Below are 72,089 nucleotides of genomic sequence, written 5' to 3'. Positions count from 1 at the left end.
TCTTTATGCATGCAGTGAGAAGAATATATATGGAATCTTCTGCTTGGATATATCACTGATTTTGAAGCTCCTTTCAACAAAGAGATCTTGGTTCATCCATTCTCACCTATGCTGCATGGATCTTGGTCATGTTTTTAATAAATTTGCCACAGAGTTGTCATAAGTTGCATTTCTCTGATCAATAGTGATTTAGAACACTTTTTCATGTGACTAGAAATGGTTTTAATTTCCTCATCTGAAAATTGTCTGTTCATATCCACCATGCTAGAATCCTTTTTTGAATTCTCTTGATATCACATAGATACCATTGGAATACTAAGACTATCTTTGATAGCCTTTTCAATGACCATCATTCCTCACCTCACCTCAATATGTGATTGGTGTCTCTAAGATAGGAAAGAGGGAGGAAAAGGAAAAAAGAAGAAAGGAAAGAAGCTTTTATTCAGCTCCTCCTAAGTTCTAAAGTACTGTGCTAAGTGTTTTTCAGATATGAGCTTCTCAAAAGAGAAGTAATTACTCTTATTATCCCCATTTTATAGTTGAGGAAACCGGCAAACAGTGATCAAAACAGCTTGCCAAAACCCAGCTAATGTCTGAAATGGGATTCCATGGATACGTTTGGAAGAGAATTGAACCAGGATTCCAACCTTGTCACTGCCTCTAACTACTTTGGGCATCTCTGGACCTCAATTTCTTCATCTGTAAAATGAAGGAATTGGATTGTTTAACTTTTAAAGGCCTTCCAATTGTATTATATGATTGTGAAGAAAGGAGCAGGTGCCATCGATTACCTTTGCTTAGTTGGTTTGTTGGTTGTTGTCCTTCATTATCAAAAAGGACCAAAATGGTCCTTTATTAAAATTGAGTTCCAGTGTGGCCGACTGTGGCTGATCAGACCAATATGATCTTGAAATGCTCTGCCACAGGTAGGACACAAATAGTCCCTGTGAACATTTGAGGGGCTTCTCTAACTTTGCATATCTCATGTTTCTTCTGAGCTAATTCAATTCTTCCTTGCTCATAGAGCATAGCACTTTCTCTGATGCCATGCTGGGTGGTCCTGTGCTAGTGTCTCCCATGTCATATAATCAATTCTAAGGTTTTTAAAAGAGACTTGAGAGTATTCTTTTATATCACTTTTTCTGACCACCTTATGAGCACTTTCCCTGTGAGTTCTCCATAAAATAGATTTTTTGGGGGCAAGTGTTTATTTGTCATTCAAACAATGTGACCAGATCAATGGAGCTATGCTCTCTGCCATAGAGTTTGAATTTTTGGCAGTTTAGTACAAGAAAGAATCTCAATGTTTGGTATATTATCCTGACAGGTGATTGTCATTATCTCCCTAAGACAATTTAAATAGAAGTGATTCAGTTTCCTGACACAACGCCGGTACACTGTCAAGATTTCACAGGTATACAAAAATGAGATCAGCACAAAGGCTCTGTAGACCTTCAGTTTGGTAATCAGTCTAATATCTCTCTTCTCTTACACTTTCCTTCAGAGCCTCCCAAAGAATGAGCTAGCTCTGGCAGTGGGTGATTACCCTACTCCAATGTAAAAGTAATTACATTTATTCTATAATAGAGCCTCTTAAACTTTTCCCACTCACAATCTCTCTGTCAGAGAAATTTTTACATGACCATAGAGTATATGTATAGATAAAATAGTATTCAAATCAAACACTTACTGATAATAAATCATAATTTTGTGACCACTCCCCACATTCAGTTAAGCAATGTTGCAATCCACAGTTTAAGAAGCTTTGTTTTATAAGAATATTCAAAGCAATTTATCAATCATTCTTAACTAGGTGTGAATGAAGACCAGACAAACATATACTGGAATCAGAGACATTGCAATTAAATGCAACAAGAAAGTTTGTTCCAGTTAGATAAGGGGCTTTTTCATGCCCTCTGGAGTGGGGACAAAAGCACAACCCTTTAGGAATTTGAAAAGGATTTTTAAGGTCTGGCAGAGTAAAGAAAGAAGTGAGGATTTAGAGCTTATGTCAAGAATCAAGGCTAACTAACAAGAGAATGTAGAAAAAGCAGAGTGGAGTCATAGCATCTTAAAGCCATGGGCTGATGTCCCCAGCTGGAACCACCTCCTCAAGAAATGGGGGAAGTTCCAAAAAAAGATCTATTCTTTTATACAACCACAAAGAGATCAGAAGTTAGAGATAAATATCAATGGAAATTAAGACCGAGGGGCCAAATCTTTAGCCAAATGTTGGAAGTTTTTCTAATTGGGGGGCTTGAAATTTTTGTAATTATACTTAATTTTCACTTAATATTTTCACTTTTTATTTTTTCACTTAATTTCCACTTTTTTAAAACTTAATTTTCACTTAATATAAACTCTCTCAAGCAGCCAGAGTTAGGTCAATAAGTATTGTGCTAGGCACTGTGCTAAACACTGGAAATATAAAAGAAAGACAAAAAACAATCCGTGTTCTCAATTTATAGTCTAACTAGGAAGACAATATGCAAACAACTATATCCCAACAAATCAGATACATGATAAATTAAGGACAATCCACAGAGAGAAGGCATTAATATTAAGGGGGATCAAGAAAAATTTCTTGAAACTTGAAGGAAACCGGGAAGTGAGGAGAGAGTGAGCCTCCTAGGTATGAGAGATTGCCAGGGGAAACCACAATGGACCTGATGGGTCATTGTATTGCCGTATACTTAAAAGAGGTAAATATTATAGCATATTTTCCAGAATTTGGACTCGGTCCATTCCACATCTAAAATCTCCCAAACCAAACTAAGCCACTTACCCTCCCCAAATGTTTTTCCCTGCTGTTTCCAAGGCCAACTTCATATTAACACAATCAGTCCAACTCCTTTTTCAAGGGCATCTAGAGAAAAAAACAAGTTGTTTGTCTTAGAGTCTAAAAGTCTACTGTATAAGTTGTTATTTGGGGGAAGGGTGAGACAAGAGATTTGATTCTTCCTCCTGAGTATCCTACAGCTATGGGCTCCAGATTTTGGTCAGAACTTGGATTGTGAGCTGGGTTCTCAGTCTTTCCCCCACAGGAGTAATAAAATTCCTCATGTATAGAGAATGTGTTACTTTTCTTTTTGTATCCCCAATGCTTGTTTTAATCTGGTATCTTTGTTATTGTTCATTTCAGCCATTTCTGGCTTTTTGTGACTCTGTTTAGGGTTTTCATTTGTTATTATTCATTTCAGTAATTTCTGACTCTGTGACTCTATTTGGGGTTTTCTTGGCAAAAATACTGGAGTGGTTTGCCATTTTTTCCTCCAATTCATTTTCCAGATGAGGAAAATGAGGCAAACTGGGTTAAGTGACTTGTCCAGAAACACACAGTATCTAAGGCTGTATTTGAACTAGTTTTTCTGTCTCCACTGAACTATTTAATGACCCATCTGGTCCATAGCAAGTACTTAATAAATTATTGAATGAATTAATTTATAATCTATTCTTTGTGTGTGTGTATACATATGTATATATATATGCATATATATTTCTGTATTCCTATTGTATCTCTTGGTAGAATATAAGCTCTGTGAGTGAAATGACTGTTTCATATTTGTTTCTGTATCTCCAGGACCTAGGACAATCAACACTTGTTGACTGATGTGATTGATTAATAGATTTATTCTAGCTTGAAAGCTTAGTTCCAGGAAGTTCTACTTTCATATTTTATAGGACTGGAGGGATGCCAATGGCTACAAACTCAACAGCCCTGAACCTCTGCTACCTTGCAAGCCTTTCTTCCATGCTCTATGTTCTTTCCTCCCCTCTTCTTTACACTCCCCCCCCCACCCCCCCAAGGAGTTTCAGTTGAGGAAATGTTTCTTTTGACAAGCTACATAACTGTCCTATTTGGAGAAGGCTCCATTCTGAAGGGGAATCTGCTTCTGAGCAGCAACAGGCTACTCCAATAGACAGTCAACTTGCATGGAATTAAATTCTAATAGGAGAGAAAGCTGTCTGTGAAAATGGAGGGTTTGGAGAGGAAAGGAATGTTTATTTAGTATTCAAGAATAGTCCTTTCCATGAAGGCTTCCTATTCTGACATGCTCCCTGGCCTGAGTTCTTTCCTCAGGGATTATAAATCATGTTTTTAAAAATCACCCATCTTTACTTCCTTGGGATCAGCATAGTAATCATAAGATTCCTTGGTGCCCCTGCCCTCCAACTTTCGCCCAAAGAGATGTAGTTCTGTCACATGGTAGAAATACTTAGTGCGCCACTCTTGAAGACAGAGGAGGATGGGGAGCAGCAGAAGCTATTTCAGATGCCCCTCAAGTGGGTACTTCTCATAGGAGATATTTTATATAAGAAGAAGATGATCACAAGACTCCCTGATCCCTTATGCGATCATAGGGTAAAAGGGTAGTAGTTGAACAGGATCTTGGAGAACTCGAGTCCAGATCCTTTAATATACAAACAAAAAAGCCCTAAGAAATGAAGAAAAGTCATTTATCCCATCAGTAGTGGCTCCTCTTACCCTGGAGCCAAGGCTCTTTCTCTATTTACATATTATTAGATATGTATTATATATATTCCCTATTTAAATTTGCATAAATTTATTATTTATTCTTCATGTCCTATTATGGCCTCTAAACAGTAGTCCACAGACTTTAATCTCATCCAATTGATTGGGCACCTTCTCAAATTCATCAGAGACTCCCCAATCCACGTACTCTCCAGTTAAATATATACTATCCAAGAGCAACTAGGTGGGTACAGTACTTACAGCACTAGACTTAGAATCAGAAAGACTCATTTTCCTGGGTTCAAATCCAGGCTCAGATTCAACTTGATAAAACTGAATTCAATTCAATTCAACAAGTTCTTTAGCCTATGAAAGGCTCTGTGCTCATTGACAGGATCAAAACACCAAAAGAAAAGCAGTCCCTGATCTTAGTTAGAGGGGTTATAATTGCTTGGCAAGCGTTAGGGTGTAAGATTTACAAAGAGAACGAAATCCAAAATAATTTGAGGTAGGAGAGAATGCCAACAATAATAGTTACCCTTTATATAGTGCCTTTAAGTTTGTGAAGGGCTTTACAAATATTTTATCTTCCCTATTCCCTATTCCCTATTTTACAGATGAAGAAACTAAAATGGAGATTATAATGGGGGAAACTGTCCAAGGTCACACAGCTGACAAGTGTCTGAGTGAGGATTTGAATCCAGAATTTCCCTGCATCTACATCTAGAGCTCTATCTACTGTGCCATCTAGTTATAACAACTCACTAGGATCCTGGGAAAGGTTTCTTAAAGGAAACTGCTTTTGAGTTGAGCTCTAAAGAAAGGAGGAGCAGCATGGCAGAGTGGACAGAGTACCACCTCTGGATCCAACAAGAGCTGGATTCAAGTCTCGCCTCTTACCTCTGGTGGCTATTTAGCTCTAGTCAAGTCATTTAATCTTTTCAAGTTTGGGCAAATTTCTAAGGCTGTAAATCATAGAAAAAGAGTTAGCCTGCATTGGTTGATGGAATTTTCTGAGCTAGGATTTTTCTGCCCTACTGAAATAACAGGTCCACTCATTAACTCAGATCTTATTTTTTGAAGAAAGCTAAGAATTTCAAAAGACAAATGTATAAAAGGAGCACATTCCAGGCCCGAGGGACCCTGCAAAGGCTCTGAGTAAGAGATGGAGTTCTGAGTTCACAGAAGGTAAGTAGGTCAAGAGCTCTTGAAGGGGAGTAATGTTAACTAAGCCTGAAAGGTAGCGGAGAACCAGACCATGAAGGGCTTTAAATGCCAAACGAAGGAGCTTGTCACTTTGGAAGATTTTGAAATGATGGGAGGATGAAAGTTGAGATGAAAGCTCTGAGAAGACTGTCCTGTGCTCATAATCCTTGAGATTGCAGCTCTCAGAAAGATTGCATCACTTGAAAGTTCAACTTGTCCCCCTCCCTCTCCAACTCCCTCCAGGGCACTGCACCCCTCTTGTTGGAGGCAAGGACAGACTAGGAACAGCCAGTTCCTGCTGTTTTTCTTGGTATAAAAGCAAACAAAAGCAAGCCTTCTTCCAGGGCATCCTTCCCAAGTAATTAACTGAAATGCCTGGGGATCAGATGGTCCCAAATGGCAATCATTCTGGACTCTAGTACTGCTCAATCCAAGGTTGTCTCTGCACAAAGGAGATGGTGTGTGTGTGTGTGTGTGTGTGTGTGTGTAAGGTGGGGTATGTGGAAGAAAAGCCATCAGCTAGCTCCAAGGTGGATCCTAAAGCTCTTCAGAAGAATGGTATTAGATGGATCCAGGCTAGTTCAATGCGTTATTCAATTCAATTCAACAAACATTAGTATTAGGCAGCCAGGTAGTGCAGTGCATAGAGTTTTGAGCCCAGTCCTGGATTTAAATCTGGCCTCGGACACTTCTTAGCTGTATGAATTTAGGCAAATCACTTAACCTCTGTCTGCCTCAATTTCCCCCACTGTAAAATAATAACAGTACCTATCATTGTGGGGAACAAATAAGATAGCTGTATTTTGCAAACCTAGTGGTTATTGTTATAATAATAATAATAACTATCATTGTTATTATGTAAAAACCATGTAGAAACAGGATATAGACATTGTAAGTGGGAGGTAATATCAGAGAGGACATACAAAACTAAAAGCTCCTTCTGGTCCTCAAGGAGCTTACAGGGTCCCGGTGAACATGAGAGGGTGGGAAAACATTTTCTATCTTTATGTTTTTGACAGCTGTCATAGGGGAAACACTTACAGGCTGTCCTGTAACTATAGTCCCATTTACGTAGGAGATAGCCCACAGGTCAAACCCTGGCTCTATTCTACCCACAGGCCTCCTGTCAATCAAGGTTCATCACTAACTGTAATATGTACCAGTTAACACCAGAGGGCACTCAGGGTAACTGCCAAATTCTCAGACTTTGATTTTCTCTTTTCTGACTTTTAAAATATCTGTTGTTTTATAGTTATTTCCATTTCCCACTATGCCCCTCTCAGACAGCCATTATTCATAACAAAGTATTCTTTTTTTAAAGAGTTCAGCAACAGTAACCAATGTCTGTCTGACTCAGTAGGCAGTGTTCTATAGATACATAGTCCCAGTGTTTAACAAAGATATCTCGGACTTTCATAGCATCCTACAATTCTAGATTTGGATACTGAAAGGATCTTACAGCTCATTTAATTCAACCGCCTAATTAGGAGAAAGTAGGAAACCTAATTTCTAATTAGGAAACTAAGATCATTCTCTGCTTGCCTCTGAACTCTTAGTTCATCCCCCTTTGTAGTCTAAAGATTTAGTCTGTGGGATTGTCCAATCAGATTTCTTAGGGCCTCAGCCCCCACCCCACCAGGGAACATTTCTTTCCTACTGTTCCCTCCATGTGACTCTTCGATTCACACACTGGAAAGAGTGCGGTTGGGGAGTCTAATCCTGCCTCTGACACTACCTGTGTGATGTCCAGTTTCTTCACCTGTACAATGGAGGAGTTAGAACAGCTGGGATCTGACATCCTATTTCCACCTCTGTCATCAATGATCCTTTGTCTTCTTCCCCCAGCTCTAAGACACATTGTAATAATCTAATTAACATCAAAGGTATGATGAAGAGCATCCATTCCTTGGTCTCTTAGGTCCTGCCCAGCTCAGAACTATGACCTTAACACAAACCTAATCTGGACCTCTCATTAGATTTCTGGAAAGTGGGAATCCTCTGGGAGCTAGCACTGATCAGAATTTCTCTCTCGTTCTTGCCAGGAGAGGAGTTAACCAAAATTTCAATTCTCTGCTCTCCTTTATGGGAACTGAGGAAAAAAGAGTTTTCTATTTAGTATATTTTTGAAGTTCTAGTTTTGAATAATGAAATGGTAGAAATTTAGTGCCCCAAGGAAGCCTCTTCTAGAGATACAGTGAAAGATTTATGGTGCTATGGATTAGGAATCAGAGGACCTGTGTGTGGCCATTTGGTTTCCTCATCTGTCAGATGTGAGGGCTGTATTAAGTGGCCTCAAAGTCCCTTCAAGCTTTAGATCTGTGATGCTATTGGTTTCTTCCCTTCTAAATCTATAAACCAAGTGAAGAACTTGGCTGATGCTGGACACTTGAAGTGTTCCCTTCTGGGAGTTTCTTTAGGCACTAGCCACAGAGAGTTTCAAGTCCTTTGCTTTGTATCGGTCTCCTCCCAACATCTCTGTCTTTTTATGTGAAGCCCGAGTTAGCACCCTGGATATCTTAGAATCAGCCGGAGTCAGGATAGGCAAAAGTTCTTGGTCTTTATTCTTGGTCTTTAGGGGTAGGAGTGAATTGGATGGATGCAGAATCTCTCCTCTTCCTCTCTTGCCCAGAAGTGACTCTAGCTAGTTTTACTCCATCCCCTAATCCTTCCCACAATTCTCTGTATATATCAAAAGATTGGACTAGCACAGAATAGTGGGGAGGGCCATTTTCCAAGCATATGCTAATATTGCCCAATTGGTAATTACCACAAAGTGCTCAGTTGTCCTGACCTCAGTGTATCAACTCAAGAGTTTCAGCCCTTTACACTTTTACATCAGAAAAAAGTCTCTTGGGTTTCCTCAGTGGGAAAGGCAACTTGCCACCAGAATTCATTCAAAAATAAACTTTTCTAAGGTTACCTTGTGTCCACTTCATATGTGCCTTGGGTATACAGACAGATTATTTCTTTCAAAGGAGGTAAACTTATGGAGGATAGAGACTATTTCAATGTGATCTCATACGCTTATTAGTTGTCTGATTTTGAGCATGTCACTTAATCTCTGCCTCAGTTTCCTTATCTGATAATAATAATAGCCCCTACCTTCTAGGATGGTTGTGAGGATCAAATGAGATAATATTTGTAAAGCACTTAGCCCAGTATCTGGCATAGAGTAGGTGCTTACTAAATGTCTGTTTCTTTCCTTCCTTCATCCTTCATGTGTGGTCTTCCTAAGGAGTAGTGGCTATTTGGGCAGAACTTGGGCAGAACCAGTGGATCTTGAACTTTGTGATCTGCGGATATCTTAAGAAATTTTCCTAATGCTGAAATTATTCTTTAAAGCAATCATAGATTCATAGACTATCAGAGTCAAAAGGAATCTATTTTTACAGATAAGGAAACTGAGGCTGAGGTAAATCATATGACTTGGCCAAGACTGTAATTGCAGGAGGTGGGAGAATTGGGCCTTGATTCCAAGTCTTCTGAGCCTTGGATTTCTAAGATCCTTCTCAGTTTTAAATCTATGACTCCTGTAAAATTCCAGAGCCTCAACAATTCATCAGTTGGACAGAGGCTGAAAAATATTCCCTTCAGCATTAAACCTTCCCAGCAGACTGCCTGGTGAGCACCTCCCTCCCATATGAACGGACAAAACAAAGGTTTGCAGAATTGTTTCAGTGAATAGAAAGTTAGGGGGAAATCAAATACAATGAATTCTGACCCAGGAATGGTCTGGACAATATCCTGCCTTTTTGTCACTTTGTCAGAGATGGCTTATAATGGAATGAATCCTGGATTTTGGTATCAATCAGGAAGATCTGGATATCAGTCCCACCTCAGCCACTTTTTTAATGGACAAATCCATTAAACTCTCTGAATCTCAGTTCCTTCATCTGTAAACTGAGGATAATAATAGCACCTGTCTCACAGTGTTATTCTGAGAATGAAATGAAATAAGATAGAAAAAGTACTTTATAAACTTTAAATCCTGCCTAATTTAGGAGCTAATATTATCTCTCAGGTTGGTAGCTCCCCAGGTTAGGAATTCTATTTCTTCCCCCATTCAATGAGAAGTTTTTTCTCTCAGTGAAGCAGAGGGGAAGGGGGGAGGGAAGAAAGAAGCATTAAATAAGCACTATGTGCTAGGTGCTGTTTCCTTAGTGCTTTACAAATATTATCATTTAATTTCATGACAATCCTGATAGGTGGGTGCTATCACCACCATCATCATCATTTTCATTTTGAAATTGAGGAAACTGAGGCTGTCTCCAGGTCCATTGTCTCTGAAGGGAGTATTTTTCTGCCTTTGCCCAACTGGTGAACTGTTGCCGATCTGGAATCCTACAGGAAGCATAGATTTAGAAGAGAGAAGGATCTTAGAGATCCAGGCTCCAAAAGAATATTGGCCTGGGAATCAGAAAACTTGGGATCAAGGTCCAATTTTCCCTTTTCCTACAGTTATAGTCTTGGCCAGGTCATATGCTTTCCCTCAGGCTCAGTTTCCTTATCTGTAAAATAGATTCTTTTTGACTCTGATGACCTATAAGTATGATTGCTATCTAGCTACCTGACCATAAAATAAAGGTGTTCTGGCCAGGATAATTTCTGCCTGGGAAGTACCCCCTTTTACTTCCTCTATTCTCTTCCTCTCTTTATCGTATACTTGGAGACAGCAAGAGGAAGTGACAAGGGACATAGCAAGGAATAAAGTTCTAGGTTAGAGAAAGGGATAAATGCCACGGTAGCAGGTTGTGGGTCTGCTCTTTGCCAAACGTGACTGCTGAGTTGTAGTAAGAGCAAGTTTTTAATCTTATCCATTAGGTAAGTTAGGTGAATTTTGTTTTTTCACCTTAAAAGGTGTTGAGACTTTAATACTTGGCTGACTCAGGAGACTGGGAATGGGAGGGGGGGAGAACTCTGGGATACTGATGTCATTTTCTCATCACTTTAGCACAACCATAAGGAGCTCCAAACGTGCTCTGATGTTTGACTGAGACACCATGAAAGGTAACTGAGCAATCTTAGCTCGGCTGGACCATCTTGAAGCATCTATCCTCAATGCTTATCCCTATTGAATATTCTCCCACTATGGCCAAGGAAATCTTTTCTCTTGTTAACTATGAAATTACTTACTAGTGTCTCATTTTGTTCCAATATCAAGCCTAAACTACCAGGAGACTGGCTTGAGTCAGTCTCAGTCCGGATTATGAGTCCACTCATTTTATGATCGGTCCAGTCAAGACCAAAAGTTCTGAGAGATCTTAGCCAGTAACTGGACAATGGAGATCAAGGAAATCACAGACCTTTCTGAATTCTGGTATTAATTTGATCCAGTTACACACCCCAGGCTGAGCTGAGTTATGGAGTCTATATCAATGAATGACTCAATCAACAAGCATTTATTTAGGGTCCTAATGGACCAAGCCCTATACTAGGACCTGGAGATATAGGTACAAAAATGAGACGGTTCCTAAGCACATTCTACTAGGGCAATACAATATGTTCTTTATTGCTCAGTCATGTCTAATGCTTTGTGACCCCCTTTGGGATTTTCTTGGCAAAGACACTGAAGTGATTCCTTCTCCTGCTCATTTTACAGATGAGGACCCTGAGGCAAACAGGGTAAAGTGACACTAGTAAGTGTCTGAGACTAGAATTGAACTCAGGAAAAGGAGTCTTTCTGGCTTCATGTCCAGCACTCTATGTACCAGTTAGCTGTTAAAGGTAAGTAAATATGGCGTATGTTCAACATAAATGCTCAGAATTCATTTGATGACTGATCCTGCTGAATTTATGAGTCAAAGCTTCCATGGAAGCTCCTTTGTCAACCTCGGGGAGATCTCAAGCTATACATTTCCTAGAACTCCTGGGTTAGAAACAATCCTATGTCTGAAGGAGACTTTTAGGAGAACAGCATGCTTACAAATACGTGGCATTTGCATGATTATATTTTGTTTTCTTAGTATTGTATATTACCATGTTACTTTTCGATTCTATACTGAATAATGTCCCCCTTAAAAAAAGCTTATTTGCAATGTGTGTGTGTGTGTATGTATAAAAAAATAGGAAACACAGTTATTTTATAATATCTTGATGGACTAATCCTTGAATCACCTGGTGACACAGAGAAATAAAATATAAAGATGCAAAATCATGCTAATATGGATGGTCTCATTCACTGTCGTGACAATTACTATTTCTCCTTCATAAGCAGATTAACCTCCTCTGTTAAGACTAGTTCTTCCCTTCTTAGTTTATGTTCCATCTTCTCTGTATATATCTTGTGTGTGCTTTGTTATTTATGTGTTGTCTGCCCTGTTGAAAGGGAGCTAGGTGGTACAGTGCATAGAGTAAACTCAGATAGGTAGATCCGAGTTCAAATCCCTCAAACACTTACTAGCTGTGTGACCCTGGGCAAGTCACTTAGTCCTGTTTGCCTCAGTTTCCTCACTTGTAAAACAAGCTGGAGAAGCAAATGGCAAGTCATTCCAGTATTTCTGTCAGGAAAACTCAAATGAGGTTACAAAGTGTCAGACATGATTGAAAACAACTAAACACTAACAAAACCCTTGTTGGCATGTGATCTTGAGGAAAGGGCTGTGTTTTGATTTTCTTTGTCTCCTAAGCACTCAGCACTGTGCCAGGCACTTAATAAAGCTTATCGACTGACTGATGCTGCCTCAGTCTGTGGACGGGGGACAGTGCTGTCTTGCTGTTCCTTCTTAGCCTTCTCTTCCACAGTCCTCTTGATATCTCCAATTAAATCACAAAAGCTTCCACTAAATTCCAGTGAATGCTACACTAAACTGTGCTAAAACAACATTAATGCAACAACAGGATGCTACAACAGCCTATGAATAGGGAGGTGAAGGATGAACCAGATGGATTGTCTTAGGAGGACAAGGGCAAGAGAGAAAGTTGTGCAATATGATACAGATTATAAGCTCCATGAGCAAAGGGTAGATGTATTGCATTATCCCCAGTGTCCCATCCTGGGCTCTGCACACTGTGTACATGGAACAAATATTTGGTAAATTTTCCTAAGCTTTGTGCTTTTCTAAAGACCAGGACAGAGGACCTACATGTTCTGTCCCATGTTTCCTGTCATCAGATGCTGTTAAGACTTAGCATCATCTTCTCAACTAAATGAAAGGAAATTAAGTTGATGCTGCTGAGATTCTCTCAAACTACTCACTCTCCATAAGAGCAAGGCATTCCCCCCTCCTGTAAATTGAAATGTTTCAGGTCATTCTGACATACCAAATAGGGACCTGAGAAATAAGTTCACACTGAGACAAGGTAGAACAGCAATAGTTGCCTAGAGTCTCAGGAAGCAAAGGATGTCAGAAATAGAAGGAACCTAGGATGTCAGAGTTGGGAGGGCCCTTTGAACCCAGGATGTCAGAGCTGGGAGGGCCTTTAGAACAGGGGATGTCCGAGCTGGGAGGACCCTTAAAACACAGAGTGTCTGAGCTGGGAGGGCCCTTAGGACACAGAATGTCAGAGCTGGGGGAGCCTGAGAATACAGAATGTCAGTGCTGAGAGGGGCTGCCTTTTGAGCTGATTGCTAGAACATCATTTCCTCAAATCAATCAGCCTGTCAGCAAGCATTTATCAAACCATTTGTTACCATGTGCCTGGCTCTGCACTAAGCACCAGAGAGGGAAGATGGTGTCACCCATAAGGAATAGCAATCAGGCCAGCACAGCTGGAACAGGTGCAAATAAAGGAGTCAAGTGAAAGAACAGTGGAAACAGAGGCAGAACCTGATTCTGAATGTGCCCCAGGAATGTGCCCTAGTGATCCATACCACTTCAGTGTTGATATCACTTTTACCTCCAGTAGGGGTTCTTTTTTTCTCTATAAAACATTCAAATGAAATCATGTGTTTTCCCCAAATATTTATTCCATGTGAGTTTTTCCAGAATTAAATCAGGCTGCTTCTCCTTCTCCTTCTCCTTCTCCTTCTTTTTTTTTTTTTTTTCACTGTTTTGTTCTAGAGTTTCTCTAATTCTGACTTTAAGTGGGGCAAACCTTAAACCCAAACTGGTATTTATGGAATTGAATTGAATGGAATTTTCTGCGTCCTCAATTTGCATTTGCCTCAGGGAACTTCCCGGTAATCTGTGGAGGCTTCTGACTCAAATTAAGTGATTGGCTCTTCTCTGCCTATCAGCTCCAGTTGGGCTGAGAATACTATGGCCAAGTGGTCCCAAAGTGTCTATGATCTCTAGTAGGAGGCACTGTTTCTTCCCATTAGCCTCAGCTGGATTTCTTACCTTCTATTCCCTACTCACAACTACCTAGACTTTCACCTGGGCCACTGGCATTAATCAAGCAGCCAAGAGCATCAGCTGCTGGCTTTCTTTATATAAAAGGTAAATACGTGATAGAAACGAAAGATTGGAATACCAGGGACAGACCATTCATAGCTATCCTAGTCGGAGTTAGTTATTGCTAGCTGCAACAGAAATCAGCTTTTTCTGCTTCAGACCAAAGCTTCCTAAGCTGTGGTCATGACTACATATGGGGTCTCAGAATTAAATGTGGGGGTCACAATATTATGATTTATCATCGGTACAATTACTGATTTGTTATCAGCAAATGTTTGATTTGTATACCTGTTTTAGATGTCTATATGCCTGGTGTCACATAAAAATTTCTTGGGTGAAAAGTAGATGTGAGTGGAAAAAGTTAAAGAAGCCCTGCTTTTAAACGACTTATTTCTGTCACAGTGATATTGGTAGGGTGATGGGAAAGGAAGAAGGAAGGAAACACATTTATTAAGCACCTACTGTGTGTGTCAGATATTGTGCTAAGTGCTTTATAAATAACTAAATTATTCTTTATACTAACCCTGTGGAGGGATGAGGGTATATTATTATCCCCATTTAAAGTTAAGGAAACTGAGTCAGAAGGGGACTTGCCCAGAGTAACAAAACTAGTTTCTGAGGCAGAATGTGAATTCAGGTCTTTCTGACTTGAGGATCAGTGCTCTATTCGTTACACCACCATGCTGCCTAGATAAGACTCTGGAGAGGGCAGGGCAGCTCATGGAAGTTAATTCTGTCCTTGCTGCAGGGTGCAGGTAATGAGAAGCCCCCATAATCATCACCCTCATCATCTCAGCATAATTTTCTCCCCAGTTTCTGCTTAGACACAGCAAAACCCATTGCCAGCAGCAACAATACTTCATCACAATCCCTCAGCAGGGAAGAGAAATTGGGAAGCAAAATGCCAGGCCCAATTGGCATCTGCCCATACAGACTGTAGTCCTAAAAAGAAGGTCAAATTCAGAAACCTCACTTGATCAAATATCTCCCGATCACTTTCTCCCATAAATTTCCACAAAAACAATACCAGGACACAAACAGTGGGTGAACCCTGATGGTAACTCCATGGCAATGGAGGATACACAACCTTCATGGTACCTAGACTCTGGGACACAGGTCTATTTGAGCCTTTCCTCCCCTTTTTTTCCTTTGAGACCAGATCTATGGTTTCATCACACTTATTCCCTGGGAACAAACTCTTTCTATGAATCTATCTTTTTTTGTATTTAATAATCTTTTGGAATTGCCTAGAGGAATTGAGAAGTAACATGTACTGCCCAGGGTCATGGAGCCAGCATGTGTACAAGATGGAGAATAAGTCCAGACTTTTCTCACTCCAAGATCAGCTCTCTTACCACTACAGCACACCACTTCTCTTTTTAATAGGCTTTTGCCTATTGTTCTGTTGCTAGGAGTTTATTAACAGAAATAAAACATGGTCTTTAATTATGTATGCACATTGAAAATAATTACATTACAATTGAAGGCAAAAATAAATGCTTCTACCAAAACTGCCCAGTGAGCTTTTCAGAACTGGCTGATCATCAGTTGCAGTTTTCCGATATATCACTAGCCAGTGGTACAAGTGATGGCAGACAGACCCACAATGGGATTCTACATCTGCCGTTTCAGCACCAACCTTAAAGAGTTCCAGAAGCTCACATCCATGCTGGTAGGAGGATGATGCATTTCTCAATTACAACCAATGTTAAAGATGACCTAGTAAATCATATAGAAACTGGCATGGGATGAAGTGACATGAATAATAAATGACATCTATATAGACCTTTAAGGGATCTCAAAATGTTTATGTTCATTTTCCCTTTCCCCTCAAACAGTCCTTATAATTGGTAAACTCCTTGAAGTTACATTAGCTTTCTCAAGTGTCATTTCACACGGTTGACACATACTGAGCTTTAGATCCACTCAAAGCCCCAACTCTTCTTCCAATGAACTGTTGTCTGGTCTCACCTCCCACACTAAGTCCTAATTCTGCCCCTGGTCAAAAAAATTCCATAATTATAATTAGATAATTGAGGAGAGAAGGATGTAAATGGAAGAGAGAAAAAATACAGAGAACCAATGAATAAAGAAAAATATAAGATGGAGCACTATAGAAAATTGGTCAAGAATCCCTTCAGCTCGGGGTGGCTGTTCTAATACCTGTCCCTCATAACAGAATAACTTTACTGAAATAATTTTCTTCCCCAATATACCTAGGAAAAATAAGTTCAGTTTTCAATCTTCCTGATGGACAGCCATAGTTTTTGATGGTTATAAGATGGTTTTTGGAAAAAGTTCCAGTCTTGAACCACAAGAGGATATGTGATTTTGTGGAATCTGAAGGTGTTAAAATATTTGTCTTCAGGACATTTTGTGAGACAAGTAGGAAAATAATCAAGAATGATGGCATGAAAATGGACAGTACAGAAAAATGGCTGTTTGGTATTTAAAGCTCTTCATCACTTGGCTCTCTCCTACTTTTCCAGTGTTATTATATCTTATTCCTCTTCAACAACTCTTTGTTGTTCCTCCCCCAAGACATTCCATCTCTGACCTTTTAGTCTTTAAAATGGCTGTCCCCCATAGTTGGAATAGCCCTCCCTCCTGCCTTCTGGCTTTCTTCCTGGCTTCCCAACTGGAATCTTACCTCCTATAAGAAATGCTTCCCAATCCCCCTTAATGCTCATGCCATTCCTTTGGTGATCATCACCATTTTATAGATTTTGTACATTTTTGTTTGCATATGGTTACTCCCACTAGAAAGTGAGTTCCTTCAGAACAGGGTCTCGTTTCTGCCTTTTATTTATACCTCTGATACCTAAACCAGTACCTGGCATACAATAGCACTTAATAAGTCCTGTTGTCACTAATAAGTGCTAAAATGTCATTATGTTTTAGAAGGGGGGGTCATCCTTCTGGGAGAAATGACACAATATAAATTGCCCTGTATTTCCTTGATTCTACAAATCGATTTTATAGATGAGGAGAGTTTCACTGATTTCATCTAATCTCCTTTCATATATTCTTTCCCCATCCCCAAGCTATTAGATGGCACTGCCGCTTCTTAGCTACTTTTCCCAGCTGTGATCAGTGGCTCATTTGTTCTCCCTTTAAAATGCTAGATTTCAGAATCCGACCCATTAGCTCAAGTCATTAACTGGCTCTTGTGGCTTATTTTTTTAAAAAATATGTTTACTTCTTGCCTCCAATGAGAAATATAACCACAATAATTTCTTTGGGGGATCAGGCTTGTGATTTCATCACTGTTGTGAACCCCTGGGAAATAACTTTCTCTTCTAGTGCAGATTACCACCTGGGCCAAGACTAATAGACTTGCCTAGGGCATTGAGAGGCTATGTCCCTTGTCAGTACCTACTAGACGTAAGGCTAGCACCTCGATCTTCTAGATTCTGAAGCAGGCTCTCTGCTACTCAACATTGGAACCACAATAATAATATCAAACATTTATAAAAGTGGCTTAGAGTTTGCAAAGCACTTGACACACATTATCCCATCAGACCCTCACAACAACCCTGTGAGGTAGGAGCTGTGATCATCCCCATTTTACAGATGAGGAAATTGAAATTTAGGGAGATCCACTGACATTTAGTATGTGTCTGAGGCAGGAGTCAAACCCATCACTTCATGACTACAAACCACAGTTCTTTAATCAGTCTGGTTCTGGACTTGAACCCCAAACTGTCACTTGGGAGGTGGAAAATATTTTGGTCTCACCTCATCATGGCTAATACCCCAGTAAGGTCAGTGAGAAATGAATGAACTCAAATCATTATTCTAGTCAAAGACTATGAGTTTTCTTATTTCCTGGTTGGGTCTCCTCATCCTCAGGCAGAAAGCCTGCTCTGACCTTTGCTCTCTCTCCTTGCAGACCCAGGTCAGGGCATGGCTTTTCTTAGAGACTGGGCAACAATGCAATGGTTCCCATACTGTTTCCTGAGTCCCTCATTTTCTTTTGACTTCTAAGTCCTGAGAATAAAATTCTTCAACCACTGCCAACAGGGTCTGAGACCTCAAGGTCTAGAGGAGTGAGAAAGGTCTTGTTGACCTTGTGCTGATGGCAGACAAAACTTTCCAGTTGCCCCCATTTTCCCTTCTTTTCTCTAAGACGGTTCCTGGCTTAAGTCCTTAGACATTAAGTGTGAGGAGTTTCCAGGTCAGTCATCTTCTTCTTCGTCTTCATCTTCTGTATCTTTGTTGGGAGCACACCTCTGGAAGCACTGGACCACGGTGGCCAGGAAGAAGCTGGAGATGATGGCGGCGATGGACACGGCCACGCCTGAGAAGATGATGATGAAGAGGTCTGTTAGGGAGAGGCTGAACTTGCACTCACTGAAACTGGCTTCGGACAACTCGTGCAGGAATATTCTTCTGTTTTCCATGGGCAGGGAGCACTGAATTTCACTGAGGCCTAAGGGAAAAAAACCAGGCAGAGAAGAGAGCTTAGAACCCATTGGTTATTTGACCATAGGATTTAGAGCTCAAAAGGACTTGAAAGGTTATTTGGTAGAAACAGTGCTGAGTTCCAATCCAGATATTCTATTTCAACTTATAAGAACTTGGACAAATTGTTCATATTCTCTTACCTCAGTTTTCCCATTTATAAAATGGGAATACATAGTTTTATAATACCAAACTCATAGAGTTTTTTATGAACTAAATTAGATAATATATGTAAAGCGCTTTGCAAACTTTAAAAAATATATATAGACAAGATTTGGTCATTGCAAAGCCATGGGTATTGCAAACTGCCTCTGTAAATGTAAATTGAAATGGTCTTTGAGAATTACCTGGAACACTGAGTCATACACAAGAGAAACAAGACGGAAATCCAATTTTTTGTCTTGGAGGTCAGCTCTCAATTCACTATATTCCATTCTTACAATCTTAAACTGCTATCTACAAATGCCAATTTTTGTGGAGTTGAGGCAGCTAGGTATCACCTAATGCATGGAGAACTGGGCCTGGAGTCGGGAAGACTCGCCTTCCTGAGTTCAAATGTGGCCATAGACACTTATTAGCTGTATGACTCTGGACAAGTCACTTAACTCTGTGTGCCTCAATTTCCTCATTTGTCAAGTGAGCTAGAGAAGGAAATGACAAACCATTGGAGTATCCCCATTTTGTAGATGAAGAAACTGAGGCTGAAAAAACAGGTGTAATAGTAATAGCACTAGATATTGCTAGAGTACTCTGAGGTGTGTAAAACGTCACATACATCATCTCATTTGACCCTCATAATATTCTTTCTTTTTTTTTTGTGAGGCAATTGGGGTTAAGTGACTTGCCCAAGGTCACACAGCTAGGACGTGTTATGTGTCTGAGACCAGATTTGAACTTAGGTCTTCCTTGACTTCAGGGCTGATGCTCTATCCATTGTACCACCTAGCTGCCCCCATCATAACATTCTTATGAGGCAGAGGAAGCTACAATCATTTATATTTTATTGATAGGTATTAAGACTCAGATCAAGTGATTTGCTTCATGTATCTGAGGTGAGATTTGAACCCAAATAGATTGCTTTCTCCAATCCAACATAAGGCACCGAATCAAAAGGAACCATGAGCCAGCTGATGAAGGTGGCTCCTTCCTCTCCTATGAAATCACACAAAGGTCATTTTAGGATTCCATGTAGCCAATCCAGACACTTGGAATCAACCATCCCAGCCCCACTGAGATAAGAAGGAAGAGGAAGAATCAAAAGGGATAGAAAAGCCTAGCTCTACATAAAATCAAGTCAACAACTCACTAAACGTTTATTAAATGCCTACCATATGCCAGCATAGGCTAAGATTAACAAATAAATGAAAGAATGAGAAACACAGAGAATGATTCCCCCCCCCTTTCCTACAGAGTGGGCATGCAATTCTCCATACAGTTCACAGGCTCTCAGAGATGGAAGAAATCCTAAAAATGGATCTGTCAAACCTATGATTTAACAAGAACATCTTCTCCTCAAATCTACGAACAAGTGACCATTCCTCCTAGCAGAGCCCTCATTTCCCCAAGCAGCCCAATCCACCGAGGAATGGTGCAAATGATTAGGAAGTATTTTCTGGCATCCAGACTAAGTCAATCTTTCTGCAACTTCCACCCACTGCTGCTCCCTCGCCCGTCTTTTGGGGCCAACTGGAACAAAGCTAATCCCTCTTCCACAGAACAGCCCTTCCAATGCTTGGAGACAGCAATCACATCCTCCTGAGTCATCTCCTTAATCAAAGCTTAATCAAAGCTTTACTGTAACTGCTTCTTATCGTCAATTGGGGAGACAGACTTTTTTCTTTTCTTAAAGGACCAAAGTTTTTTCAGACTACTTGAAATGTTTTGAACAAATGATGTACGTGCATTTGTGTGTGGTGTGTCCACAAGTTGAGTACAATAATTTATCAATCAAGGATCATTATTTTAAAACACTTACTATGTGCCTATATAGTACATACTATACCATAGACCTCTGAGGCTATAATCAAACCTCATCTTCAGGAGTTCAAATCTGGCCTCAGACACACACTTGCTGTGTGACCCTAGGCAAGTCAATGAATCCTGTTTGCTTTAGGTTTCCTTTTCTGTAAAGTGAACTGGAGAAGGAAATGGCAAACCAGTCCAGGATCTTTGCCAAGAAAACCTAAATATGATCACAGATTCAAACATATCCCAATAGCAATTTTCAGGGCAGCTAAGTGGTAAGTGGAGAGAGTATTGATTCTGGAGTCAGGAAGACTCACCTTTCAGATATTTACTGGTCGTGTGACCCTGTGCAGGTCATGTAACCCTGTTTGCCTCAGTTTCCTCATCTGTAAAATGAGATGGAAAAGGAGATGGCAAACCACTGCAGTATCTTTGCCAAGGAAATCCCACATTGGTCATGAAGAGTCAGGCATGAGTCATAACAATTTTCAGGGCAGTTAAGTGGTGCAGTAGATAGAGTACTGGACCTGGAGACAAGAAGACTTATCTTTCTGAGTTCAAATGGGACCTCAAATATTTATTAGTTGTGTGACCCTGATCAAGTTACTAAGCCCTGTTGCCTCAGTTTCCTCATCTGTAAAATGAGATGAAGAAGGACATGGTAAACCACTCCAGTGTCTTTGCCCAAAAAATCCCCAAATGAGTTCATGGAGAGTTGGACACAATGGAAAAGAATGAACAATAAAAACATATATACACTAAATTTTACACCCTGGAGATACTAAGAAAGGCCAAACATCCTCTGCCTGAACCAGGAAAACATTGTATACAATAACAACAAGATTATGTGATGATCAACTGTGGTAGAATTGGCTCTTCTCAACAATGTGGTGATTCAAGGCATTTTCAATAGGCTTGGAATGGAAAATATCATCCGCATCCAGAGAGAGAGAGAGAGAGAGAGAGAGAACTATGGAGACTGAATGTGGATTGAAACATAGTGTTTTCACCTATTTTTTCTTTCTCATGGTTTTCCTCCTTTTGGTCTGGTTTTTCTTGCACGTGACAAATATGAAAATAGGTTTAGAACTACATATATTTAACATGTCAGACGCCCTGGAGATACCAAGAAAGGCAAAAACATCTCCTGTCTGAACCAAGAGAACATTGTACACAGTAACAACAAGATTACATGATGATCAACTGTGATGAACTTGGCTCCTCTCAACAATGCTGTTATTTAAGCCATTTCCAATGAATTTGGGATGGACAATAACATCCGTACCCAGAGAGAGAACTATGGAGACTGAATGTGGATTGAAATATAGTCTTTTCACTTTTTTTGTTTCTTATGTTTTTTCCTTTTTGGTCTGATTTTTCTTGCACATGACAAATATGAAAATATGTTTAAAAGACCTGCACATGGTTAACCTATATCAGATTGCTTGCTGTTTTGGAGAAGGGGAGGGAAGGAGAGAAAAAAATCTGAAACACAGGCTTACAACTATCTTTACATGTATTTGGAAAATAAAATACTATTAAAAAGATAATTAAAAAAAAAAACAGCCTCTGCCTTCAAGGAGCTGACATTCTAGAGAGGAGATAATATGGAAAGCACTATGGACATATGAGATAGCTACAGATTAGATAAGAAGTGATCACAGAGAGAAAAGTACTAGCATTTGGGAGAATCTAGGAACAATCTCCTTCAGAAGGTGAGATTTCACTGAGTCTTGAAGGAAGCCAGGAGATCCAAGTGAAGAAGAGAGGATACTAGGCATGCGGGAGAGCCTGTGAAAAGGTACAGAGATAAAATGATAGAATGTTGTAGCATTTTAGAAGTGAGCTCTTAGAACACTTAATGTCAGAGCCAGCAGGATCCTTAGAGGATATTTAATTCAATCCCTTTTGTTATATTATTGAGGAAATCATGACCTGGAGAGAAGAGTCTTGTCTAAGGTCACAGCAGCAACCAATGGTAGAGCTCAGATTCAAATCCAGGTCTCCAGAGTCCAAAGCCACTAGTCTGGTTGTTCTAACATACTATGCAGTTACTTATAAATGTTTTCTGTCAGTCTTGTCAACATTAATCTAGTCACTTTTAATTATTTTTGCCAATTTGATTGACAAGTAATTTCCTCATAGAAAGCAGCATGAGGTAATAGAAAGAGCTTTGGATTGAATCCAGTATTTGAATCTTGCCTCGAATACCTTCCAATTATTACTATTTCATTTTATGTAGAGAAAGAACCCACTTTCATGAAACTATTTCTTTTTCCCTATAAAGCTTTTTATTTTCAAAACACATGCATAGTCTTCAGCATTCACCCTTGCAAAACCCTGTGTTCCAAAATTTTTTTCTCCCTGCCTTCTCCTAGCAAGTAATCCCTTAGATGGCAAGTAATTCAATATAGGTTAAACATGTGCAATTCTTTTGTACATATTTTCACAATTATCATGCTGCTCAAGTAAAATCAGATCAAAAAAGAGAAAATGAGAAAGGAAACAAAATACAAGTAAACAACAACAAAAAAGTGAAAATCCTATGTTGTGATTCACACTCAATTTCCAAGTCCTCTCTCTGGGTACAGATGGCTCCCTCCATCACAAGATCATTGGAACTGGCCTGAATCACCTTGCTGTTGAAAAGAGCCACATCAAGGAACTATTTCTAATTTATGTGTCATTTCTTGTAAAATGTGATTTTCTATCCTTGGATCATCTTTCAATTGTTAGGGAAAATCATCCCAAAATATCATCTCTAAACAGTAATAATAATAACTTGTTATCTCTAAACAATAATAATAATAATAGCATCTCTAAAATTATAATTGAAGATTATATAATTATAAATACCATCCCATTTGATTCTTACAATGGCCTAATGGGGTTGGTACTATCATTATCCCTATTTTGCAGATGAGGAAACTAAGGCAGAGAGATTTTAGTGTTCTCTCCTGTTGATTATCTTCCATTTATCCTGAATGCAACTTGTATGTATGTAGTTGTTTGCATGTTGTCTCTCCCATCAGGCGAAGAACTCAGGAGCAGGGGCTACCTTCTTGCCCAGCACCTGGTACATAGTAGGTATTTAATAAATGTTTGCTGATTATTAATTGACTTGCCCAGGGTCACACAGCTACCATCTGGAGTTGGATTTGCTCCTTCTACCTCCATCACGCTTTCCCACTGTACCACTTAGCTGCCTATTTATATTAATTTTAAAATAAAGCCAGCTAATTAAAAGCCTGTGAGCCTTTGCTGGCCCGCTGCCTTCACAAGCTGACTTTTGTTTATGGTATCAGTCTCAGTGCCAGAGACTGAGGTGTGCCTCAGGACAAATTGGCTCTTTCCAAAACAGGTCTCACATTTCATCCGTTTCTACAAACAGGCTCACCAGAAACCTCATGGAGGTAGGGATCTTTAGGACAAAGACACGGAGAGACAGACATAGGATTTAGTCTGGATAGAGGACAGCCCTGGATTCAGCAGCAGAGCTAGATTCACATCTTGACTTTGCCCATTGATCGTCAGTCATATCATAGGATTGTAGATTTAGAAATGGAAAAGGGTTGGAAAGGTTGCTTTAGCCTAGATTTCAGATGTGGCAGTTTCTAGATAAGGAAAGTGAAGTTCCAAGTTAAGTGACTTGTCCAAGATTGCATGGATAGTAAGTGGCAAAAATCAGCTCTGAACTCAGATCCTTCAAACTCAAACCCAGAGCTCATTCCTTTTTGTCCTACTGCTCCTCTGACTTCTCATTGCCTCAGTTTCTTCATCTGTAAACTTAGCTGCTCACTAATGGTGTAGTGGAATAAATATTGGCTTCTGAAAAGACTTTGGTTTGAATGCCACATCTAACATCCCCTTGCTGGGTGACCATGGGACAAGTGACTTTGTCTCACTGGGTTTCAATTTGTCATCTGTAAAATGGGACTATATGATCTCTAGGGATTTGATTATTGCATAGAATTATAAGTTTAGGGTGAGGTTCATACAATGTCAAATGTGATTTTACAGAGAAAGAAACTGAAAGTGAAGGGAAAATGATTTGGCCCTCCAGTACCAAGATCTGAATCCAGGCCCTCTACCTCCAAGTCAAGTTCTCACTCCACCGCTTCACTTCCTCCCAAGCAGAGCACAAAGCTTTCATCTTTGAAAGATGCAGGGATTAAGCTCAGGACAAAATTCCAAGGAACGAATGAAATCCATTCAGAACTTGGGGCTTTGGAGGTCACTGGCTGCTTCTCCTTAGACGCCTGGCTATAGTGTAAAGCTCCTGGATACTTCACTCCTGGGGACAAGCACAGATCTCTCCTGCTCTCTGGCACAGTGCTTGGCACCCAGCCCTGGCAGAGACACGAGAGGAGCCTCCTGAATTAAACCTCTGTCACTCAGCTCATCGCTTCAAAGGTGACTTGAAAAACAGGCAGAGAAGTGGGAGACCCGGCTGGAATGTAGGGAGGAGAGGCTGGACTGCTGGAAGGTTAGCTGAGGTCGCTCTGTCAGCAACGTTGCCTCTGCAGAAGGTCCAAACGGGTCACATTCAATTGGCCCTCATCTACCTGGCCCAGTGGTATTGTAACAACAATCACTGACACATATTGCTTTGAGCTCTGTAAAGAACCATTGATTCTTTTAGAAGCCAGAGAGTGCTGGACCTGTCAGCTAAAGACCTAAAGTCAAATCTGACCTCTGACACTTACTCCCAGGGTGACCCAGGAAAAAGCAATCTCTTAATCTTGCCTCCATCCCTCCCACCTCCTCCTCTCATTGGTGAGTTTCTGCCCAGCACCATCCTGACTTTTCTGAGAGAGAGAGAGAGAGAGAGAGAGAGAGAGAGAGAGAGAGACAGACAGACAAAAAAGAGAGAGAGACAGGCAAAAAAGAGAGAGAGATAGAAAGAGAGAGACAGAAATTGAGAGATAGATAAAGGGGAGGGGGAGAAAGAGAGAAAAAGGAGAAGAGAGAGAAAGAAAGTAAGAAGGAGAGAGAATGAGTGAAAGAGGAGTGAGAAAGAAAGAGAGAAAGAGTGAGAGAGGAGAGACAGAGAAAGAGAGAGATCTCTTGTCACCCCTGAGCCCATCCCGATTCTCCTTTGTGTGCTGTCTTCTCCCATTATAATGCAAGCTCTTTGAAAGGAGGGACTATCTCTCTTTTTGCTTCTATTTGTATTCCCATATATTAGCACAGTGCTTGGCACATAGTAAGTGCTTAATAAGTTTTCTTTCTTTCTTTTTCTTTCTTTACTCTCTCCTTCTTTCTCCTCCTTCCCTCTCTCCCTCCCCCCTTTCTCCTTTCTTTCCTTCCTTCCTTCTTTCCTCCCTCTCTCTCTCTTCTCTCTCTGCTTTTGTCTCTGTCTCTCTTTCTATATCTATATATCTTTTGATGTCTGTCTCTCTCTTGGTCTGCCTCTGTCTGTCAGTCTGTCTCCGTTTCTCTCCTCTCTGTTTCTGTCTCTCTCTCTCTCTCTCTCCTCTCCTCTCCTCTCCTCTCTGTCTCTCTCTTTTTCTGTCTCTCTGTCTCTCTCTGTGTCTCTCCTTTCTCTCTCTCTCTGAATATCTGTCACTGTCTCTCTGTCTGTCTCTCTCTTCTTTCATTTTTCTCTCTATCTCTGTCTCTCTCTTTTTCTCTCTCCTCTCTGTCTCTATCTCTCTTTTTCTGTCTCTCTCTGTCTCTCCTCTCTCTCTCTCTCTGAATATCTGTCACTGTCTCTCTGTCTGTCTCTCCCTCCTTTCATCTTTCTCTCTGTCTCTGTCTCTCTTTCTCTCTGTCTCTGTCTCTCCCCCACCCCCCTACCCTTGTCTCTTCCTCTGTCTCACCCTCTCTCGGTTACTGCTTCATTTGTACAACGGGGATAATGAGAGCACCAACCTCACAGAGATGTTGTAAGGATTAAATGAGATAATATGGTTTGCAAATATTAAAGTGAAAAGTGGAGATGTTTGTTATCATTATTAGCAATAGTCGTTAGAAAAAGACTTTACCCGGATCTCATTTGATGTTCACAATAACCTTGCAAGATGAGTCCTGAAGGTAAGATATCCCCATTTCTCATGTAATCCAAATGAGCCCAGAATGGGTCAGTGATTCCCCACAGTCACCCAGCTAATGAGCATGGGAAGCACACTTCAAACCTGGTGTGAAAGAGGTGGAGGCGCAGCTTATCCCAGAGATGGACTAAACTGCAAATGGCATTCGCTCGCTGTTGATCTCACTTATTCCATCCTCCTCTACTCAGCTCCCCAGGGCAGAACAGGGCCAGGGAGGTCATGCTCACAGACACAGCCAGCTGACTCTGGACCTGGGGCAAATTCAGTTCTGGGAAGGAGTTTGGGAGTGCAGGACGTGGGCCCAGAAGGATAAAGCTGTGCTGGGACTCCAGGCCCGGTGAGGTAGAGGGCTAGGAATCCAAGTGAGGGGCAAGATGCAGTGTCAGGACAGAGACCCCCACCCGCCCCATGCCACTTGGAGCTCCAATTACCCTTACCCCAGCGGAACGCCCTGCCCTGGCCTGGCCTACTGCACAGTCCAGCTCTGGGAACATTCCAGCCTCTCTCCGATTGCTGACGAGGTCACACTGGTCCAGCCTAGGCTGAAGCCTCCTGCTTCCCCAGGACCCTCCCTCCCCTCCGTCCCCCGCTCCAGCTATTTCTGGAATCACTCGATTTTTCATCAATAGGCCTATCTGCCCGATGCCAGCTTGTTTGTTTGCCCCCTCGCTCTTGCAGCAACAGATTACATCCGGCTGAGCCAAATGTTTACATTCATTTGCCTTCCCTGAACATATGCTGATTGAGCCGGGAGGCCTAGAAGTGGGCTGAGCTACAGCAGAAGGCAGACTAGGATCTAATATTTTTATACAAGAGAGAATCTAAATTCAGATGGTGCTGGGCTGATTGCAAGCAAAGACGGTCCTGATTTTCTGTTTTCCTTTCTGCTTATATGTCAGTGAGTGAATGAATGGACGAATGAATCAGTAAATACCTACTGAATACCTCCTATGAGTCCAGGTATTGTGCTGGAGGCTGGGGATAGGAAGCCCCAAATGAAATGATGTGTGCCCTTAAGGAGACCCCAAATATGTGTGTGTATGTGTATATTACATATGTATGTACTTGTGTGCATATTGTATGTTTATATATGTATGTGTATGTGTATATTATACTAGAAATTTTATAAACATATATGCACATATAGGTGTATATATATTTTATGTATATCTTGTTTTAGATAACCTATATGCACATATACATATTGCACATGTACACGTATATGCATGTGTGCATTACATATTTTACACAATGTATGTTATACACTTGTGTATATATATGCATATATGTACATTACATAATGTATATATTATCTATGTATATATATATACAGTTATGTGTTATTTTATATATGTACAGAGATGTACACTGTATTTATGATATACATATATATGTGCATATATGTCGATGTGTATATGTGTGTGCATTATATATAATATAATGTATATACACACATATCTATAGGTATATATGCATGTGTATATAGTGTATATGCGTTTCATATATTTTAAATAATGTGTATATGCATATATACCTACATCACATGCACACATATATATATATAAGGATGTGTGCAATACACATATATTCTTTATTTATATAATGTATATATAATATTATATACAATATAATCTTTATTTATATAATGTATATATACATATTATATAAAATATATTCTTTCTTTATATAATGTATACATACACATTATATAAAATATAATCTTTATTTATATAATGTATACATATACATTATATAAAATATATTCTTTAAATATAAAATATATCCATGTATATATATGTGTGTGTACATCTATCTATCTATCTATACATATATATATATATATATATGTATATATATATAGACATACATATACACATATATATATAGAAAATATTCTCAAAATAAGTTCATGAAGCTGGGCTTAGACCTAGCAGTCAGGGTCACACTAGCTCACAGATGATGAGTGACAGTGAGACCTGAATCATGGGTAGGATCACAGGCTGATACCGTGAGAGCTGGAGGGAACAGGAGCCCAGAAGTAGCTCGTTCCAGGTCACCTGGGTCCTAAGTGGCCAAGTCAGAATTGGAAGCCAGGTCCTCTGACTCCCTGCCCATCTCTGTTTCTGCTGAGTTGTACCTATGACAAAGCCAGGAAGTGAAACCCTTCAAGGGTTTATATTGGTAAATCAACTCAAAAAAGCACGAATAAAATGCTTAGTATGTGCCAAACACTGTGCTAAGGCCTGGGAATACACATAGAGAAGTAAGATAGTTTCTGCCCTCAAGGACCTTACCTTCTAAAGGAGGAGAACTGATGGGGGATGAGAGGAGATTATGATGGAGAAAGAAGTCTAGAGAATCAGGAATGAAGCTTGGAGATAAATGAAGGAATAAACCTGGCTGACCTGGGCAGATATCTTAAAATGGACATTATGGAGTGACTGAGGAATCAGAAGAGTGCAGAGGTGGAGTGACCTTCTGGAGCAAGCTGGCTGCTGGGGAAGAAGGAACTTTCAGGCTGGGCAGACTATTGGACTATGGAGAAGAAAGCAATTTGGAGCATTAGGAGGGGAGCCCAGAGAGGAATGAAGGAGAGAACATGGCTGGCCTTGGCATTTCCCTTAAAATGAAGATTTTTTTTTAAAAAAAAGATTTAACCAATCAGAAAAAGAGGATGGATGAATCTTCCAGGGGGAGCAATGTTAGCCAAGAGCAAAGAAGGTGGACTTCAAAGCTCTTGTAAACTTCAGAGTATTATATAAATGTAAATTATTATTAATATTTCACTTTGGTTCAAAGTCTTTGAGTCTCTGGTTCCTAGACAGTGATTCATTTATCACTTATTTATATTACTTTTTATTAGTAGTATTTTAATACATTATGCTATTTGAACCTCACAAGCATGCTATGGGAGGGGAAGTTTTAATAATTCCTGGTCATTTCTGAACTATGATGCTTACACCTTGACCCTTCTTTCCCATCCCCAGAACATAGACTCTATTTGGATTCTGTACAATGGGCTCTAATGGATGAGCTCTTTTCTGATTTTGCCCAGAACTTGGCTATAATACCACTTTCTAGCCAGCTTCAAACAATACTTCCTTCACCCCTTTCATCGCTGGAATGTGGGTTCCTAATTCTGGGATTTTGGGCTCTGACAGGTAAGCTATGAAATAATGGTTGGGTCCAGAGTGAGGAAGACCAAGTTTAAACCCCTCAGGGCACTTATCAGCTGTGTGACTTTGGATGAGTCATTTAATTTTTGTCTGCTTCAGTTTCCCCATATGTAAAATGGAGATAATAATGGTACCCACATCCTACTGACTCTCAGAGAAGTACTTACCCGATTCATAGTCATAATAATCACAACTCTAGAAGTAGAAAGAACAAGAAAGAATATTTAGGCCAGGGGGCCCTTCCTTTGTAGTCAATGAACTTATTTATTTTTATTATTATAGCTTTTTATTTACAAGATATATGCATGGGTAATTTTTCAGCATTGACCTTTGTAAAACCTTCTGTTCCAACTTTTCCCCTCCTTCCCCCCACCCCCTCCCTCAGATGGCAGGTTGACCAATACATGTTAAATATGTTAAAGTATATGTTAAATACAATATATGTATACATATCCATAGTTATTTTGCTGCACAAGAAGAATCGGACTTTGAAATAAGGTAAAATTAACCTGAGAAGAAAATCAAAAATGCAAGCGGATAAAAACAGAGGGATTGGAAATGGTATGTAGTGGTTCCCACTCATTTCCCATAGTTCTTTTGCTGGGTGTAGCTGGTTCTATTCATTATTGAACAAATGGAACTGATTTGGTTCATCTTATTGTTGAAGAAAGCCACGAATGAATTTATTTTTTTAAAGATAGTTTGATAATAATTGGTTATATATATATATATATATATATATATATATATATAATTGGTTTCCTTTATCCTATCATTTTTACATTTAGACCATCATTCTGAGAAAGACCCAGATAAGAAAGGTTAAGAATCCCTGATCTGATCCTACTCCTTCTTTTTTAAGGATGAGAAAACAGGGACCCAATGAACCAAAGAATCATAAAACATTAATGATTAGTGAAGGGATCTTCAATCACTTCATCTAATCTCTTCATTATATGGATGAGAAGTTAAGCAATTAACCCAAGTCAAGTCAAGTCAACAAGCATTTATCAAGTGCTTACTCTGTGCTATCACTACACCAACTGCTGGGGATGGAAACACTAGTAAGAGAAAGCTAGTTCCTGCTCTCACTGAGCTTATATCTTAATGGAAGAAGAGAAAGCCTATAGAAAAAAGAGTGATTAGAAAACAGTTTTGTTCTGGCAAGAGATCAAGTGGAGATCTTTCAGGTTTAGTAATGGAAGAATGGGGGCATAGAGGCAGAAGGAAAAGGCAGCTGGAAAATGGTGGAGAAATCTGGACACTAAAGGCTGGCCTAGGGACACACAAGTACTAAATAACAGAACCTCTTTTAATGGCCTGGTCAATAATACCATCTTTCTAACTCTATTTATATAGCTCAGAGGTATCCTTCCAACCATATCCCACCCTTCCTCAGTCTTTGGTTATAATTATTCATCTTGTTCTAGGCTCAAAAGAACAAGGGAACATCGATCTCCCTTCTTAGAATGGCTCCATATTTAATGAAGTGATGAGAGGGACAATACAACTCTCCTGAAGGGACCTGTTAGCCACCCTGGAATGACAAAGTTCAGTTTTCCATTTAAGATTTTCTCAAAACTCTGCCTGTTCCCTTCAAGTCCCATCTTTCCTTGACTAATGACTTCACCGAAGCATCTGACACCCAAACCTGAAAGGACTGAGTATTTGCCATTCTCCTGAAATAGCTGGTGACACAGAAGAAGGGAAGAAGGTAGATTAAGATTAATCTCTTTTTGGTCTGTTCCTTGCCAGTGAGGAGTCCTGTGAGGACAGATTTCTTTTCACCTTGTGGTAAAAGAAGTTCTCTCTGGGGTCTATTCCATTAGAGTAGAGCGCCCTTCCACTAAAGGTCAAGTGGCTTGGTAAAAGCTGGAGTGCTTCCAAGGAGACCACTCTCATAAAAAGGGAGGAAACTGAGGTTCAGAGAACTTAAATGACTTAGGCAACTAAAGTTTTGTTAGGAAAAATTAGAAAATAATTCCCTAGTTAGGAAAATTTTTTTCAGACATTAAACCTAAATGTGTCTCTTTGTATTTGCTACCCGTGGCTGTTGTTCGGTCCTCTGGAGACAAAGGGAAAGTTTCATCTCTTCCATGATAGCCTGCCTAATGCTTGAGAGTAGCTATTATGTTCCCTCTGAGCATCCAACAAGCTTTTAAGGAAAACCTATTATATATAAGTCATGGGATTAGTACTGAGGGTACAGAGACAAAGGAAAAACTGTCCCTTATATTCTATTGGAGATAAACAACACACACACACACAGATGCACATTCAGACTAATTTGAGGAGGTGAGATTTGAGAGGTGATATATGAGCTGAACCTTGAAGGAAGCTAGGAACTCTAGGAGGTGGAGGTAAGGAAGGAGTATATTCCAGACAAATGGCACAGCATGGAAAAAACATAAGAGCTGAGGGAGAACATCCAAGGTCTCAAGCATCACCACCTTCATTTAGGCCCTGGGAAGCCCAATAGGGCAGATTCTCTCTATGACCCCTAGAATAGGTCTCACTGCCCCCAGCAGGAACCTGACTCTGCTTCCAGTATCCTTTGCTTCTGAACTCAAGTGACACAGCAAATGCTAGGTCATTCACCTGGAGAAAAAAGCCCTGGTTAATTCTTCCTGATGAACCTCTCACCCAAAAGGAAGCAGGAAAAAAACCTGTAAATCTTTTCAGTCTGCTCTATCATGTGTTCTTTCCTGATTTCATTCATTCAAAGGATCACAGGTCCTTTGGGGAAGCATGACCTCCAAGGTTATCTTGTTCAACCCTTTTGTTTTTCAAAGGAGAAAATTGATGTCTAGGAAGATTAACTCATTTTTTTCAAGATGAGAGAGGGAGGATGTAGCTGAGGAGAAATTTGAGTCTAGGTTCTTTGATATGAAATTCGGCAGTCTTTTTTTAGAATGATCTTATCTTTTTATATACAGAATATCTGAGGGCAGCTGCAGGGGGCAGTGGATACAGTGCCAGATCAGGAATCAGGAAGATTCACCTTCATAATATCAAATCTATTTGGTTAGATGAGAGGTTAAGTAATTAAGCCAAGTCAAGTCAAGAAGCATTTATCAAGTGTCCAAACACTTACTAGCTTTGTGACCCTGACCAAGTCACTTCACCCTGTTTTCTTCAGTTTTTTCATCTATAAAAATGAGCTGGAGAAGGAAATGGCAAACCAGTATCTGTGCCAAGAAAAAATCCAAATGGGGTCAAGAAGTCAGATACAGCTGAAAAGGACTAATAACATAATATGAAGATGAGGCACAGAAATAATGAGGGCTTTTATAGGGGAACCCCTGAAGAGACCATAGTGGAATTACTGAGGGGATGAGAGCAAGAGTGAGAAAAACGATAGTCAGTCCAAGAGACTGGAGACACTGAGGAAGGAGCTGAGCCTAGGCAGAAATCAAAGGACTGAGAAGGGGAATTGCAAAGGAGGTGAAATAAGGAAGAATCAGCGATGAAGAGAACCAAGGGAAGGAGCCACAAAGCCTCTCCTTTTCTGAGCCCCAGTTTCCTCATTTGCAAAATGAGCAGATTGAACTGAATAATCTTCATGATCTTGTCCAGCTCTGACATTCTCATCAATTTTTTGCCAGTTGTGTCCAACTCTCTGTGACCCCATTTGGAGTTTTTTTTTTTTTGTTTTGTTTTTTTGGCAGAGATGCTGCAATGGTTTGCCATTTCCTTCTCCAGCTCATTTTACAGAAAAGGAAACTGAGGCAAACATGATGAAGTGATTTGCCCAGGGTCACACAGCTAGGAAGTGTCTGAGGCCAGATTTGAATTCAGGAAGATGAACTGATACTATCCACGTTGACACCTGACAGCCCCTCTTCTTAATTTTGTGAATCAATAAATAATTATGAAATTCCCACTGTATTATATTAGGCACCAAGAAAGAGAGAAAATTTAACTGGGACCCTCCCTGTCCCTGAAAAGATAACAGTCTAACAAATTTACAGAAAACTAGTTCAGGATGGAATCAATGAAGGAACTTTAAGCTCAAATAATTATATAGCTATCACCTCATACCAGCATCATCATCATTACTATCTAATCTAGCCTCCAAAGTTGACAGTCTGTTATTCTTCCCACCTGGATTTCATTCAGCCTGTAACAACTCTTTGACTCAGACTGCAAAGATTAAGAGTTGCATTCCCCCCCCCCCCCCAGTCTGGGTGACATGATTGGTGAAGCACTGGGTCTGGAGACAGAAAGGGCTGAGTTCAAAACTAGCCTCAGATACACCTGTCTATATGACCCTTGGCAATTCATCCTACTTCTGTCTGCCTCAGTTCCCTCATTTGTAAAATATGCTCAATAAGAGTACCCAGCTACCTCACAAAGTAGTTGTGAGGATCAAATGAGACAAAATATGCAAAGTACTTTGCAAATCTTAAATCATTATCAGTACCATCATTGTTATTATTGAAAGAGGAAGCTAACTCTGGAGAGGAAAGAATATGAGAAGAGAGGAAATGAGCAAGGTGACCAGGTAGTCCCATGACACAAGGAACATCCGAGTGAATATGACTCCTAGGGGCTGTTTCCTTCTTCCAACCAAAGCCTCCTAGCAAGACTATAAAAGTAAAAATTAAAGTGACAAGTGTATAGTATAAAATTAAAAATAAAAATTATAGGTGCTTGCTTAGGAGGCTGGAAATTCTGAGAGAAAACAAGTGATGAACAAGTAATCCTTAACCCTACCCCTGTCTTACTTTAGAGGGTAGGGGACACTCACTCCTAATCATATCCTTTCCTTCTGTTAAAGGCTACATCTGATTGTCTAAACACCTATGATTAACTTTAGACAGTATTTTCTTGTGTGCCAAGATTCAGAACCCATGGAAGCTTCATAGGAGGCAATGATCTTTCCAAGATCTTAATCCTTCAGCCACTGTCAGAAACCATTCAGAAGTCTCATAACTGTACTTGCAAGAAGAGTTACTATGGAATATAAGGCCTTTTAGAATTTGCTTTATCAGACATGGGCCTAATGGGATGACCTCCAACGTTACAGTAGAATCCTACATTTAGACCTAAAAGGGACCTTGGAAATCACCTGATTAAATTATCTCACTTGACAGAAGTGGAAACTGAGACTTACCCAAAGATTTAGGTAATTTATCCTCTCTGGGTCTTGATTTCTTTATCAAAAAATAATTATATTCAATGACCTCTGCAATCTTGCAGATCTAAATTTATGAGTTGGAGTCAGAATATAGGTGTCCTGACTTCATTATACCATAAGATGTCGCTTTTTTGCCTCAATTCTCCCTACTGCAAAAGCCAACTTTGTAAAGAGGCATCTGAGAGGGAGCTCCCAGCTTTAGGGAGTAGAGCTGAAAGCAAAGAAGGCTATGGTTCCCAAGAGTGCTAACCTTTGCCCACTGAAGTCTCCCTCATTAAACATCCAGAAGATGTAAAAAATCTCCAGCGAAGGCTAAGATGGACTCAGCCAGAGGAGATTAACTGATTTCTGTTCAGTGAAAGGGTCAGCTGCCTCATCAAGTACAAGCTCCATCTTTAGCATTAACCCCTGTGTGAGGAAATTGAGACTGAGAGCTGAAATTAGGCAGGACAGCAGATACAAAATGGAATAACTATGCTTTATTCCTATAGTTCTGTCTCTGTCCCTCCCCTCCTCAAGAAATGTCCATGACTCTTTTGGGATAAAATATAAATTATTTTATGTAGCATTTAAAGCCCGTGACAACTAAGCTTTGATCTACCTTTCTGGTATTATTACATATTATTCCCCTTTACTTATGCTACATTTCAGCCAAATTGACTTACATCATCCCCATTCTTATCATTGCTAGTATTCATGTCATATTTTAAGGTTTGTGGAGTACTTTACACATATTACCTCATTTGATCCTTGAAACAACCCTGGGAAGTAGTGCTCTTATGATGCCCATTTCATCAATGAGGAAACTAAGGTTGATAGAGGTTAATTCAAAGTTGATCTTCCTGACTCCAGCTCTGAATCCATTATGCCCCCTAATAACCTAACTTATATTTATTCAATATTTCATCTCCTGCTTTGGTGCTTTGGCATAGGGTTCTCTCCCTCCTCATCTATGCTTTTTAAAAAAATTTTTAGCAGCATCCTTCGAGGTTCAGCTCAGATGCTATACCCTACCCCTCCTATTCCTTTCTTTTAAACTTTTATTCTATGTGTATTATTAATCTTTTGTCCTAAGTTGCACTGTTCTTCCTCCCTCCCTCTCTCTGTCCCTCCCTCCCCCCCTTCTTTCCTTCCTTCCTTCCTTCCTTTCTGCTTTTTAAAGGGATAATTTTTATTGTTTTTTTCTTAATAGTATTTTTCAGTTACATGTAAAGTTAGTTCTTAACATTCTTTTTTGCAAAAATTTGAGTTCCAAATTTTTCCCTCTCCCTCCCTTAGCTCTGCCTTTCCCAAGGAAGAAATCAATCTGATATAGGTTATACATATATTTTGTATACATACACATATACAAAATATGTACAATGTTTTAAATATATTTCTCATATTCCCGAGTTTCTCTATTGTTAATGATTCTTCCCTAACCCACAATTATCTTGTTTTTATTTCATATTTACTTAGTGCTGATTTATTGGTGTAATAATAATAGCCAGAATTTTTTTTTAGCACTTCAAGGTTTGGAAAGTGCTTTACACTCATTTGATCCTCACAAGAACCCCGTGAGGTAGTTGGCTATTATTATTCCTATTTTACAGATGTCAAAACTGAGGTTGAGGGAGATGAAGTGATTTGCCCAATGCTCACAGAGTTACCAAGTGTCTGAGACAGGATTTGAACTTAGGTCACCTGGGCTTCAAGTAAACACTGGTACTCACTGTGCCACCTAGAATCTAGATATGGGTATAGATTCTATCCCTTCTACCACAATGTAAGCTTTTTCAGAGCAAGGACCATTTATTTTACAATGAACCTGCCTAATATAGTGACAGAGCCATAGCAGGCTTTTCTAGGAACTTGCTTTGAATTGCCTAATTTACCTTCTATATCATCAACAACATTCCTTAAGCATCTGTTGTGAGGCATTAGAAAGTTGTAAAAAGTGTTAGGCTTAGAGTCAGAAAGTCTTAGGTTCAAATGCTACTTTTTACACATTTCACAATTTTAGGACACCAATGTTAATCACTTTCCTTACTTGTGCCTCCAACAACTTATTAGAATTTAGCTACTAAGTCATGGAAGGGTGGCAAATTCCATTTGTGGAGAGAGACTGGGTAGTCTTTATGGTCAGGAAGTTATAGATCCTTCTTGTATTTGTGTATGAATTGATAAAAATGAAGATTAACAAAGAAACATGGAAGAACATACAGTGTGATGAAGACAAGATCAGAACAGCAACATTGAGGTTTAACAAAGATTTCTGGAGAGCATGGGGCATATTCGTTTGGTGCTAGGGTGGGACACTATATTTTGTCCCAAACATCCTCATCCCTGCTGATCACATGAGCATCTTTCCAATTTCCCAGTTTCATAAACTTGGAACTATCTTTACTCTCTTCTCTCTACATCATCCACTCAATTTTGTCACTACATCTATATGTTTCTTCTCTCCACTCATATAGCTTTTACCAGAGGTCAGTCTATTACCAACTTTTACTTGAATTATGGCAAATAGTCTCTTAATTGACATCTTTACTTCCAGTTTCTCCTCTCCCCTCTCCAATCCATTTGGCACACAGTTTCCAAATAGATTTTTAAAAACCATCTCTCTCTCTCTCTCTCTCTCTCTCTCTCTCTCTCTCTCTCTCTCTCTGTCTCTCTGTCTCTCTGTCTCTGTCTCTCTCAACTTGAATTTACAAACCAAATAACCACAGGCAGTCACTTTATATGAATCTAAGTAGCAAAGTAAATTAAAGGATAGAACAGGATAGGAAAGGATAGGATAAGACAGATTTGGACAGGACAGAGCAGATAAGATAGAACAGGACAGGTAGAATAAGATAGGACAAGATAAGGAATGATTTGATAGGATAGGATAGGGTAGGATAGTATAAAATAGGATAGGATAGGGAAGGGGTAAGATAGGATAGGGCAGGGTAAGATATTGGATTTTTTTTTTTAGTAAAGTACATCATAATATAGCAAGGCACAATACAGTATGGTATAGTATGATATAGCATAGCATAGTATAACTAACATAAGGAAAAAGATTGTTGATAAGACAGCTACCTATAAAACCTCTAACTAAAATGCATTGTTGGTGGAGTTGTGAAATGATCCAACCATTCTGAAGAGCAATCTAGAACTATACCCAAAGGGCTATAAAGCTGCATACCTAGCAGTGCTATTACTAGGTCTGTATTCCAAAGAAATCATAAAGAAGGGAAAAGGATCCATATGTGCAAAAATGGCAATGTACAAACATTTGTAACAGTTCTTTTTGTGGTAACACAGAATTGGAAAATGAGTAGATGCTCATCCTTTGGGGAACGGCTGAATAGGTTGTGGTATATAAAGGTAATGAAATATTATTGTTCTATTAAAAAATGATGAACAAGCTGACTTTAGAAAGGCCAGGAAAGATTTACATGAACTGATGCTGAGCGAAACAAGCAGAACCTGGAATACATTGTACACAAAAACAGCAAGATCGTGCAATGATCAATTATGAAAGACTTGATTGTTCTCAGCGGTTCAGTAATCCAAGACAATCCCAAAAAACTTTGGACAGAAAAAGAAGTAAGGAGATTGAATGTAAATCAGCACATGCTATATTCACTTCTTTTTCCAGTTTTTTTCTCTCCCATGTTTTTTTTTTCCCTTTTGCTCTGATTTTTCTCTCCCAACATGATTCATATAGAAATGTGTATTAAAAATAAATAAATTCTTTTAAAAAACTTCAGCTAATGGAAAACCCAAATACCAACCCTAAAACAAGTTAAATAAGTGCACTTAGATTTACCAGGGGAGGCTGTCTTGGATTATCTGCTTCAACTGAATTTTCCTTCAGGCACAGAACTCTGGGGATTATAAAGTATACTAGGATTGGGGGAAGGATAAGGGGCAATTATGTCTTGTAGTCTGTGGCAAGAAGAGGTCCATGAGGCATGGGGAGGCATAGGAAAACATTGTTTTCCTCTCCAAGATATTAGCCTGGAGCTCCAGCCGAGTTACAGTTCTGAATATATACATTGCTTCTGACACATTTTAATACTTTCAGGTTCTTGTGATATCTTCAGTGGAGGTACTTTTTCTACCACTTTTGACCACAGACACTTTTACATGTTAGTGGACAGTTTTAAGGAAGTGCTTTGGCTAAAATATTTATCACTCTGAGACCAACACGATAAGGAATTTTTCCAAACTTAGCTAGATTGGTTATTGTGGAACAGATAAATGGCTAACTGAGTACAGGGTCTGTGCTCAATATCTTTCCACCTTGATTTGGCCTGGATAGAGATTGTGCTTGTCTAGCCTCACTTTCTTTTTTTTTTCCTCTGTAATAACAGAAAATTTATTTTATTTTATTTGTCTAGCCTCACTTTCAAGAGTCTAAGGTCAACTTGATGTCATTTCTCTATATTTTAAAGAATAATTGCTATGGAATATTATTGTTCTATAAGAAACAATTAGCAGGATGATTTCAGAGAGGCCTGGGGAGACTTACATGAACTGATGCTAAGTGAAAAGAGCAGAACTAGGAGATAATTGTACACATCAACAATAAGATTAGATGAAGATTGATTCTGATGGACATGTCTCTTTTCAACAATGAGATGATTTAGGCCAATTCCAATGATCTTGTGATGCAGAAAGCCTACACCCACAGAGAGGACTGTGGGAATTGAATGTGGATTATAACAAGCATTTTCATTCTTTTTGTTGTTTGCTTGCATTTTGTTTTCCTTCTCATTTTTTCCCTTTTTGATCTGATTTTTCTTATACAGCAAAATAATTATATAAATATATTGGATTTAATATATTTTAAACATGTTTAACATATATTGGATTACTTGCCAGCTAGGGGAAAGAGTGAGGGGAAAGGAAGTGAAAATTTGTACACACAAAAATTTGTAACACAAGGCTTTGCAAGAGTCAAGGTTGAAAACTTATTCATACACATGTTTTGAAAATAAAAAGCTGTTAATAAATTTTAAAAAAGAATAACTTCTCCTGTGGTATATGAATGCAATAGTATATGACTACTATTCTGTAAGAAATGACAAATATAGAGAAGCATGGAAAGACTTATATGAATTGATTCAGTGTGAAGTGAGAAGAATAAGGAAAACATAGATCCAATGACTACAACATCAACGGAAAGGACAAGCATATAACAATCCAAGCTAAAGGTTATGAAATTTTACAGAACAAGCTTAAATGAGAGGCTGATTCCTTTTTTCTTTGTAAATATGGGTATGGAACACTTCATATGATGTGAGATTTAATTGATTGATTGACTAGTTTTTGTTATAAAACATGGCTCTCTGGGAGGGGAAAAGAAGATGTACTAGGAAAGAAAAGTAATGTAAAAATAAGAAATATCATTATGTCTTAAAAATAATAAGGCATCTAGGTGATGTAGTGATTAGAGTTAAAATTTAGAACCCCCGATCTAGACTAATCCATACCTAAAAAAGAATCCTTTGCACCCTATGTATGTTTTGGCATTTGCAATAGAATATAAATTCTCTGAGGGTAGGAACTATTTCATTTTTGTCTTTGAGACTCCAGGACCTAGTGAAATGCCTGGGTTTACTGGAAGCTTATTACATAGTGGATAGAGAGCACAGAGTCTAGAATCAGGAGGATCTGAGTTCAAATCTGGCCTCAGACATTTGACACTTAACTACTATATGACCCTGTCTGTACAAGTCACAACCTCAAATGTCTCACAAAAAAAATAACAGAAATAAAATTCTATAACTTACATAGGAGAGGCAGCATGAAATAATTGAGAGTTGGCCTTGAAGTCAAGAATGTTTGGAGTCAATTTCTTTATCTGATGTATGTAGGCGATGTGATCACAGATAAATTAATTAGCTGATCATTTCCTTGGGGTTGGAGTCAAAATTCTTACTTTCTGGTTTATAATAATAATAATAATTACATAGCATTTGCTATTTGTCAGGCATTGGGCTAAGTGCTTTTCAATAGCTTATTTCATTTAATCCTCACAACATCCCTGGTAGGTGCCATTATTAATACCATTGTTTTTAAGAAATGGGGAAACTGAGGCAGAAAGTGGCTAACTGACTCGCCCATGATCCTACTAGTAAAGTATCTCAGGCTGGATTTCAGCTTTTTCTGACTCCAGGAAACATTATATTTCTTAAAGTTAATGCCTCCTTTTCTTTTTTAAGCCCCTGTTTGGTGATTATGGTTTTATCTTTTATTTTCCTTTTTTTATTTGAATCTTGTTATTTATGGTTGTTAACTTCCTCTTAAATTTTATCCTATTATTAAATTCATCCTGTCGGTCCCTTCCCAATAACTCTTCCTCCCTCCAGAATTCACTAATGCCATCTCTGTGTCCTCAGTCTGTGATTGTTCAGGAGGTGCTGGTTATGAAAATCTTTTCCAGAATAAAATAGTTTAGGGCCCACAGGACTCTCCTTACCATTCATTACTAAAGGTAAATGTTTTTGCCTTGCATTGAAACTCTCAGAGCAATTTACTCACCAAAAAATAAATGTTTTTAAATAAAAAATGGTCCTAATTTCCCTGGGATGTCAGGAGCTAGTGTTTAATGAGTCTGTAATTTTTCCAGAGCCAGTGGTGTTATGGAGGACTGCTGGAATCCAAGCAGTTCTAGGCCAAAGTTTTTTCTCTAGCCCAGGGCTTCTTAAACTTTTTCTACTTGTGACCTCTTTTTGCCTGAGAGATTTTTATGCAGTCCTGGATATATAGATATATAAACCAAACATTAATAAATCATAAAGAAATTTACTTAAAAATAATTCTTTAGGATACATGTAATTTTATTATTTATTAAAGACAAAAGCAAATTTTATATTACAAATGAGATGGATGTGCTCATTTATTTTTAGATGAAGAATTAAATCTTGCTAGAATATTTGATACTTTTTACAGCTGACAAATTTTTTGGCAACCCTCACATTCAGGGGAAGGATACTGGAGGTCATTTAGTTCAGTCCCCTCATTTTACAGGAGCAGAAAATAAGGACCAGACAAGTGAAGTGAACTGCATGCTGATAATTTACCAAGGATACTCTCCATGATCACTCTGTGAGCTAGGCAGTAAAAGCATTATCTTCCCAGTTTATGATAGGAAAAGTGAATTTTAGAAAGTGATATGATTCTTCCAGAATCACCAAACTCACAAGAGGCAGATCTACTGATTCCAAATCCGCGAGGCTTCGTACAAGAGTGGCCCTCCTTAGAGGCACCAGAATGGGCCCATGGAGGCCCAGCTTCACTTTCCAAAGAAGGAGGAAGAGATTGGAAGATCCATGACGTTGCAGGACTTGAAGTACTTTCCTAGTTTAAACTTTGGATGCTCTGACTCTGACTTTCTCTACTCTAACTTCTCTCCCAGCTCTGACATACTGTGTTCTAAGGGCTCTTTCAATTCTTACTCACAGTGTTCTAAGGCTCTGTGTACAAGCCCACAAGTCACACAGTAGGATGCATCTGGAAAGCCCCAGCGTGTGGGTTCCCAGAAGAGGGCCGTGGTAGGTCAGCCGTCTTGGATAACGATGGACTGGAAGTGAACTTGATGTGCGCAGTATATATAGAAACAGACTCTGTCTGCCAGCAGGGGATCCAGGGATGACAGGGGCTTGGGCTTGAGCAGAAGGGGCCTTGGGACACACAAAGAGCTTCCCAGGCTTCCACTTCTTTCTTCATTTGTCTGCTCATACATCATGTCTGCTTAGGTTTAGATCATAACAAAGGGAGGTAGAGAGAAAAGACATGAGAGTAGTTGTCCCAGGCAAAAGTTAGCATAGGTTGGGAGCAGGAGAGTTCTGGGATAACAATCTACATCTCTTCCACTAAGCTGTTCACCAAAAGGGAGATGATGGGTGATTGGCTAAGTAACTGCCTGCCTGTTGTGAAATCTAATCTGCTCTGTTCTTTCCTCTTTCTTTTCTTCTTTCCTTAATTTTCTTCCCTCCCTCCTTCCTTCCCCCTTCCCTCCCTTCCTTCCTTCTTTACTTCCTTCCTTTCTTTATCCCTCTCCTTCCTTCCTTCCTCACTCTTTTACTCTCCTCCCTCCCTCCTTCTCTCCTTTCCTTTCTTTCCTTCTTCTCTTTTCCCCTTCCTCCCTTCTCCTTCTTCCTTCTTTCCATTCTTCCTCCCTCCTTTCCTTCCTTCCTCCCTCCCTTCACTTGTTTCCTTCCTTCTTTTCTTCCCTCTCTCCTTCCTCCCTCCCTCCTTGCCTCCTTCCTCCCTTCCTCTTTCCCTCCCTCTCTCCCTCCTCCCCTTCCTCTTTCCTTCCCTCCCTCCCTCCCTCCTCTCCTCCCTCTTTCCTTCCCTCCCTCCCTCCCTCTCTCCCTCCTTCCTCCCCTCCCTCTTTCCTTCCCTCCCCCCATCCCCCTTCCTTTCTTTCCCTTCCCTCCCTCCCTCCCTCTCTCCCTTCCTTCCTTCCTCCTTTCTTCTTTTCTTCCTTCCTTTTTTCCTTCCTGTGTTTACATCTCTAGATGAAGCCCTAGTAGGACTGAACACTGACTCTGGCAAAAGAAGCCTCATGTTTGGTCCCACCTCTGACACTTCCTGTGTGATAAGTCACTTAACATCTCTGAAATAGTTTATGGTTCTAGGAAATGAGTAAGCTAGAGGCTTATTAGACTAGAAGCTTCTGAGATCTCTTTAACCCCTGTATCTATGATCCTGAGATCCAATGGCCTGAGATAAATCCCCTGCTCCTCTCTGAGCCACAGTCTCTTTTTCTGTAATAGAGAGATCTGAAGTTCTTGCCTTTAAAGGGTCTCTTCAGCTCTAAACTCCCTTCTCTAGGTCCCAAAACAGATCTTCCTCCCCTTAGGGAAGAGAGGACTTATTTTTGCTTTCAACAGTTCCTCATCTACTTTGGTCTTTCTTGATCAAGGTGAAGTTCATTCTAATTCAAGGCAAAAACTGTTTCCTTTCTGTCTCTGCATCTCCAAAGCCCAGCACAACACACACTGAACAAATTCACAAAAGCATCTACATGTTCAAGACCCAATGCTCAAAGCTAGGAATATAAAGCTGAAAAAAAAAAAGGCATGGCCCCTGCCCTCAGGAAGCTTACATCTACTGGGGTACCATACCAGAGCTTACAACACCAGTAAGTGTAAGAAAAATGCTTATCGTGTCTATATTTGAGCTAAGGCCCAAAGGCTGGGTTATTAAAGGGGAACAAGAGTTTAAGAAATTACTCTTCTGCTCTGGCATTCGATAGCATATTGGGGGGGGAAGGGAAAGGATTCAAATCAGAGATTAAGGACATTGGCTAAGGTATAGTTCACATCACTTAGCCAGTAAAGATCTAGAGAAATCATATGATTTAGGCCTGACTGGGGACTCTGTTGAATACAGTCAGATAATCTGAATTTGAATTATGACTCTGCTCCTCACTATCTCTATGAACTTGGTCAGGTCCCTCCCTCAGTTTCCTCATCTGTAAAATAAGATCCCTTCCAATCTTAATTCCAATATTCCTCCTCTTATTCCCTTCAATCTCGGATCATGAAGAGCCCCTCCTTTTTGCCAAATAGAACCCCTTCCCCTATGGCCTCAGTTCCAGTCCTTCTAAATCCCATGACCCAATTCTCTTCTTTCTCATGCATCTTTGATTTTCCCTTTCTACTGGCTCTTTTTGCTTAACCTCCAAATAGGCCCTATATCTTTTCTTTAAAAAAATCCTTCCTTTCATCCTCCTTTAGTCAATGCCCCCAAATTAATCAATCATTAAATATTCACAGTTAAGCAGGTAACAGAGAGATAAAAATGAAATAGCTCTGTCTTTGAGAAACTTTTCTTTCTATTTCTAGAAGATACGGTAGAAAGTGTTTAAGGACTCATTAAATATTTTTTGACCAACTGATTGAGTCTATCAGAGAGGTGTATGTAAATAAATATGTGTAAACAGCTGTACAAAATCATACAGTTAAATTAGGAAGGGGATCCATCTGAATGGAATTGAGTGTAAACAGGAGATTAGGAAAGATTCTCACTCTAGATTTCTCCTTGCTTACTGCTAAATTGGATTGAGAGGAGTCTACACCTGCTACTTCCTTTTCTCATCACCCCCTGACTTCTAATCTGCCTTCTGTCACCACATTGCTCTACTAAAATGCTCCCTCCAGGAACTAATAGTTTTATTGGCTAGATCCAATGGCTGCTTTCTTGTCTTATCCTTCAGGACTTGTCCACAGCTCTTGACAGTTCATTTTCTGGATAACCCCAACTTCCCTTCTATGATGTCATACTCAGGTCTAAATCTGTGGTCTCTTTTCTCCCACCCTACACACAGGGGTTCTCTTGGTCTTCTCTTTCTTTTCAGCATTTTCTCCCTTGGCGATCTCATATCCTTCTATGATTCAATGATCACTTCCATATGGATGGTTCCCAAGTCTATAATCTAACTCCAATATCTCCTCTGAACTCTATTCCTTTATCTCTATATGTGTACTGAACACCTGTACCTGGACAGCATCTTGAACCCAACATATCCCAAAATGAATTTACTCCCCCCCAAAATCTTCCCTTAACATGTCTGTTCCCACTGATAGCCCCACTATCTTGTCTCTGAATTACTGGGGAACAGTCTTTGATGTCTTGCTTTTGCTCACTCCTGCACCAGCACTTGCCAAATCTTGTCAATTCTGCATTTGACATGTTTCTTCCATCTGGCCCCTCCTTTCCACTAACATTTCACCTAGCCTAGTTCAAGATCTCACCCTTTATCTCTTGTAGGCTTAGATATTATTGTTGCTACTCTTTAAGAAATTTTTATCAAGTACTTTCCAAAGTCATAATTAAGAACTTTTGTACCTAGACTCAGAACCACAAATCATGCTTAAGGCAAAGGCCTTCAGTTAAGTGGGTTGTGAGGGCCAACATCCCAAGACAGGGAAGACAAGAGTCCCAAGACATTTATTTGAAGCTGCTGAAGGGAGGTGGATGGTGAATAGAGGGAGCATGAGCTGAAGGGAAGAAAAAGCAGGGAAGGGGAGTACCTCATCCTAGCCCACCATCTGTAGACATCCTGTTTTCAGCTTCATGGATCAAGATGACCCTCCCAGGATAAACAGATCACTTCTAGTCTTGTGATTATGCTGCCAACTCAAATCTTGGATGTCACCTCTCTCAGCCACCTTTCGCATAACTGGAGGAGAAATGTCTCCATTTGGATGTATGAGTGTTACAGAACATCTTGCAGAGTGGATTCTTTTTCCCTCTGAGACAGAGGACAGGAGAGTATCAGTCGATTTTACTCTGCTAGACACTAAGGATACAAAGAAAAGATGAGAATCATCAATAGAAGTTGCAGAGACAAATGTCAGGAAAGGCTTCCTAACAATATTGCTGTTCATTTGTTCAGTCGTGTCCAACTCTTCATGACCTCATGGACCATGTGCACCAAGCCCTTCTATCTTCTACTATCTCCTAAGATCTGTCCAAGAGCATATTCATCTTGCCTTTAATCTTCCCAAACATCATGATCTTTTCCAATTAGTACCATCTTCTCATTATGTGGCCAGAGTATTTAAGCTTCAGCTCCAGTATTTCACCTTTAAGTGAATACCCTGAATTGATTTTTACAACATTGATCAATCTGGCCTCCTTGTTGATCAAGGGAATCTCAAAAGTCTTCTCAGTGCCACAATTTGAAAGCACTGATTTGGTTGGATTTAGACTTCCTTATAGTCCAAATCTCATAGTCATATGTTTCCACTGGGAAAAACTATGGCTTTGACAGATGGATCTTTGTCAGAAAAGTGATATTTCTGCTTTTTAGTATGCTGTCCGGATTTGCCATAGTTTTTTCAAGAAGCAAGTGGGTCTTTTAATTTCATGGCTGCAGTCACTGTCTGCAGTGATCTTTAAGCCCAAGAATATAAAATCTGAAAGTGCTTCCATTTCTTCTCTATTTGCCAGGAAGTAATGGGACTAGTGGAGTGAATGGATTGCCTCTCATTAGAGATCTTCATACAAATGCCAGATGATCAATGGTAAGCTACTTTGTAGTGATAGTTTTTTCTCAGGTAGGAGCTAGTCTCAATAATCAGTCACCTAAGCATTTGTTATATATATATATATATATATATATATATATATACATATATTTCCTCTCCAGAAGTAATTTCTGTCCTAAAGGAAAATATACTCCTTTAATTGTGTATGAACTATGTACACACACAAGATGAACTGGGGTTATCTAAGAGGGAAGGCACTAAGATTAAGGAGAACTGGAAAGATTTCTTTTAGAAAGTGGGATTTAGATTTGAAAAACTCCAGGAAAATCAAGAGATGGAGATGAGGAAGGAGAGAATTCCAAGCATGGGTGCCAACCAGAGAAAATGTCCACAGCTGAAAGTGGTAATGTCTTATGTAATATCTATTCCAGTCAGTCTGGAATAGCAAGGAAGGCACTTAATTATAGAGTAATGGTGAGGAGTAACTTGCAATAAGACTGGAAAGGTAGAAGGTATCAAGCTATGAAGGGCTTTAAAAACAAAGAGGGAATTTTACATTTTATCCTGGAGATAACAGGAGCCACTGGAATTTATTGAATAGAAAAGAGGAGGAAAATGATGTGATATGGTCAGGACTGTTTTAGGAAAATTAGTTTGAAAGCTGAGTAGAGGATGGATGACTGGTTGGAAGAGACTTGTGGCAGGGAAATCATCCAGTAAACTACTCTAATAGTATAGGGATGAGATAATAAGAGCCCAAACCAGTAGCAGTCTCTTAGGAGATAAGGGAACATATACTAGAAATACTGTGAAAATATGATACAACTTGATCTAATTGGAAATGGGGGAGGGTGAGAGGGAATAAGGGATTCAGGATGACACCTGGGTTGTGAGCCTGAGTGACTGGGAAAACAGTGGTATCCATGTCAGTAATAGGGAAATTCTGTTTTTTGGAATTGTTGAGTTTAAGATATCAATATCCATTAAAAGCCCTTCCAACTGTGAAATTCTGTGATAATAAATTAATTGAACTTAGTACCTCTAAAAGGGAAAAAAATAAGCAAACCCAAGCAGCCAATGGCAAGGGATGAGAAAGATAACTTTGTCATGTTCTTAACTCCCAAAAGCCATTGCTATGGAAAAGACATAACCTCAGACCTAGAGTCTACTGTCATCCCCAAACTTTGGGAAACAATCCTTGACATATCAATTGTTGCATGGCATCATCCATTAAGCACCAACTTCAATGGTAGCCAATGCTAGCTATATTGTTGTTAATTCATTTTTCAGTCACATCCGGCTCTTTGGGACTTCCTTTGGGACTTTCTTGGCAAAGATACTGGAGTGATTTGACATTTCCTTCTTCAGCTTATTTGATAGGTGAGGAAACTGAGGCAAATAAGTTTAAATTTGCTTGGGGTCATATAACTAGTAAGTGTCTGAGGCAGGGGTTTGAACTCAGGAAGATGAGTTTTCCTGACTCTAGGCCTGGCACTCTATCCACTGCACCATTCAATTGCCTCAGCTATATTATAGCATTCCTTTAGGATATTGTTATTCAAAGATAGTGGTTTTGGTCCCGGGAAAAGCCCCACATTTAGTCATTGTTTGGTCCTGCTCAACTTAGATTGAATGTAAAGAACAACCATTTCTATTTTGGTCAGAAATCCTGAGGATCTTCCCCTCCCAAACTTATTTATTTATGTTTTTTGACTTAGTGAAAGAGAAACTTCTTTGCCTTAATTGCTATCTTGGGCCATTGAGAGGTTAAGTGGATTGCCTACAGTATGTTTTGGAGGCAGAATTTGAATCCAGGACTCCCTGATTCTGAGACTGACCTCTCCATTAAAGGACAAGTCCTTTGTTTATATTAAAGAGGAGAGAATTGACCTTTAGGAAAATATGCACATAAAAATTTACATGCAAAGCAGCATGTTATGATGTAGGTAATGCTATGTCAAAGGCAATTAGGTGGTGCTGTAATTCATGGAGCTCCAGGGCCGAAGTCACAAAGTCTCATCTACCTGAGTTTGCCTCAGTTTCCTCATCTGCAAAATGGGTTAGAAAGAGAAAAATGGCAAATCACTCCAGTATCACTGCCAAGAAAACCCCAAATAGGGTCACTGGGAGTCAGTCTTATATTTCTTTTGGTTAGACCAGGAATTGAGTTTTAGTGGAATAATTGTTGTTGTTGTTGAGTGATTTCAGCTGTAAATGACTCTTTGTGACCCTATTTGAAAAGAAAATAGTCTCTCTGCCCTCTATGTCTATCACCTCTATATTGGGAGGTGACCAGCTTGTTTCAACTTGAATCCTCTAGAATTGTGATTGGTCATTTCTCTTATCAGAGTTCCCAAGTCTTTCAAAGCTGTTTCACTTTACAATATTGTTGTCTTAAACAAACTGTCCTCCTGGTTCTGTTCACGTCAACCTGCTTCAGCTCATACAAATCTTCCCAGTTTTCTCTGAAACTTTCCTCTTCATCATTTCTTAAAGCACAATAGAATGCGATCAGAAACATATAATATAACTAGTATGGGCCTAAGTTTTATTAACTTCTTGTACTTCTGTTTCTTCATCCATAAAATAAGGGAGTTAGACTAGATTAGTGGTATTAAACTCCAATAGCTATAGATCCCTAGACTGACTTAGAAAACTACAAATTATATTTTGTACTGTATTTTTATTTATTTTGTTAAACATTTCTCTATTACATTTTAATGTGTTTTGGGCAACAATAGGGAGTTTTATGTGGCCTACAAGCAGTTTGTTTGACACATGACCTCAAAGGTTTCTTCCGGGTCTCCTAGTATGGTACTATCAGGAAGACCTACTCTAAACAAATGTTGGGGACCTAGATGACCTCATATCAATCAATGTTGTAATTTTAATCATATTCAACTATTCATGACTCCATCGGGATTTTCTTGCCATTTTCTTCTCCAACTCATTCTATAGACAGGGAACCTGAAGCAAACGGGATGAAGTGATTTGTCCAGTGTCACGCATGTATTATTTGTCTGAGACCAGATTTAAACTCAGATCTTCCTGACTTCAGGCTCTGTGTTCTATCCAATGTGCCAATAAACTTCCAGTAAGTGCAGGCATTGTACTATATTTTGAGCTCTCAATGACAAAAATGAAACAGTCTCTGCCCTCAGAGAGCTTGTATTCCATTGGGAACAGCAAAACATACAGATGGTGGAAAGGATTCTTTTTTGAGTAGGGACTGGTCTAGATCAGGGCATTTTAAATTCTTTTGATACCTTGATCTTCTTGGGCAGTGTAAAGAAATTCTTAGGCTTCTTCTCAGAATAAGATTTTTATAATTGAAAGAAATACTAAATTGAAGTTAGAAATTGGTGAAAATAAAGATGGAGTTTTCCCACCAAAATTCATAGACTCCCCTAAAAGAACATAGGAAAGAGAGCAGGAAAGATTTCCCTTAGAGGATGGGGGAAGGTGCTAAACTTTGAAAAAAGCAAGGGATACTAAGAGGCAGAAAGGGGAAGAATGCTGATTGCTGAGTCAGAAAATCTGGGTTCAAATCTTAACTCTCACACTATCTCTCTGCTCTTGGATAAATCATTTAAACTCTCAGGGTCTCAGTGTTCTTCTCTGTAATGAAGGGAGTTGAACTAAATGGCTCCTGAGGTCCCTTCCATTCCTAAATGCATAAAACCATGAGTAAGTCTAAATAAAGAGAGGAAGAAGTGTATTCTAGGCATTCCATGTCTAGATGGTCCCTGAATCTCTTCTAGATCGAAATCTTTGATGATCTCTTTGGTCTGTTCAAAAATGAGTAACATCTATAGTCATCCCCACAAAGGGACAAAGGAAATCCCAGGGCAGGATCCCTGAGATAACAAACAAACCGAAGAAAAGACCAAGAATGGAAAGAGTACACCACAGAAACAAGCTGTAATTAAGAATTACATTAAAAATGCATTAGCTGTTAGAATACAAACAGATGCTCAGAGAGTCACAAGAAGGTCTAAGAGAGATTGAAAATAGCAACAGAGACCTCACCCAACCCCTATCAAGAAATGGCCATCTACTTTTGACAGAAAGGAACTCCGGGAGCTCTCCATGGTGCTGTTGGCTGCTTCCTTTAGGACTCCACATAAGCCAGAATGGGTCAAAGAAAGGGCCAAATAATACAGTTGGCTTTGCTAATATAAACACAATCCTTGTTTTTTCATACTTTCCAATTGAGCTTCTGAGAATGTTGGACTTCAGCAAAAAGGAATGTGCTTGGAGTGAGAAAGACTTGAATTTCAATTCCTAGATAATTGCAAGCTATGTGACTTTGAGCAAGTCACTTGACTGCTCTCAGCCTGAGTTACCTCATCTATAAAATGGGAATAATGATAGCCCCCATGTCTTAGGGTTGTTTTTAGAATTAAGTAAGATAGTTGGTACTATATAAATATTTATTATTATTACTATTATTATTATTATTGTAGAGAAGAATTGTTAAAATAAATTGCAGATTGACATTGGTAAAGGAAGCATTTAGCTGAGAATTTTCTACATTGATAAAATCATAGATCTGGTCTAAAAAAAGATTAAATGAAAATATATACGTAAAGCACTCTGCAACCTTAAAATATTACACAAAAGTTGTTATAATAATAAATTATATCATCATCATCATCACCACCATCATTATATATTGTTTCTTCTAATAGAATGATATATTGTATATCCTTATATATTATTTTTTCTAATAGAATGCAAGCTTCTTAAGGGTAGGAATGTTTCATTTTTTGTCTTTGTATCCCCAAAGCTCAGCATTCTGTCTGGTATGCAATAAGAGCTTAATAAATGCTTATAGATTAGTAGAAATTATAGATCTCAGGATTGGAAGGAATTTTTAGAGGTCATCTAATCCAATACCATCATTATCTTTAAAGTTTTATTGATGTCTCCAAGTAAAGAGGGATCCTGTTGCCCCAACCTACCGGGTCAGTAGGGAAAGTTATCAAAATCCAAGCTCCTTGAATAGGAGAGGGGAAGTTCCTATACAATGATGAGTTCCTACACACCCTTAGGACCCAATCTTCTAAACAGGAGACGGGGACGTTCTTTCTGGTCAATAGTGAGCTTCTAGAGAGTTCAGCCTTTTAAAGAGAGAAGGGCGAATTCTTGGATCATTATCCTCATAAGGAGTCTGATGTTCCCACTGTCCACCAAGGACTAAAGCCTAGACTTTGTCCTCTACTACTATCATGAGTTAGATAGTGGGGGTTCGATGGGAAGAGGTCAATCTCTTTTGCAACCTCAAATTGCACCTCCTTGAGGTTAGTGCAAATCTAAGGCTTGAGACAGTGGGCCATCTCTTTAATTTAAACCCCATGGTAGCTAATAAGTTTAGGGTTCCATATAACATTCTTTAGGGATGTATGTGAAAAGTGGGATTTACCAAAGAAATTATGTATATTGTTTATGAGTCTATCCAAGTCCTTTATGCATTTTTATGTATCTTCAGAAAAAAGTAAGGACTGTCCCGAACCCCATATTCAGAACTGTGTCGCAGTCAACTCAAAATGACCCCCCAAGAGCCAATTGTCAAATTTTAACATGAACATTTGCATCTTAGAATCAGCAAATGCTACAAACCCCATTTGATTTGCTGCTTTGTTGATTTTCTAGGGTTGATAAAGTGATGGAATAAAATGTTAATATTGAATATTAAACTTGAAAGTATGGTTTGCAGACATCTTTTTTGAGAGCTGGTATTAAACATTTACGTGCCACTGTCACTAAGGACTGTTAGTTCGAGTGCCCATCTGGAAACCAAGAACCCTTTTTATTCATTTATTTTATTGTTATTTATTTATAAATCACTTAGCTTATTTATTTATTTACTTAATATCTCTCTGTCTTTCTCTCTACCTTTTACTCTCCCTCCTCCCCATACACACACAGACACACAGACACACAGACACACACACACACAAATGCTATTATGACAATCTGGACATATGAGATCTGTCTCTACCTCTGACTGCCTGTCTCACCTTCTTGGGTCATTTAATGGATAAGGACATCACATCTGAAGAGGTTAGGCATCTTGTCTAATGTCACAGAGCTATTAGGTAGCTAAGTTGAGATTCAAACTCAAATTCAACACTTTTTTCATTGACAGTATGTCAACATGATTTTGGAGTCAGAATCCTGAGTTCTAATTCTCATTCTTCTGCTTACTACCTCATTTCCCTCAGATAACCCACATAAGCTCTCTTTGATTTAGTTTCCTCTCCTGTAATGACAAGCTGGACTAATAACCTTGGAGGTCCTTCCAGCTTTCCAGCTTTGAGCCAGTGACCCCTCCCGGATCATCATCGTAAAAGGTCCTCTTCAGGTCCAGTATCCACAAAGTTCAGCTTCTGTCCCTTCCTCCTGACCTTCCAAGCAAACACATCTAGCTTGCCCAAGGTTGTCCTGTTTCACACATCTCCTTATCATTATGCACTGTGATCTCTCGACACTGGAGTTGCTAGTGTGCTGAAGAAGAGTGTCTCCAACCCTAAGACCTTTCTTTTTATACATGTGCTTTCTGGGCCCGATGTGAGCTGTGCTAATTGGGCAGCTTTGCTGACATTATCAAAACATTCAGTTCCAAATCAACAAAGCAGGACCCCTATGTGTAGAGGCTTTCCCTTCTGTTCCGAGGAAAAATAGAGAGAAATAGAAAGAAAGAATATATAAAGAATGGTAGCCATAGCATTTGGAGGCCCTGATTTCAGAGGAAGCCAGGGACTCTTCATTACTCCTCCTTCAAGTCAACAAAATCCAGTTTTGAGAATCAAGTTAGAAGGATCCTTTAACTCGTTTCTTCAACTAAGAAACTGAGGCTTAGGAATGTGAATCCACTTGCCTTGAGAAGCATGCATAACAGGACCAGGCCCTCAGGCTATGAGTACAGTGTTCTTTTCAGCATATCATTTTATGGGCAAGGGATATAACACTGGTCCTGGAGTTAGCAGAACCTGAGTTCAAATCCAGCCTCGGAGACTTAATACTTACTAGTTGTGTGACCCGGGCAAGTCAATTAACTCCAAATGTGTAAATAAAACAAAAAAGTAAAGGCAAAAGAAAGGACCTGATTGTTTTTCATGTAGGAAATATTTTTTTTAGTCCCAGTTCTGCCAATAAGCTGCTGAATGTGTTTGGACAAGTTCTGGAATGCAAACGCTAAGAGGGTAGGGAACAGTTTAATGGAATTCTCTCTGAGTAGTACAACGAGCTCCATGAAAAATTGGGGGGGGGGTAGGCAATCAGGGGTAAGTGACTTGCCCAGGGTCCATAGCTAGTAATATTAAGTGTCTGAGGCCAGACTTGAACTCAGGTCCTGTGCCACCTAGCTAATGAGAGATTTTTAAAGTGCTATGTTACATGCATGTTACATGTTACATGTATTACATCTGAAGAGGAGTTCTCTAGAGGCCAGCCCATTTGGGGCTCTGAAACTGGATGTGGGGGTCACAAAATTATGATTTGCCTTCAGTGTTTGACTTGTATACCTATTCTGATATACCTATTTACCCAAGGTCAGGTAAAAATTTCTTGGGGGAAAGGAGGTCACAAATGGAGAAAGCATTGGTCTAGAGGAAGCAGTTTACAAGAAGCTGAAGTTTATGAAAGGAAATTTTGAACCAGGAGAGGGATGGGACAGAGTTGGTCATAAATGCTTAAGGACAGCTCCTCCCCATTGCATGTGGTGGATGGTTGGGAGGAAGGGGGACTTGATGACATTTTTCTTTTTATCTGTAAAGGCAACGGTGGCTGGGGATCCACAGCAGGATAGATAAGAAGAGGCACACGCTGACAGATTTCAACTGATCTGGCAAATAGGGTGAGCTCGGGCCCCAGGGCAGAAGGGGCAGGCTGGGACAGGGGTGGGGGGAATAATCACACAAAATTACAAAGTAATGTTGGATGGGAAAGAGGAAGGGAGACTCAGAAATGTCTCAGGGCTCCCTCTGGAGAAGGCATTTGCCACTTTAAGCTTAGCAAATCTGACTAAATTGCTCTTAGGTGCCATCTTAGCTATTAAGATAATAAGTTTTCAGCTGGAAAGGACCTAAGAGGTCAACTAGTCTCTATCATTTTCATTTCAGAGATGGAAAGAGCAAGTTCTGGAGAATTTAAGTGCTTTATTCAAGGACCCACAGGCATTAATAATCACCCACCAATATTTCCTTTTTTTTTTTTTCAACCAGGACCTATGAGTTCTCGGGGGCAGGGAATTTGGGATGAGGAAACTCCTTTCATCAATGACCAGCATCTTCTCTGAGGCTTAGTCTTAGAGAGTTCCCGGGAGTGTTGAGAAAGAAATTTCTCATTCAAGGTCACAACAGTATATGTCAGAAGTGGGGTATCCTGCCTCCAAGACTGGTTATCAAATTTCTATAACACTCTTAAAGTTTGCAAAGTGCTTTATATAAATGATCTCATTTAATCTTCACAGAGAGCTATGAAGTAATGCTAATATTATCCTCATTTTATAGATGAGAAAACTAGAACTGAGAGAGGGTTAATGACTTGTGTAGGGGGACAGACTGCTAAGTGTGAGGCAGAATTTGAATGCAGGGTTTCTGGGCTCTATTCATTCAGCTCCGATCCTCGGATGCTAAATTTGGTACCTTTTTTTTCCACTGACCCACACGGCTTCCCAGAATGGTAGAGAATAAAGAACAATAATAGATAGAATAGAGATGGGGCAAAGAACCAGTGGGGGTGTTTGCAGCCCCCTCCCCTGAACTGCCCAGACTATAATATGGAGGCTTAGCTCCCATTCTCTGATCAGAAATCTGGGATCAGAAGGAACTTTAGAAATTGATCATTAAGTCCCCCCTGCTCTTTACTGAGGAAGAAGCAAAGCACAAAGAAGGTCCCAAAGCTAAAGTTGAAGAAAGGACTAGCACCCAGACTCCTCTGCTCCCTAAGCCAGGGTTTGTTTCCCTGCTCTGGGAAAGGGCTGAGGAGATGGGAAACTCAGATCCTCTGGCATGGGCCCCATTGCCCCTGATCAAGGACCCTGCCATTACTTAGATCAGGAATCATCAGCTTTGATTTTCCTTCTTTTCCCTGTCTCCTTTGTTCACTCTTCTTGGCTAGGAGTGCCTTATCACATGGGTGACTGCACAGGGAATCTTACCTGGCAGGCGGGTAAACACATTTTGCAAACCAACAGGAGCCATCAAGGTCATGGGAAGAGAACTGTCTCCATCCTCTCTGCTCCCATTTTAATAACTAAGATGGCACTCTTCCCCCATTTATTTAGACTTCCTTCTAGCAAGACCACACACACAGTCTGGATTCTCCTTTCCTTTCCCCCACCCATACTGGCTTCCTCAGTATTCTAGAACCCCTGCTTCGGAACCCCTGTTCTCTGGAAGTCAAGATCTCTCCCCTGTGGGATGGGGATCCATCAAACCTGATGCTGAGTGATTCATGCAGGAGTGAGAGGAAATAAGGATTGAAGAGAGAGACTGGATCTGTTGTTTACTGGTATAGGGATCTCCCAGATGAGGAAATTCTCTTTATCAGTGAAGGGCAGCACCTCAGAAACTTCTGCTCCCACAGAGGTGCCTTGAGCCCTCAGAGGCTTGCACGGGATCATATGTGATGCTCCATACCACAGAGGCAGGACCTCAGCCCAGATTTTCTGGCTTCCAGGACAGCTCCTTATCTCACCACACTGTCTAGGCCATGAGAATGAGAACAGCCTAGAACAGTAAAGGTGGAAGGGACTGCCTAGTCCAAACCGCAGAGAAAGCCACACATTTGGACATCAAGGTCTGCTGCTGACTCACTCTGTGACTTTGGCTATGTCATAACATCTTCAACTTCCCCACCACCAAAATGGCTGTTGTAAAATGATCCCTAAGGTCCCTTTATGCCCTAGATTTGATCTAGCTATGATCCATGCTCAGCAATTGAAAGTAAACAAAAACTCATTATATAAATAGATAAATATTATCTAAATATAGATTATGGATCTATTGGGAGAGATAAACACATATGGCTATGTTGATCAGTCATGTTGGACTCTTTTATGACCCTGTTTGGGGTCCTTGGCAAAGACACTAGAGTGATTTTCCATTTCCTTTTCCAGTTCATTTTACAGATGAGGAAACTGAGGCAAGTAGAGTAAAGTGAGTTGCTCAGTTAGTCACATGACTAATATCAAATTCAGGTCTCCCTGATTCCAGGCCTGGTGTTCTATCCACTGTGTCACTCAGGTGTTCACAAAATAGGTTCGAGGCAAGTGAGGGCAGTGGTAGCTAGAGTGGAAGTGGAGGAATCAGGAAAAGTCTTATGTACATGGTGATATGTGACTGAATCTGAAAGGAAGCAAATCCTTGAAGACAGGAGGAGAGAATAAGCAGAAGGGAGATGATTATAGTCTGTGCCCAGAGATAGAAATCATTCATGAGGAACAGTCATATGGGAGGATTGGAAAGTCTATGTGGAGTGGAGTAACATGGACTAAATCTGGAAGTAAGCTAGAGGTCAGACTGTGAGGAGCTCTGAATGCCAAGTCTAATTTGTGGACAAATCAATATGTGGCCTATGAAACACATATGGCACAATATTTGAGAAACTCTATTAATAGTGAACATATAAGATAAAGATAAGGACTTATACAACTTGGGGGGAGAAATGTTGGAGAGCCGCTTGGTCTATATAGCTTGCTGTCCTATAGCAACCAGAGAAAGAGAAAGACTAATACTTAGGAGTGGAAGAACAAATGGAGAAGGACCTGAATGCTTGGAGAAGGATCAAGAAAGTAGGGTGTTACATCAGTTCTGACTTAGTTCTCTGACCACTGAACAAGCTCCCTAAGCCTATGCTATGGCAAACTACTCTAGTATCTTTGCCAAGAAAATCCCAAATGAAAATTAGATCTGATTGAACAACAGGGATCATTTGACAAATGAGGAAACTGAGGTTCAAAAAGGGAAAGGTTTTGCCCTAAGTCACACGACTTGAATCTCGAAACTTAAACCCAGTGCTTGTCCTCCAATATTATGCCCTTTTTCCAGTGGAGCTTCTTACCAAAGCTTAAGGTTGGAGTTTACCTACCAAACTTCAGATATTATCTGGCTCCCTTATAAAGGAAGTCTGGTTCCCTCCAATCCTTGAGTAGTCTTTGTTTATTAGGTATTATACTGGAAATTAGTGGGCAGGTGAGTAGTACAGTGAATAGAAGGTTGAAGTTAGAGTCAGAAAGACGCATATTTCAGAGTTTAAATCTGGCTTCAGATATTTACTATCTGTGTGACCCCGAGTAATCCTATTTGCCTCAGTTTCCTCATCTGTAAAATGAGCCTGAGAAGGAAATGGCAAACCATTCCAAAATCTCTATCAAAAAAAACAAAAACCAAAAAACCAAATCGGGTCATGAAGATTTGGACATGACTGAAAAATAACAGCAACAATTGGAAATATCAGTGGATATTGCTGCTTAGATCTAGAACAGAACTTGCAGACCAACTGTCTATTCTTCAAGGAGAAGACTCCAATGTCAACTGCTCGCCAGTCACTGAGGTGCCCTACCCTCCATCCAGGGGAACCTTAAAGGACCATTCGAATTGGACTGAATGTTATGAGACATTTTTAGGCTCTGGATTCTTTACAAAATACTAATGTGTCATGGATGGGATTTCGTCTGTTACGGACAGTCAGTTTATAAATCAGTTAGGTCTGAAGATTGCCTGAGGCTCACAAATCAAGCAACTTCCCACTGTCATCCAGCTAAGAAACAGAAGCAGAATCTGAATTCCACTCCTAGTGTTGTCTCCGCTGAGCTTCACTGCTTCAGCTCTTTATCATATCTTCACATTCTTTCCTATATTCTAGCTGCTAGTACCCATGACTTATCCTTCCCAGTAGACTATACATTTCATAAGGGAAGGGACCGCCTTCTTTTCTTTGTGTTACTCTTGTTCATATAACTGGGAGCTCGGAATTTATCCACATGGGAATTCTCTCCACTTCGGGAAAGCACACCTGATCTATAAAGACTCAGATAAAATAACTTATTTGTGATATCAGAGACAGGATTTGAATCCAGTTCTACCTTATCCAGGACTCTTATCTCTTATATCAGTGATTCTCAAACTTTTGTTCTCTGTATTTTTATACAATTAAAAAAATTGAGGAGCTGTTCAGAGAGTTTTTGTTTATGTTTTTATTTATCAAATTAGAAAAAAAACTGATTTTGAATTTGTAGACCATATTTTGTGAGCCAGTGCCCCATACTCTGCTGCCTCTCAGGAGGAGAGAAGGAAGGAGGGAAGACCGACCCCTGATTGAGTGTCCTGTCCACACTGGACAGCACTAAGAAGATTACAAAGGGAAAACCAGAGCTTCCTATGCTGTGGGCACTACTCACCAGAAGCCTGCCTTGGACCCACATGATCACAGGATTCTGCACTGAACCTTAGGGATTATCTAGACATCAGCCAAGTTCTAGTGTATATAGGGATCTTAAGGATCATTTAGGGACAGATAGGTGACACAGTACCCTACCCGCAATCAGGAAGACATCTCTCTGAGTTCAAATCTTCATTCAGACACTAGCTGTGTAAGTCCAGGCAGATCACTTCATTGTTTGCCTCAGTTTCCCCATTTGTAAAATGAGTTGAAGAAGAAAATGGCAAACAGACTCGTATCTTTGTCAAGAAAATTCCAAATGGAGTCCTTGAGAATTAGATCTGATTGATCAACAACAGGGATCATTCGACAAGTGAGGAAACTGAGTCTCAGAGAGGGAAAGTTTTTTGCCCAAAGTTATACAGCTTGAATCTTGAGGCTCTCAACCCCAGTGTCCTTTCTCTACCATCATGCCCTTTTCCCAGTGGAGCTTCTTAGTAACCAAACTTCAGGTGCTGTCTGGCTCCCTTATGAAGGAAGTCTCTTTCCTTCAGATCTTAGAGTCAATCCCATACACATCAAAGGTAAAGTACCTGCTACATAGTAAGTCAAAAGTCACCTATAAAGATCCTACTGTGTCCTCAGCACTGGGAATCCAAGGAAAGACAAATGCCCGTCTCTTTGTCCTGAAGAGTTCACTAATGGGCCCGTTAACATGCTAACAGCTCTGCACAAACAAGCTTTGTGTAGGAGAAAAGGGAACAGTATTGGAGAAGAAGGTTTGAGGAAAGGAGGACTGGGAAAAGCTTCTGATAGAAAGGAGGGGGCTTTACTGAGCCTGAAGGAAGCCAGAATGCAGAGATAAAGAAGGAGAGAGTGCCAGTGAAAACGCCCAGAGTGGGAGCGGGAGGGTCTAGGAAGGAACAGTGAGGAGGCAAGGAGGCCGGGGTCACCCGAATGCGCGCTGTCTTGAATTGGATCTCCCGCGGCAGTTCGCACTAGCTCCCAGCTCCGCAAAGCCGGCACGGCTTAGCTTCCCTCTCCGCCGCCCTCCCACCCCTCCCCTCCCCCACGGCCCCGCTCCCTCGCTCACCCTTGGGCAGCTTGGACGCGTTGTCCTGCAGCCAGGAGAAGAGCTGGGCGAACCCGCAGTCGCAAAGCCACGGGTTACCGTCCAGGCGCAGGGTCCGAAGGGAGGGCAGGGCGGCCAGGGCGGCCACGTTGAGGCTCCGGAGGTCGTTATCGTTGAGCTCCAGCACCTGGAGCGACTCCAGGCTCTCGAAGGCGGCCTCGTCCACGCCGGCCAGCCGGTTGTTGGCCAGGCTGAGCTTGAGCAGCTTCCCGGCCGAGCGAAAGGTGCCGGCGGCCAGCTCGGTCAGGTTGTTGTAGCTCAGGTCCAGGAAGATGAGCTTGGCGGAGCCGCTGAAGGCCCCCTCCTGCAGCGAGCTCAGAGAGTTGTTTCGGAAGTCCAGGTAGACCAGGTCGCCGTAGAAGATGAAGAAGTCAGCCGGGATGGCCTCGATGCGGTTGTCGGCCACCAGCAGCTTCCGCACGTCCAGGGGGAAGGCGCTCGGCACGCTGGGCAGCCCTCGGGCCCGGCAGTCCACCGTATGGGAGTCCGCGCACACACAGCCCGCCGGGCACGCGTGGCCCCGAGGTGCAGACAGCAGGCAGGAAAGGAGGCAGAGGGCGGCGGCGGGCAGCAGGGACGGCGGGGAGCCCGGGGGCGGCCCCATCCTGGACCCGAGCTCCTGGAGGGCTGCGGGAGATCCGGGGCCGGCCCCAAGGCCGGGACCGCTCTCTCCAGGTTAGGAGAAGAACATCTGGCCTCCGCCGAAGGAGCGCACCGTGTCTGTGCGCGCTTCTCTGTGTGCGTGCGCCTCGGTGTGTGCGTGCGCCCTGTGTGCGCGGCGCGTGGGCTGGGTGGCCGGGTGTGCGCGTGTGTGCTTCCCTGGGTGCGTCCGTCTGGGTGCCAGCGCGCCCGGGGGTATCCAGAGATCACATATCCCTGAAGCTCAAATAGCCGGCGGCTGGGGAAGGAGGAGCGGGCGGGAAGGGGGTGGGGAGCGCAGGGAGGATGAAGAGCAGAGAAGGAGAAAGGGAGAGAGGAGAGGAGGGAGGGAACTGCCAGACGAGAATTCGCCGGGCTGCGGGGAGGGAGGATCGGGTCAGGAGAGACAAGAGGGATAAGGGGACTGCGTTATACCAGTGGATTTGAGGAGCTGCTCACACCCCCCCCAGGGCTGATTTCGAGGAGGGTGAAATTAAACCTGCCCCTGGGATTTGCTCATCCGCTCTCTGGGAATAAATGGGGATTCTGGGGATGGAACCCGGGCATCTTCCGAGGGACCCTCCAAGAGCTGAACAATAGTTTCTGGAGCTCCTTCCTTCCCCTTCTCCCCCCTCCCCAGAGTTCTGCGCCTGTAGCAGCGCTCCGATGTGACTGGATCCGGGAGGACAAAGAGGCTGGAGGGGTGGGGTGGCGGCGGCGAATGGTAGTTGTCGCGATTGGGCTGAACTGAGTCCAGGAATCTTGAATCCCGGATCTGCCACCTACTACCTGTTTGACCTTGGGCAAATAAATTCATCTCTCGGACCCTCGGTTTCCTTCTCTGTCAAGTGAGGAAGTTGAATTAGATGCCTCCATATCTCTCTCTTTGCAGCTCTTCTCATTAGAATAAGCTCCTTTAAGGGACAGAACTTGGTTTTGTCTTCTTCAAATTCAATATAATACAAATACAATACAGTCAAGATTTATTGAGTGCCGGGGCAGCTAAGTGGTGCAGTAGGTGGAGCACCAGCCCTGAAGTCAGGAGGATCTGAATTCAAATTTGCTCTCAGACACTTAGTTATGTGACCCTGGGCAAGTCACTTAACCCCAATTGCCTCAGGAAAAAAAATGGAGTGCCTACTCTGTGCCGGGTAAGCTCTAGAGATACCAAAAGAGGCAAAAGACAGTCTCTTCTTGAAGGCAGAGTCTTCAAGAAGCTATGTATTTAAGACTATATATATATATATATATATATATATATATATGTATGTATATATACTTAGTCTACAATCTTTTTACATCTATTTTAGACTATCTTTTATAGTCTAAAGGGGGAGACAATGTGAACAGAAATATACAAAGCAAGCTATTTACAGGATAAATAGGAAATAATTAACAGGAGGAAGGCACTGGAATTAAAGGGGATAGGGGAAGGCTTCTTGGAGAGGTGAAATTGTTTATCTTTTGTTTTAGAAGAGAACCAATGACATCGCAGGTGACATCTTGACTTTGAGTGAATTGTTTTTGAATGAGGCAGTTACACAAAATTGTCAGCTTCACTCTCTCTTCTAGAGTCAAAAGTCAATGTCAAGATTCTGTGGATGACCTTGGCATCTTCAATGTATGATCAAGTTCTAAGTGCTCCATAGGAAGGCATTGAAACAACTGGCTCTCATCCATCTATTCCACCCGAAAGTCTTCATTCACTTGAGGTAGAAATACCCCTAAGTCGCCAACAGGTTTCAGGCCTGTCAATTATCATCAGTCTGATTTAACCTGTCTGCAAAGATGGGAGTGGCTACAAATGCTATGACTTCTTGGAGCCACAGATGAAAAATGGTGATGGGAGGGATACCAAAGTGGATGAACAAGTCCATAAAGGGCTCCTATCAGAAGCACCAGTCCTCCTTAAACACCCCATACAGCTTTGCCTTAAAGGAAGTCAGGGAAGTCAGTAGTTGGGAGTGGAAGAAGAAAATCATTCCAGATATAGAAGAGTCTGATTTTTTTTTTTTAAATCTCAGCACATAGCATAGAGATACTTATTAACTGATTGATTTTGTATTCTAAGATCCTTCTCACTAAATAAGAGACCCTGAATCTTTAGAGTTCAAAACTACTTCTATGGTGACTGAGGCATAAGACTGTCATATTTGAATGTGGAGGATATTTTAACTGGGAGTTCGTAACCATTTTTATGTCACTTACCCCCCCCCCTGCTTTTTGGGGCATTGACTGGTGAATCCTAAGGACTTCTTCCCAGAGAAATCTTTTAAAATATATACATACATGGGGCAGTTAAGAGGTACAGTGGATAGAGCACCAGCCCTGAAGTCAGGAGGACCCGAGTTCTAATCTGGCCTCCGACACTTAACATTTGCTAGCTATGTGACCCTGGGCAAGTCACAGCCCCAATTGCCTCAGTAAATATATACATACATACATAAGTATGGAAATATGTTTAGAAGAATTGCACATGTTTAACCTATATTGTATTACTTACTCTTTAGGGCAGGAGAAAGGAAGGGAAAGAGAAAAATTTGGAACACAAAGTTTTGCAAGAGTGAAGGTTGAAAGCTATCATTGCATGAAGGTTGTTTAAAGATGCTAAGTAGCCAAACTCAGAGATTGGAGACAGGATGGATTAGAAAGCCTGGTGAGCTTCAGCTTCACATCATTCTATGTAAACAAAACAGGATGGGCTTGTTTCATTATCCTGATAAGGGGAACTGAATGAATTTAGTTAAAATCCACATCATAAATATTAGCAATTATTATTATCTCCGTTTCTCTCTGTCTCAATGTTTTTCTCTTCCCCCTCCCTTCCTCTTACCCACCCAAATATTTCTTATTCCCTGATTTGTTTGTGCCCTTCTCCTCAAATTATTTTCTTTTTCTTTGGGGTTTATTTTGTACTTACTTCTCTTGAATAGTTCCTATCCCTCTAGTAGAATGAATGTGAATTCACTTAGAGAAAAACCTTCCTCATTGTCAGCACCAAGCATAGTTTCTGACACATAATATTTAATAAGTGCGTACTGATTTTTGACAAAAAAGAAAATTATCTTTGCATGTATTTTGAAAAACAAAAAGCTATTATTATAAAAATATATACATAAACTTAAAGAAGAAAACAATTATTTTGAAATAATTTTCAAAATATTTAAAACAAATTTATGGACTTCAGCTTAAGAACTCCTGGAGCACATCACAGAGTCATAGGTTTAGAGCTAGAAAAGACTTTATTTATTAAATACTTGCTGTGTTTCAGGCATTGTGCCAGGTGCTAGAGATACAAAGTCACAAATTAAATGGTCTGTGCCTTCAAGACACTTAAGCTTAGTCATATGACTTCTGAGTTAGTACGATTTTATCTTTGTAGCTGGATCTTTAGAAGTCAAGGTCCAATTCTCTGGTTTTATTGATGAGGAAACTGAGGCAAAGATTGGAAAACAGCTTGTTCAAAAATCACCCAGGGAATTAAGTAGCATTGTCAGAATTTGATCCAGGACTTTAAAAATCCAAATCAAAAATTTACCTGTCCCACTCTGAGCTTTAGAGCACCCAAAGATAATAGATGAAGTCGCTCAGTACAATCAGATAATTCTCCAATAAGGAAAGCTGCCTTGGTCTTGACTTTAACTTTTAGAAAACAGCTAGATGGTGCCATAGTGTGTAGAGTACTGAGCCTGGAGCCAACTCTCCTGAGTTTCAATCCAGCTTCTGACACTAACTGTGTGAATCTGGGCAAGTCACTTAATCCTGTCTGCCTTAGTTTCCCCATCTGTAAAATGAGCTGGAGAAAGAAATGGCAAATCACTCCAGTATTTTGCCTAGAAAATCCCATGGACAGTATGGTCTCCAGGGTCATGAAGATCAGACATGATTGAACAACAATTCAAAAATTTTTGGGAAATGAGGGCTGGGAGGTGGAGGTAGCATAGGGGTGTATGCATTTCCCAGGGAGGCTCTTTGTACTCTCTTGGAATCATGGGAGCTCTCTTCAAACAATTTAATAATATTGAGATTGAAAAACTTTGAGATTTTAAAGGAAACAGAAGCCTTAGCTAGGAATCAGGACATCTAACTCCCAATTCGCATACTAACTAGATCTTTGACATGGAATAAATAGGAAACAGCACAGTTTGTTGGGGAAAACACTGGCTGTTGATTCTGAAGACCAGAGTTCAAATCCTTCCTCTGTTAGTTACAACTTGTATGAACTGGGGCAAGTTACTTTATTCTACAATTACATGTGAAAATTTTAAACATTCATTTTCTAGGATTTTGAATTCCAAAATCTCTCCATCCTTCCTTATCCACCCACCTTATTAGGGAGGCAAGCCATTTGATATAGATTATATATGTGCAGTCATGTAAATCATTTCCATATTAGTTCTGTTGTGAAAGGAAACATAAAACCTCATGAAAAAAATAGAAGTAAAAATTAGTATGCTCCAATTTCTATTCAGATCTTGGAGTCCCTTTTAGTTTCCAATCTATGATTTATCTGGTTTTATGGTCCTATAGATTAGCTTATCTGGGCCTAAGTTTTTCCCATATGTAAAATGGGGGAAAAAAGGGGTTTCAAACTTTATATAATCATATGCAAGTCACTTTATTTTGAGTATCAGTGTGCTTGTCTGTAAAACGAAGGGACTAGATTAGCTGACTTCTGAAGTCTTCTTAGTTTTATGACCCTTGGCTTATCCGAGCCTAGGTTTTCTTCATCTGTAAAATGGGAGAGGATCTGGATTCAAATTTCCCCCTTGATGCTTAGTGCCATTGTGACTTTCACCAAGTGAATTCACTTCCCTGAAGCTCAGTTTCCCCTTCTCAAAAATGATGGATTTGGGCCAAATGTTCTCTGAAGTCTATTTGAGGGTTATCTGACCTGATTTTCTGGGCTCATTGTGAAGAAGGAATGACATTGTAACAGGAAAGGATTCTAAGAACCAGTGTCTTTTCTCCTGAACTCCCCTCCCCTCTCACAGCCTGTTATCTTCCTCTATCTCTGTCTCTGTCTCTTTCTCTCCATCTCTTTCTCCATCTCCCCTTCCTTCTCTCTCTATCCCCCTCTATCTCCTCTCTCTATCTCCTTTATTCTTTCTCTCTCACTCCTTCCATCCTTCCTTCCTCTCCCTTTCTCCCTCTCTCTCTCTTCCTCCTTCCTTCCTCCTCTCTCTCTCTCTCACACACACACACACACACACACACACACATACCAACTTTCCCTCCCCCCATTCCCAAGAGCAACTAGTCAATAAGGTCTGCACTCTGCTTAGCAGTAAAATAGATTGTTCATGGACTGTGGTCCCAAGTAACTGATGTAGGCTCCCATCTCACCCCTGCTCCACCTCTCCTGGTCCCTCCCTCCCAACCTGCTGTTACAACCCCAAGCCTGTCTGGCAGGCCCAAAAGTGTGGGCTGCTGTGGATAAAATGTCCTCAATTGATAGGTTCCCAAAAGACTGAAATAATCTAAAGAAGGGCTGGCTGACTGCAGGCCTCTGGAGCCTCAGAGTCTCAAAGACTTCTCAGGGAATTAAGGCCCTGGCCTTTTTCTCTCCCAAGATACACAGTACCCTGACACTCAGCAAGGCCACTGGGTAGCCAGGTCATAACTTTAGGCAGTCTTTGGCACCAAGCCAAAAGAAAAACATGAAGGTAATGTCTGCCTGAGATCCCTACAAGGGCCACATGGAATAAACTTTCCTCAGACAGATGAGAAAAATTGCCCAGGATTCCAGACCATTTGGGAAATGAAGCCATGGCTGACTCCTCCACTTAGCAAGAGAAAACAAACTTATGGAATCATAGCTCAGAAACTAGAAGGACCCTTTAGAGGCCATCTGTCTAATCAGCTAAGGAAACTGATGCTCAGGAAGTTGAAATGACTCACCTAAGTCTTACAGGGAAGGGGAGAATAAACAAGTATTTATTAAGCACCTGCTGTGTGCCAACATTGGGCTAGTCACTTTACAAATGTCATTTGATCACAAAGGGAGTAAGCAACAGTAGTAGAATTTGAATTCCAATTTTCTGACTCCAAATGACTTCTCACATACGTCAGGACACCAGGCTCTTGTCTCCAGGTAAGCCCCGCTTGCTGCTACTTCCTAAATTCCCTCCTTGATTTGATCTTTACAGATCTGGGACAATGATTAGGTTCCTGGCCCAGCCTGTCCCTGTTGTTTTACTCTCCCAAAGAGCCTAAAAGCACAAAAATCTTACATGACAGTAGGTGGATACCACCTGAAAAGAGAATGGAAGGATTTTTTAAAAATTCCCTGGGTAAATGGTGGATTAATTAGGAGTCAGACAAAGTGCAGGCAGGTGGCAGTTTGAACAGATCCTGCTCTGCCCCCATAGTTCCGCTGAATGACCTTGACCTCACCTGTGGCCCTCTCCCCTATTGCAGGGAGAGCACTAGCTCATGTCTCCCTCTTTATTTACAGTTTTTAAAGCCTTCTACATAAGGGGTGTTTCATTTGACCTTCACAGCAGCCCTCGTGAGGTAAGATCAATAGTTGCTGTTCATTCATTTCAGTCAAGTCGGATTCTTTGTGACCTCATTTGGGGTTTTCTTGTCAAAGCTATTGGAGCACTTCAACATTTCCTTCTCCAGATCATTTTTCAGATGAAGAAACTAAAGAAAACAGGGTAAAGTAACTTACCCAGTATCACACAGCTACTAAATGTCAAAGCCAGAGTCTTCTTGACTGCAAGCCTGGTGCTTTATCCATTATGGCACCACCTACCTGCCCCTATGTGCTAATAGTAGCCCCATTTTACCTATGAGAAAAATGAGATATTAAGCTACTTGTCAAGTGTCCCACTGTTATTGGTTATTTGAGGCTCCATTAGAATTCAGGTCTTCATTGTGATGGAGAGAGCTATCGGCATCCAGAGAGAGGACTATGGGTACTGAATGTGCATCACAACATAGCATTTCCACCTTGGTGGTGATTGTTGTTGTTGTTGTTTTTTCTCTCATTTTTTCCCCCTTTTTGATCTGATTTTTCTTGTGCGGCATGATGAATGCAGAAATATGTTTAGAAGAACTGCACATATTTAACCTATATTGGATTACTTGCTGTCTAGGGGAAGAGAGAGGGAGGGAGAAAAATATATAACACAAGGTTTTGCAAGGATAAATGCTGAAAACTGTCTTTGCATATATTTGGAAAAATAAAAAGCTATTATAAAAAAAAGAATTCAGGTCTTCCTGACTTCAAGGCCGATGCTCTAGGGATTTTTCCCCACTGCCCGGGTACCATCCTGAACACCCAATTGCCCCCAGTTTAAGTCCTTGGTCTCACTGCTGCCCCCAGTCTTGCTTTTTTTATCTTCCTGTAGATAATTTTCAGTGCATGTTAGTGTGTGGGGGTTAGCATGTATGTGTGTGCGCATGCTCATGCATGTCCATGCATTTGCCTTTCCTTACATCTGGTCTGGAAGAGATTAGGAGTAGAAATCAGGAGGAATGGCTTCCATATTGGACTAGCCGTTATGTCCTTAAGGGCAAATGCATAGGCATTTAGATCCAGAACAGAAAACTCCCTCAGAAGCTGCTTCCCTAACTCCTCTTCTTTCCTTTCCTTTTTCTTTTTCAGATAATTGGGGTTCATGTCTTATCCAGGGTCACATGGCTGGTAATTGTCTGAGGCTGGATTTGATTCCTGCCTGATTCCAGGACTGTTTGCCTTATGCATGGTGCCATCTAGCTGCCCCCCCCTCCAATTGCTTTAATTTAAAAAGAAGAAACTAGCACTACCAGAAAAATAAGAGGACATGACCAGGAACCCACAAATCACATCTGCAGAGACAGAATTTGGAACTCCATATATTTGACTCCAAATTTAGTACCACATATCTGATCCTCGGAGCTGCAGTTTACTCATCAGTATAATGGGGCAGTATATCAGCTCCATGCACCTCAATGTGTGTGATAGTCACATGAGAGAAGTTGTGTGAAGATTCTTGGAAAAATACAAAGTCCTGGAAAGGATTAATTTGACTTTGTTCCTTTGGCAAATTCTCTGTGACACATGGGATGTCTTTCCTAAAGGGATTCCTTGGGCATAAACATAAGCACAGTGACCATAAAGATCACTTGAATCAAACCAGAGAGGCAGCTTGGAAGAGTTAAAAGAGTACTGGACTGGGTTCCTATCCTACCTGAGACATTTATCTGTGAGACCCCCAGCAAGTCACTTTGATTTTCTGTACCTCAGTTTTCCCATCTGTAAAATGTGGGGGTTGGAATCAGTGGCCTCCCATTCCTAAATCTATACTCCTGTGAGACTCAGCTGAAGGCTGTTCTCTTTTCAGATGAGGTGCGCTAGACCCTTAGGCGAATGTGACTTCATCACCTCTGTTTTTCCCTTGGCAAGAAAAATATAGGGCAAATGACCTAGTGAAGGTCACATCATGAGTCAGTGGCGGGAGCTGGAAATAGAACTCCAGAATTCTAACTCCCCAGCAGATGCTGTCAGCCTTACTCTCCCCTCTCCCCTAAGAAACGAACTTTGTCTGATTTGAGAAAAAAACATTTTACCATGAAATGAAATAGGGAATGGAGGGCAGTGGACCCCAACCTCCCTGCCGCTCTAGGTTACAGTGAGATATTATTTACCTTAGGATCACAGATTTAGAGCTGAAAGAAACTTAGAGGACACTGAGTCTGTTCCCCTTTATCTTACAGATGAGGAAACTGAGGCAAAGTAAAGTGATTTGCCCGAGGTTACAGAGACAGGATATGGAAGTGGTAGGATCTGAATCCAGGTCCTCCTGATTTCAAGAACAGCATCCTCTATTCTTTAGAATGTGCGTTTACAGAGCTATAGAATTCAGAGCCAGAGCACATCTAGTTTCTTTGACTCATTTGATAGATGACAAAATTAAGATGTAGGAAATTTAAGGGACTTGTCTAGTGTTATACAGATAGCAAATAGTTTAGATAGGATTCTCATCTAGAACTTCCAAACTCACGTTCAATGCTATCTCTCCCACACCCCTTCATCTCTGGCTCGCTGAAGGTGTAGGAATGGAAGGAGGGCAAATGTCCAGGGAATTTCTCCCAGGATTATCCTGATTTCATTTGTGCCTGATACAGAGATGGGCATCCACAGGTGCACAGTGGGAGTTTCCAACTTCTGGGATTTGGTAGCTTGGCTGACTACTTTAAGTACTCTCCTTTTCCATTCAAACTACACACACACACACACACACCAATCCCTTGCTTAGATTAACTATGTAGACAGCGTGATAGAAGCTATGAGAATCTAACTCTTAGGATGGAATAGGAGGAAAGTAGAAGGGGAAGAAGAGGAAAGGGAGGGAAATATTAGAAGAGGAAGCACAGGGAGAAGGAGAAAAAGAGGACGAAAGCTGTGATTTCACTGGTACAGAAAACTCTACCTATTAGCACAAAATGGCCAGTTCTCTACAATTTTCAATCTTAGAGAGCTGCTTAAGTCATTGAGAGAATAGGGAACTAGCCTCCTATCACTCAGCCAGTATGCGTCAGTGGTAAGGCTTGAACCCAGGTCTTCCTGGCTCTGAGACTGGCTCTCTTAATAGTATGCCATTCCATCTCTTATATAATAACAAGAACTACTACTATTAATAAGTTAATATTTATATAACCCTTTCAAGCTTACAAAACACTTTACAAACTTTAACTTGTTTGATTTCACAACATCTTTGTAAAGTAGATGCTATTTATTCTCTCCCTTTTCCAGATGACAAAACAGGATCAGAAAAGTTCTATGATTTGCCTTTGGTGACACACATGGAAAATGTCTAAGGTAGGATTTGAACCCTTACTTCAAGCTGTTTTCGGCATTGAACTATTGAAGAACTCACAAATCATAGAGTTGGGAGAAACTTAACTCTATCAGAGCAGAAAGAATACAGGACATAGAATATCAGATGTGAAGGATTCTTCACTTAGATCATTTAAAACTGGACAGGATGTTAGGGATGGGGTAGACCAGCTGGATTGTTCTATAGTTGCAGAAACAGGCCTACTATAGTGGGGCTCACAGATGGTAAGTTGTAGAGTTGGAATTGGTCCCAGGTAGTCATAGCTTTCAGTAATATTCCTGCTTTTTTTCCTCTGGATTTCCCACTGCTTCCCTCTCTCAGGCTGCTTTTCCCATCTTGCTTTGCCTGGCTTGCTACAACAACAAGAAAAAAAAATCCAACCAACTCTTTTTCCATGGTCATAAATAGTTCTCCTAATCCTGGCCAGCTGTCTGGTGAATTATGCCCAGGGTCAGTGAGGGGAGGGGGCAAGAAATCGGGTTCCTCATAGTCCAATTCCATTCAGCAAACACTGTTTAGGTTTCTGATACATTCAGAAAGATTTTAGATCTACCAAGACAAAAATGAGGCAGTCCTTACCCCTCAAAGAGCTTACATTCTCCTGAGAAGATACAATGTGATCATAAAGGAAAAAACGAAGTATCTAAAAAGTAACACAATAAAATGAACAACAAAAAAAAAAATAAAATACAGCTTCTTTCCTCCTGGAGTTTTATTTTCTGTTGGGCAAGTAGATAAGAGAGCCAGACAGGAAGCTAAGCTTGATGTGATGAAAAGATAGACCAACAACTGAGCATTCCCTCAAGGAGTTCACATTCTAATGAGGAGGAAAACAAGCAAATAATTAAGTATAAACAAAAAATTGTCTAGATAAACTGGAGCTCTCTCTGAGGATAGACACTAGCAGTGGCAGGGAACTGGACGAGACCTCCTGCAGGAGGAGACATTTGAGCTGAGTCTTTGTCGTTGTTAAATCATTTTTTCCAGTCATGTCCAAATTGGTTTTCTTGGCAGAGATACTGGGATGGTTTGCAAGTCCTTCTTGAGTTGATTTTATAGATGAGAAAATTGAGGCAAAGAGAATGAAGTGACTTGCTCAGGGTCACACAGCTAATAAGTATCTGGAGGAAAATAAAAGGTGAAGAAGAAGACAGAGAACATTCCAATAAATAGAAGACTTCCAGTGGAAAGGCACAGAGGGGAAAAAAAGCAAAAAGCCCTGAATCACTAGATCTAAGATGGAGGGAAGTGGGAATGGGATGGATCAAATATTAAGATATAAGAAGACTGGAAATGTCAGGGGCAGGTT

At 40.5% G+C, this 72,089-nt stretch overlaps 1 protein-coding gene across 1 annotated transcript; it reads right to left on the bottom strand.

The window, feature by feature from the left end:
* Nucleotides 1–17,543: 17,543 nt before the first annotated feature.
* On the bottom strand, nt 17,544–61,079 carry LRRC38 (leucine rich repeat containing 38). Its single transcript, XM_031962830.1, has 2 exons — nt 60,273–61,079; nt 17,544–18,445 (listed from the first exon to the last, which is right to left on the bottom strand). The coding sequence occupies exons 1-2, from the start codon at nt 60,913–60,915 to the stop codon at nt 18,192–18,194; spliced, it is 897 nt and encodes a 298-aa protein (XP_031818690.1). The 5' UTR covers nt 60,916–61,079; the 3' UTR covers nt 17,544–18,191.
* Nucleotides 61,080–72,089: the final 11,010 nt, after the last annotated feature.

The sequence above is a fragment of the Sarcophilus harrisii genome, chromosome 3 (assembly GCF_902635505.1).
Source record: "Sarcophilus harrisii chromosome 3, mSarHar1.11, whole genome shotgun sequence".
Taxonomy (NCBI): domain Eukaryota; kingdom Metazoa; phylum Chordata; class Mammalia; order Dasyuromorphia; family Dasyuridae; genus Sarcophilus; species Sarcophilus harrisii.
Note: the sequence above shows the minus strand (reverse complement) of the source record. Positions and strands in the feature narration are given on the sequence as shown.

Excerpts from the sequence above, each read along its gene's own strand:
- LRRC38 (XM_031962830.1), bottom strand. The coding sequence starts at position 60,915 with ATGGGGCCGCCCCCGGGCTCCCCGCCGTCCCTGCTGCCCGCCGCCGCC. Across the intron at positions 18,446-60,272 it reads CGCGTCCAAGCTGCCCAAGG|GCCTCAGTGAAATTCAGTGC; the intron begins GTGAGCGAGGGA and ends TTTTTCCCTTAG.